Raw genomic sequence first — 60948 nt, forward strand, 5'->3', positions numbered from 1 at the left:
AAAGGTTTGTCTCAGTTTTGCTAGAAAACATCTTGATGATCCCCAAGTCTTTTGGGAAAATACTCTGTGGACTGATGAGACAAAAGTTGAATTTTGTGGAAGGTGTGTGTCCCGTTACATCTGGTGTAAAAGTAGCACAGCATTTCAGAAAAAGAACATCTTACCAACAGTAAAATATGGTGGTGGTAGTGTGATGGTCTGGGGCTGCTTAAGGACCTGGAAGACTTGCTGTGATAAATGGAACCATGAATTCAGCTGTCTACCAAAAAATCCTGAAGGACAATGTCTGGCCATCTGTTCGTGACCTCAAGCTGAAGCGAACTTGGGTTCTGCAGCAGGACAATGATCCAAAACACACCAGCAAATCCACCTCTGAATGGCTGAAGAAAAACAAAATGAAGACTTTGGAGTGGCCTAGTCAAAGTCCTGACCTGAATCCTATTGAGATGCTGTGGCATGACCTTAAAAAGGCGGTTTATGCTCGAAAACCCTCCAATGTGGCTGAATTACAACAATTCTGCCAAGATGAGTGGGCCAAAATTCCTCCACAGCGCTGTAACAGACTCATTGCAAGTTATCACAAATGCCTGATTGCAGTTGTTGCTGCTAAGGGTGGCCCAACCAGTTATTAGGTTTAGGGGGCAAGCACTTTTTCACACAGTGTTTACTTGTGTTATCTTTGTTTAATATTTAAATTTGTTTGATGATCTGAAACTTTAAAGTGTGACAAACATGCAAAAAAAAAATAAATAAATTAGGAAAGGGACCAACACTTTTTCACACCACTGTATATATATATATATATATATATATATATAATATATATACATATATAAAATATATATATATATATATATATATATATATATATATATTTATATATATATGTATATATATATATGTATATATATCGAGGGTTGCGAACCAGAAGGGAGTAAATGACATTTTTGGTCAAATGGAGATATATACATCAAATGAAAGCTCTTAATGAGCTCTTTCTACTGGCAAAAGTACTGTCATCCATGAGTGTACAAATTTGTATTATAAACAATTGAAATCAGTACACAAAGTCAGATCAAACTATGGTATTTTTTTTGTTTTGGCTCTCCAGTAGAGTTGGTGAAATGTCACTTACGCCCTTCTGGTTCTCAACCCTCGATATATAGATAGGTAAAAAAGAAACATAATAATAATGACAATTTAATATCAAAGACAGCTGATAAGGTAAAGTAGTATTAAATATCTCCAATACCTTTACTATTAAAGCAGTTTTGTTTTGTTTTTAAATATTTGCTTGCAATTCCAGACATTTTAGTTATTTACTGAAGGATTCCTCATAAAGAAAATGAACCTGCTCACTGAGGGATCAAATAATTTATTCTGTTCTTCAGAGTCACTGATTAAACATTCAAAAAAATTAAATCAAGTTATTGAGGAGACAAAGGAAAGGACTTCATCCTAGCTTTCATGAAACCACTTTTAAATTTGTTTAGCAATGTAACATTAAGTAACAATGGCTTATTGTGGTTTTGATGTGTTTTCCATAATCAACTTTGTGAAGCTTTCTGTATTTGACAGAAGGAGAATTTCCCCTTGAAGTCATTTTATAATATAAATGACAATGTCAATAATGACAGTATTATAATTTGAGTTCATCATGTATTTTTATAAATTTGAAAAACAAAGTACAGTAACAAAGTAGCTAGGCGGTGGTGATGGCGCAGTGGATAAGACACATGCCTTTGGTGTGAGAGACCCGGGTTCGAATCCACTGTGAGACACCAATGTGTCCCTGAGCAAGACACTTAACCCCCTAGTTGCTCCAGAGGCGTGCGACCTCTGACATATATAGCAATTGTAAGTCGCTTTGGATAAAAGCGTCAGCTAAATGAATAAATGTAAATGTAAGTCATCCATAGTAGGCTAACAGACAATTATTAGAAAGATCCTCAGTAAGCAATTCAGTTCATTTAAATATAAAAATTGAGCTCCTGAATGTGAAGATAAATCTGAAGCAATCTGATAGCAATCAGCACTCTTCTGTACTTCATAATAAAATGTGACTATGAATTTAATTTTAGTGATTGCCTAAATAAATAAATGCAACTTCAGTGTCTGTCGTATTCTAATGGAATATTTTCAACAGTTTCTCTCCAGGTTTCTTTGGCTTTTGATGAAACTCGTCACATGTTTCAGCACCGTGGATGGAGGACAGAGATTGATCTGTATCATCTTGGCTCGTGTACAAAACTGGATACCAAAGAAAGTTTTAGTGTGGTCATGTGATCAGAGAGATTTTTTGTGGCTGACTTATCAGTTTTTATCAGTCTTCATGCTTTTGTATTTGGTTGTAAAGAAGCTGTTCTGGCGTGAACATAAATCTTATTTGCTTGAAGGTTAGTATCTAGTAGTTTTGACTGCACTGTTGTATCTTACGTTCATGTCTGTCATTTGTTACTGTGAAAGTGGAAGGCAGTTTTTTAATTGCAATTTGAAATTATTTATTCTTTTAAAATTTAAAGTAAATTAAATGTATAATTTTGCTACATTATTATGTGGATAATGGCAACTTATCTCATTACATTTGAAAAATCAGATGATTCATTTCACTCTTCAACACACTTTTCTTTTTTTATTTATTTTATTAAAACATTTTCATTATCTGTACACCTGGAACAGGAAAACAGTAACATGAAGAAACAGATCACAGGAACCACAGACTGACTCAAACTCAGAAAAAACACCACCAACAGAGATCAACTGTATTACATAATAACAATTAAAATGTGCTTTTGCTTCCCTTGGTGGATAAATACTCAGACTGGTGTTCTAGTTGGAAGCGATAGTCCTGTCGATCCAGGAGCGCAGCTGGGAGATGCGGGCGTAGACTACTGGAAAACGGGTGTCACAAGTGCTTCTTCCCCAGGACACAGAGCCTACCAGAGTCCAGACCCCTGAACGCTCACACACCAGAGGACCACCAGAATCACCCTGTGGAAAACACACAATTGAGATTGAACAGAAGCAACATTGATACGATAATGTGTTTGTCTTGATCTGTTTTCATGTACCATGCAAGATGAGGATCCAGCTCCTCCAGCACAGATCATGGAATCGGTGATAGTGTTCTGACCCCAGATCTGTCTGCACACAGCAGGACTCGTGATGGGGATGCCTGTTTGCTGCAGGATCATAGGGCTCGCTAAAAAAGAAAAAGCGAGAAAAAAAAGTAATGTAAAGTACAACAATAATTCTTGCAGTTCATCTTTGTTTCACAGCTGACTTACTTGTGGTGGCAGTTTGACCCCAGCCAGTGGTGAAGCAGCGGGTTCCAGGCAGGATGCTGATGGTTGATGGAGCCAGACATACAGGAGAGATACGGGGAGTAAATGTGACTGGAGACGACAGTTTCAGCAGAGCAATGTCATTGTTGATAGTCGTGCGGCTGTAGAGCGGATGGGTGATGACCTGCACATACACAAAAGATGGATGAACGGTTACTAGCCAAAGCTTTATAAAAGATATAAAGCTTTATTCATTTCTGTTGTCATTTGAGATTAAGGTATGACTTTTTCTTATATGCTGAATTTTATGTTCATGAACTATCGTTGATCTCTAATTTTGTTATTCATCTCTGAAATCAATAAAGATTGTTACCTTGGAAACTAGTTTGATCTGGATGGGTTCAACATTGGAGCCACGATCATGTTCTCCAAGAATGACACGGTAATTGCTGACCCTAAAAAGAGAGATAAAGAAAAAAATGAATAGATAAAAGACAGACAGAAAGCAGACAGAGCATCTGTTAAACACTATTGTATGTGATGTTTGTCAGATTGAAGACTCTTACGCAGCAGCGCAGTGGGCAGCAGTGAGAACCCAGTTCTGGTTGATCAGGGATCCTCCGCAGAAGTGGAAACCATTGGGGAGCTGTTTCAAAGGTAAAAGCATTGAAAACATAACATTTACTCTTTAAACAAATCAGACAAACGTGTGTTTAAAAAACAGTTGAGTTACCTGGAGAGAGACCTGCCAGGGCCAAGAACCAGAGATGGCATTCTGTCCGTTCACAATCCTGCTGCCGATCGTCTGTGGTTTAATCGCAGGCACTCCACAACCTGTTATTACAGAACACAACACATTGTTCATGAGACAAGAATGAGACAGGAAGCTCTTAAGGCAGGTTTTGCATTTCCTAAATATATTTACCCATCATTATTCTTGCAAACTGAAGGAGACACTTACCCAGAGCAGAGGCCACCAGGGCAAGGCAGGTGATGGAGAAGATGGTGAAGGTCATGATGTAGATGAGTGTGTGATGGATCTCACTGATGTATCTGTAGGTGCTCTCTCTTGCTTTTATATCATTTACAGCAGCTGATCAATCTGAGACGTGATGGAGGACCATCCCATCAGCTCCAGTGAGCTCATAGATGAGGAATGTTTAGATCTGTTATCGCTGGAGACAATCTGCATCTTCATTGTCCAGAGAAGGTGATTTACAAGCAAAGAGGAGGGACCTTCTCCATTCTTTGACCTTGAGAAGGTGTTTGCAGCTTCTGTATGTTTCCTGGAGAAGCATCATACTTTCACTTCTGTCACTGTATGTTATGAAATGTTTTCAGTGGAAAACATTTTTGTTGTTGCTGTTGTCTGTTGTGACATTTTGATTAATTCAAGTCAGTGATGCTGATCAGGAAGAGATTGAAATAGTCAGTTATGAGAACTGCACTGAAGATAACAAACAGTCAAACTATAAAACAAACAGTAAAACTGGTTCTTGTAGGACATCTTATCATAGCCACCGAAAAGAGCTGACATCAAGTCAAGCATTTTCTCTCAACATTTAACAATATTTAGCTTTAACTGCAATCCTCAGCAACGTTACATGCATTTCAAGGGATGTTTTCTAGAAAGCACAATAGTACAGTAAATTCTATTAAGTTTTATCTATTCATTTTTTACCTGTACAAAATTAAAATAATACATTCTTTAATAACTTCAAATAATGAATAAAACACACATATAACAAATACATTAAATTATCAATTAAAATGCCCCATCGGGACAAGACCATGGGAATCAGATAAGCCCTTTACACAATCTGACATGGCTGCGGTTGGAATTGAACTGCGGGTTTCGTCTGGCCAGAGAAGAACTGGCCCCCCGACTGAGCCTGGTTTCTCCCAAGGATTTTTTCTTCATTCTGTCACAGAAGGAGTTTTGGTTCCTTGCCGCTGTCGCCTCTGGCTTGCTCAGTTGGGAACACTTAATTTCTAGCGATTATCATCAATTTGATTGCACAGATACTATTTAAACTGAACTGAGCTAGACAATGACATCTCTGAATTCAATAATGAAATGTCTTTAACTGAAAATTGAGTGTTTAGTCTTATCATTATACATTACATTTATGCATTTAGCAGACGCTTTTATCCAAAGCGACTTACATTGTATTCAAGTTACAGTTTTTACATTTTTATCAGCTCTTGCTTTCCCTGGGAATCGAACCCATGACCTTGGCGTTGCTAGCGCCATGCTCTACTATTTGAGCTACAGGAAAGCTGTACATTACTGACACTCTATCCTCCAATTTGATACTGTTAAGTGCTTTGACACAATCTGTATTGTTAAAAGCGCTATATAAATAAAGGTGACTTGACTTGACTTTAGTCATTTATTTATTGTAATTGTTTGTTTAGGAACAGAATTAATGTTGGAAAGTTTTTTTTTTATTTTTTTTACATTTGCAATTTAAAATAATGCCTGAGTGAATGCATTGAAATAAAAGCTAGCTCTTAGGACTTTATTTTGATTCGATGTGGTTTAACACGTATGTGTACAGCATAAAGCATTGGGATATGTTTCGGGTTACTCGAGAACAACAAAATAGAACAAGTGAATTACTTTATATAATCAACATTTGAAAACTTCCTTCCTCATCATTTCTGTAAATCAAACTTCTGAATGTTTTTTTTTTTTTTTTATAGAGGAAACTGCTTTCAAAACATTTTTATATTTATCATGTCACTCTCAGTTCTGCTGAGAAGTTTTTTTTTTTTTTTTTTAGTTTTTACAAGAACAACAAAATACAATTGAAGTACTTTACATAATCAAACCCCTTCTTCCTCATTTCTTTTAATCGAACTTCTGAATGGGATTCTTTCTTCTAAAGGAAACTGCTTTCAAGACATTGTTGTATTTATCACGTCTCTCTTAGTTCGACGAACCATCAAAAACCAGCAAGATAATCCGGCTCCTCTAGATGTAAACCATGTGGTTTGGTCAGATTCGTATACAGTTTTATTTCTTGCCAAGATGACTAAACACAGTAACCAGAACTTTTTAAACTTGATTTTTTATGCAGCTGGGTAATAGATGTTAGTATATGTGAATGTGAATGTTAGTATAGTTTGTCCTGAAGAGGATCCTTCAGATACAGTGTTAGTCTGAATTTCTAACAATAAATAAGCATTGATAAGCAATCCACACCTAAAATATTCCAGAATGTTCGGTGACAACATATATGACAAAAATGATGGTCACACTGTTCTCTAATAAGCTCCTGGACAGTCTGTATTCTTGAACTCACTAGTTTTTCTGGTCATTAGTTTGTCATTCTCTCAGACGGGGAAAGAATGAAGCTTTAAAGATCTGCTTCTGTGAACTTACTTCATGTATCTTATGCAATCCAGCTAAGACACGCACCTTTAAACATTTAGCTATGAGGAGGAGGTGTAGTTTTGTGGGTAATAGGATGAACATTTTTGAGATAAACATTCTTTTGCTAAGACATGAACCTCAAGGAAGAAATATGATTAAAAACACTACAGCTTATTGGGAATCATTGTTTTGGTCACCAGTGGAGATGCCCAACTTTACATATCCAGACTGCCTTCTGTTTGTTGATTGACTGATCATGAAGTTATGCCATAATGCTCTTGCTTTTACTCATTCAGTAGTCTCCCGTACATTAAAATAGAAAGAACAGTAATGTCAAGGACAGCTGATTAGGTAAAGCAGTATCAAATAACTTCAGAACCTTTACCATTAAAACAGTTTGGGTTTGTTTTTATAATATTTTCTTTATAATCCGTTCATTTATTTAGTTAGATACTGCATGATTACTCAAAGCAAATGATCCTGTCACTGAGGGATGAATGATGTAGAAATGTATTCTGCTCTTCAGAATCACTGACAAAAAGTTCAAATACATTTAGATCAGGTGATAGAGGAGACAACAGAGACTGGACTTCATCATAGTGTTCATGAAACCACTGCTGAATTTGTTGAGCGGTAAAACACTACATAAATGGCTTATTGTGAAGGAGAATTTTCCCTTGAATTCATTTTATAGTATTCCTCATGACAATGTCAATTATGACAGTATTATAATTTCCTTAATTAAATTAATATTTAATTTTGCTGTATTACTATGTGGATAATGGTTACTTATCTCATTACATTTTAAAATAATCCGATTCATCTCCAACACATTCTTCTTTTTTTCTTTATCTTTTATGAAAACATTTTTTTATCTCCCAAAATGCGTAATAAACATGCTTTTATTCCCGGTGTCCTCATATGAGGACATGTATGAAATCAGCGTCCTGTTTCGCAACAGAAAGTCATATTTTGATTTGAAACCCCATAACATTTTCCTGAGATGTTGATTTATGACACACGATTTAAAAATTAGACAGATTTAAATGATAATTACAAAATATCATATTTCCATAAGAGTGTCACTAAATTAATTTCAAACATTTTTGAAGACCAAGGAGAGGGAGTGGCCATGGTGAAACATCCAATCATTTGGTATCTCTGAAAAGCCCTGAATGTGCTCTGTACATGACATTCAGACTTAAAACTATGGCATGTTGTAACGGAACAGTCCACACAGAGGTAAGTAAAACAATCGGTGCTTTATTCAGGTGCTCAGTCACACAACAACGGTGATAGCTTTTCCAACCCAGGTGAGTCACACTTTGTGCGGATAGTGGTGATTGGTGATTCTTATAATGTCTCTCTTGTCTTGGCAGGTCTCTAGAGATCGGTGTGCCAGGACTACGGGAGGTAGCGGACAGCCACAACAGCCAAACAGGATCTGATGATGGAGAGGGAACGGAGAAGGACAAGGCAGAAGGTAAGTAGCAGGTAAGTAATGATAAGAGAGGTATACTCAGCACTAGGGCTTCGTAGGGCGTCGGTCCTTGTCGCAGGTACAAGATCGGACACTGAGTGATCTAGTGAAGGTGCTTATATGTGGCTGGTGATGATGGTGATGAGGTGCAGGTGCTGGTGATTAATAATCTGGTGAGGTGGAGCGAGGTAATTGGCTGGGCGAGGAGCCTGGTCCTTCTGTGACAGTACCCCCCTCCCCACGGACCGCTCCTGAGGGCCGACCTCGGCGTCGTGGTGGTCTGCCTCGGCCTCGAGGTGCAGGACAATCTGGATGAGCAGCATGAAAGTCCTCTAGTAGGCTGGGATCAAGAACATCATCCTTGGGGATCCAAGACCGTTCCTCCGGGCCGTAACCTTCCCAGTCCACCAAGTACTCCAGTCTGCCACCACGACGCCGGGAGTTTAAGATGTCATGAACCTTGTAGATGGCCCCGTCGTCGATGATAAGCGGGAGAGGGGGTTCCTCGTCAGGACCAGGCTCTGGGGAAACAGAGGGATAGTAGGGTTTTAGTAGAGAGACATGGAATGTGGGATGGATTTTGTAATGTGCCGGGAGTTGTAATTTGTACGTGACCGGGTTGACCTGTTCCAAGATGGTGAAGGGGCCAACGAATCTGGGACTCAACTTGCGGCTAGGCAGGCGCATCCTAATGTCCCGTGTAGAAAGCCATACCTTTTGACCCGGCAGGTAAGTGGGAGTTGGAGATCGACGGGCATCTGCGGTGATCTTCTGCCTGCGCACAGCCTGCTGCAAGTGATGGTGTGCGGAGTCCCAGACTCCCTCGCTCTCTTGGAACCAGTGATTCACTGCAGGAACATCCGAGGGTTCCCCGGACCACGGGAACAGGGGAGGCTGGAAACCGAGTACGCACTGGAAGGGAGTGAGTCCAGTAGAGGCTTGCCGGAGAGAGTTCTGGGCGTACTCGGCCCAGCCAAGGAACTGGTTCCAGGAGTTCTGGCGGCTATGACAGAAGGTTCTCAGGAATCGCCCTATTTCCTGGATTTTTCGTTCAGTCTGCCCATTTGACTGTGGGTGGTATCCGGAGGTTAGACTGATGGTCACACTTAGGAGAGAAAAGAAGGCTTTCCAGACACGGGAGATGAATTGGGGTCCTCTGTCGGATACAATGTCTTCGGGGAGACCAAAATATCTGAATACGTGGTTGAAGAGGAGTTCAGCTGTTTGCATAGCAGTGGGTAACCCAGGCAGAGGAATGAGTCGAGTAAACTTGGAAAATCGGTCAATAATAACCAGGATGCATGTGTGGTTGTCGGATGGTGGCAGGTCGGTTATGAAATCTACTCCTAAGTGTGACCAGGGGCGATTAGGAATGGGTAGAGGTATTAACTTGCCAGCAGGAAGATGTCGGGAACTTTTGGCTTTGGCGCACTCTGGGCAGCCCTGAACGAACCTTCTCACATCCCTAGCCATGTTGGGCCACCAGAAGCGATCTTTTAGAGAGAGTTGCGTTGGCCCCTGGGTGACCAGTACCAAGAGATGTGTGAGAAGAGTGAATGAGTGGAGTGCGCTGTGTCCGAGGAACATATTGGTGGTCTGGAGGACAGCCCGGCGGATTGGCTGGAGGAGTGTCTGAGACGACTGGTGGAGAGGACCAGGCAATGGGGTTCACAATTATGTTGGTGGGTAGAATACGTTCTGGCTCATCGGCAGGTTCCTCTGGAGAATGAATTCGTGATAGAGCATCGGCTTTGATATTCCGAGTACCTGGGCGATATGAAATCTGGAAGTTGAACCGGGTGAAGAATAGAGCCCAGCGGGCTTGACGGGGGTTGAGACGTCTGGCCTCACGGAGGTATTCTAGGTTCTTATGATCAGTGAGTACCGTGAATGGTTGAGATGCTACTTCTAGCCAGTGTCTCCACTCCTCCAAGGCTAATTTGATAGCTAGTAGCTCACGGTTGCCGATGTCATAATTCCTCTCCGCCGGGCTGAGTTTTTTGGAGAAGAAGGCGCATGGATGGAGTTTAGGAGGTTTCCCCTGCTGCTGGGACAATACCGCACCAACCCCAGTGGTTGAGGCGTCAACTTCCACAATAAACGGGGAGTTCGGGTCTGGATGGATTAGGAGTGGTGCCGTGGTGAAGGCCTCTTTGAGACGGTTAAATGCATTGGTGGCATTGATATCCCAGGATAGGGTCTTCTTACTGCCCCGCAGGAGATCTGTTAGAGGACTGGTGATGGTACTGTAATTAGAGATGAAGCGACGGTAGAAGTTTGAAAATCCAAGAAAACGTTGCAGCTCTTTGATGGTGGTTGGACGTGGCCAGGTGGTGATGGCTTCCACCTTCCTCCTGTCCATACGGGTGCCACCTTGATTAATGATGTAACCGAGGAAATGGGTTGAAGACTGGTGGAAGAGACATTTTTCGGCCTTGAGGTACAATTGAAATTTCCGGAGTTGTTGGAGGACCTCCGCAACGTGGTGGCGATGTTCGGCCAGGCTCCGGGAATAAATGAGGATGTCGATGTAAACGATGATGAATCGATGTAGAAACTCCCGGAGCACCTCATGCATAAAGCCCTGGAAGACAGAGGGGGCGTTGACAAGCCCATAGGGCATAACCCGATACTCGTAGTGGCCAGTAGGGGTGATAAAGGCTGTTTTCCATTCGTCCCCCTCTCTTATGCGGATGAGGTTGTACACGCTGCGGAGGTCCAGTTTGGTGAAGATGGTGGCACCGCGGAGTTGTTTGAGAGCCGCCGGGACAAGAGGAAGGGGATATCTGTATTTGACGGTGATTTGGTTTAGTTTACGGTAATCAATGCAGGGTCTTAAGCCTCCATCTTTCTTGGCGACAAAGAAGAAACTGGATGCAGCAGGGGAAGTGGATGGTACAATATATCCCTGGTTGAGGGCCTCCTCAATATACTCCTCCATCGCCTTCTGTTCAGGAAGAGAGAGCGGATAAATCTTAACCCGTGGTACTGGTTCACCCGGAACTAGGTCTATTGCACAGTCCCATGGCCGATGAGGTGGTAAACGTGATGCGCGCTTAGGGCAGAAAACGTCGCGGAATGCTTCATAATCCGGGGTAATTTCCACCGATTGCTTCTCCACCGGGCACTCGATACTGGTCGTCAGGATTGGAAGATCTTGGGTCTTAGATGATTGTGGTTTGGGTAAATGTGGGAAGCAACGAGGGAAGCAATTAGTACCCCATCTTAGGACCTCTCCCGAGGTCCAGGATAAAATGGGGTTATGTTTCACCAGCCAGGGTCGACCTAAAACAATATCGACGATGGATTCTTCTAAAAGGAGCAAATGGATGGATTCGTGATGTAACAGTCCAAGACGAAGTGACAGGGGACCTACACTATATTTAACTAGACGGCGGGTGAGTGGCGTACCTGTTATGGCTTGGATTTGGTAAGAGGTCTCGGTCGCAACGGGAGTGAGGTTGAGCTGACGGCAGAGCCTTCCCGAGATGAAGTTCCCCGCTGAACCGGAGTCAAGGAGGACTGTGACGGGCATGAGGTGAGTATCGAGGACAATATTAGCACAGGTAGATAAGGGATTCATCTTGTCGACTTGTGGTTGAACGCCACTCACCAGAAGTCTAGGTGGTCGAAGGGTGCAGGACTGGATATCATGCTCGGAGCTTCCACAGTATAGGCACAAACCATTGTTGATGCGACGTTGTCGTTCAGCAGGGGACAGATGAAAGGAGTCTGTTTGCATAGTTTCCGGTCGAGCCTCTGGCTGGCGAGTGGGAGGAGTGTCAACGGTAGATGTGGATTCCATGGAGACAGCCTTCATATGATTGGAACATCGGATTGCGAGTTGAACGAATTTCTCTAGCCCATAAGCGTCGTCGTAAGCGGCCAGCTGATACTTGAGACGAGACTTCAAACCTTGACGAAAGGCTGTGATGAGCGATGGTTCATTCCAGCCGCTCGCGGCTGAGAGGGTGCGAAACTTCAAGGAATACTGGCGAATATCCATGGTTCCCTGTCTAAGTTTATATAACTGCTCACCAACCGTAGAATCACCCGGGGAGTTGCTGAAGACTTCTTTAAAGTGGGCAAGGAATTGAGGATATGACTGTGTAGCGGGTCCAGCCTGACTAAGGATCGTCTCAGCCCATCTCAGCGCCGGGCCCGTGAGGGAAGTGATTATAAAGGCTATTTTGGCTTGATCAGTAGAGAACATCTGCGGGTGTAAATCAATAGTTAAAGAGCATTGAAGCAGGAAACCGTTGCACTCCTCCGGATCACCCGAGTAGGGCGCTGGTCGGGCCATGGCGAAGATTATAGGCAAAGAAGAGGTTGTTGCGGAAGTGACTGAGGTAGGTGCAGAGACCGGTCGTGGTGGTGAGGAAGGACGGACAAGTATCCTCTTGAGTGTGTCAACCAATTCCTGAAATGGGTCGCTCGTACTCATCCTTTAAGCCTTCTTGGTCCGATCTTCTGTAACGGAACAGTCCACACAGAGGTAAGTAAAGCGATCGGTGCTTTATTCAGGTGCTCAGTCACACAACAACGGTGATAGCTTTTCCAACCCAGGTGAGTCACACTTCGTGCGGATAGTGGTGATTGGTGATTGGTGATTCTTATAATGTCTCTCTTGTCTTGGCAGGTCTCTAGAGATCGGTGTGCCAGGACTACGGGAGGTAGCGGACAGCCACAACAGCCAAACAGGATCTGATGATGGAGAGGGAACGGAGAAGGACAAGGCAGAAGGTAAGTAGCAGGTAAGTAATGATAAGAGCGGTATACTCAGCACTAGGGCTTCGTAGGGCGTCGGTCCTTGTCGCAGGTACAAGATCGGACACTGAGTGATCTAGTGAAGGTGCTTATATGTGGCTGGTGATGATGGTGATAATGAGGTGCAGGTGCTGGTGATTAATAATCTGGTGAGGTGGAGCGAGGTAATTGGCTGGGCGAGGAGCCTGGTCCTTCTGTGACACATGTATAGTCTCAGAGAAATTCTCTAAAATATAATGTCCTCATATGAGTCCGCAGGGTCTTAAGGGGTTAACATAGTGTAAATAGAATCTGTAGCTATTTGAACTTAGTGTAAATAGCATCTATCTCTAAGAAAATATGGTATTTGCACTAATGGGCAGCGACTATTTGCACCGTGTCAATACAATCTAATTGCTATTTACACTTATAGTGCAAATAGCCGCTGCCTATTAACATTGTGTAATCCCCCCATCACTGCTTTCAAAACATTTTTATATTTACCACATTTCTCTCAGTTCTGTGAACCATCAAAAACCAGCAAGATAATATGGCTCTAGTTCTAAATCATGTTGTTTGTCAGATTCTGATATTTGATTTCTCTCCAAGATGACTAAACACTGCAACCAGAACTTGTTTAAAACTTGATTCATATGTAATTGGGTAGCAGATGTTTAATGAATGCTAGTGTAGTCTGTCCTGAAGAGGATCCTTCAGATACAGTGTTAGCAGTCTTAATTTACAACACTAAATAATCAATAATAACTTGCACTATGGCTTGGTTAATGAAAAGTGAAAATTGAAAGATTTATGGAACATCAGTCATTTCCTAATATAAGTCAAATATTCCAAGTGATGGTAGTTTGTAAAGGTTATATATACAAGCCTAAACACACATGCAGTAAGTTTCTTTGGCTGTTGGTGAGTTAGACATTTGTGAAAAGACCACAGTAACAAATGTTTCAGAATCAAGGACAGAGAAAAAAAAGGGGGGGGGGGGGGGGGGGGAGCACAACACTCACTGTCTTAATATAAAGATGCAACATCATGTGATCAGAAGGTATTTAGGTTTAGGTCTGAAGTGGCTGTCAGTGTTTATCGATCGTCATGTCTTTGTGTTTGGTGGTATGAGAACATCATGTTAATGTGATTTCCTTTAAAATAATCTCCGTTGTGTCACTATTTTCACTATTATCATACTTTAAAATGTACCTAATGAAAGGTTACCTAAAAAAAAAGGAAACATTTTTAGGTACTAAATAAAAATTATTTTATTTCTCAATATAATTACATACACAGTCTAATTATGCATAACTTTTTGTTTGCTTTATAGCTAAATTTATATTCCCAGTGCCCGATTTAATTTAAATAATAATTGTTATTCTATCAAACATTGTTAAAACATTACTTAAGATTTAATTGAATCAGTGACTAGTATGTTTGTGTGTCTGATTTGAACCTTTGATATGGGACATCATTTACAGTGAAAAAGAGGGCAAGTCTCCACAAACTATTGTTGGATTTATAGTAACCTAATTATTGTGCAATCATCTCAGGTTATCTATTTTAAAATAAAAAAGCAGCAAAAAGTGGTTTTAGTTTCAGTTTTAGTCATCAGTGCAGCTCTGGTTTGATTTAGATCTGAAATACTTCAGTGACAACAATGCAAGTCAACAATGATGGTCTCCAATCAGCTCCTGCACAGTCCCTGTTCTTGAACTGAGTTTGTCTGGTCAGTAGCTTATCATTGTGTCAGACTGGGCAAAAATGTCACTTTACCAGTTCTGCTTCTGTAAACTGGAAAGAGACCAGGAAGAGACATAATTAACTACAATGCAGCTTATTGGAAATAGTTGTTTTTGTCATCAGTGGAGACGCTCAACTTAACATATGCAGTCTGCCTTCTGTTTGTCATCTTGATGATAATCAACTTGCTGATCGTGAAGTTTTGTTATAATGCTCTAGCTTCTGCTCATTGTAGTCTTCTGTACATAAAAATGGAGAGAAATGAAGTGTTAGGACAATGTGTGTGTATAGATATATACAGTTGTGTGAAAAAGTCCTGATTTTTTTATTTTTTTGCATGTTTGTCACACTTTAATGTTTCAGATCATCAAACAAATTTAAATATTAATCAAAGATAACACAAGTAAACACAACATAGAGTTTTTAAATGAAGGTTTTTTTTTTTTTTTATGAAGGAAAAACAAAATCCAAACCCACATGGCCCTGTGTGAAAAAGTGTTTGGCCAAAAAATGACCTGCATGGCAGAGTTCCAAGACGAAAACCGCTGCTGAGCAAAAAAAACATAAAGGTTTGTCTCAGTTTTGCCAGAAAACATCTTGATGATCCCCAAGACTTTTGGGAAAATACTCTGTGGACTGATGAGACAAAAGTTGAACTTTTTGGAAGGTGTGTGTCCCGTTACATCTGGTGTAAAAGTAGCACAGCATTTCAGAAAAAGAACATCATACCAACCGTAAAATATGGTGGTGGTAGTGTGATGGTCTGGGGCTGCTTCAGGACCTGGAAGACTTGCTGTGATAAATGGAACCATGAATTCAGCTGTCTACCAAAAAATCCTGAAGGACAATGTCCGGCCATCTGTTCGTGACCTCAAGCTGAAGCGAACTTGGGTTCTGCAGTAGGACAATATATATATATCGAGGGTTGCGAACCAGAAGGGTGTATGTGACATTTTTTGTGAAATGGAGATATATACATCAAATGAAAGCTCTTAATGAGCTCTTTCTACTGGCAAAAGTACTGTCATCCATGAGTGTACAAATTTGTATTATAAACAATTGAAATCAGTACACAAAGTCAGATCAAACTATGGTATTTTTTTTGTTTTGGCTCTCCAGTAGAGTTGGTGAAATGTCACTTACGCCCTTCTGGTTCTCAACCCTCGATATATAGATAGGTAAAAAAGAAACATAATAATAATGACAATTTAATATCAAAGACAGCTGATAAGGTAAAGTAGTATTAAATATCTCCAATACCTTTACTATTAAATCAGTTTTGTTTTGTTTTTAAATATTTGCTTGCAATTCCAGACATTTTAGTTATTTACTGAAGGATTCCTCATAAAGTAAATGAACCTGCTCACTGAGGGATCAAATAATTTATTCTGTTCTTCAGAGTCACTGATTAAACATTCAAAAAAAATTAAATCAAGTTATTGAGGAGACAAAGGAAAGGACTTCATCCTAGCTTTCATGAAACCACTTTTAAATTTGTTTAGCAATGTAACATTAAGTAACAATGGCTTATTGTGGTTTTGATGTGTGTTCCATAATCAACTTTGTGAAGCTTTCTGTATTTGACAGAAGGAGAATTTCCCCTTGAAGTCATTTTATAATATTAATGACAATGTCAATAATGACAGTATTATAATTTGAGTTCATCATGTATTTTTATAAATTTGAAAAACAAAGTACAGTAACAAAGTAGCTAGGAGGTGGTGATGGCGCAGTGGATAAGACACATGCCTTTGGTGTGAGAGACCCGGGTTCGAATCCACTGTGAGACACCAATGTGTCCCTGAGCAAGACACTTAACCCCCTAGTTGCTCCAGAGGCGTGCGACCTCTGACATATATAGCAATTGTAAGTCACTTTGGATAAAAGCGTCAGCTAAATGAATAAATGTAAATGTAAGTCATCCATAGTAGGCTAACAGACAATTATTAGAACGATCCTCTGTAAGCAATTCAGTTCATTTAAATATAAAAATTGAGCTCCTGAATGTGAAGATAAATCTGAAGCAATCTGATAGCAATCAGCACTCTTCAGTACTTCATAAGAAAACGTGACTATGAATTTAATTTTAGTGATTGCCTAAATAAATAAATGCAACTTCAGTGTCTGTCGTATTCTAATGGAATATTTTCAACAGTTTCTCTCCAGGTTTCTTTGGCTTTTGATGAAACTCGTCACATGTTTCAGCACCGTGGATGGAGGACAGAGATTGATCTGTATCATCTTGGCTCGTGTACAAAACTGGATACCAAAGAAAGTTTTAGTGTGGTCATGTGATCAGAGAGATTTTTGTGGCTGACTTATCAGTTTTTATCAGTCTTCATGCTTTTGTATTTGGTTGTAAAGAAGTTGTTCTGGCGTGAACATAAATCTTATTTGCTTGAAGGTTAGTATCTAGTAGTTTTGACTGCACTGTTGTATCTTACGTTCATGTCTGTCATTTGTTACTGTGAAAGTGGAAGGCAGTTTTTTAATTGCAATTTGAAATTATTTATTCTTTTAAAATTTAAAGTAAATTAAATGTATAATTTTGCTACATTATTATGTGGATAATGGCAACTTATCTCATTACATTTGAAAAATCAGATGATTCATTTCACTCTTCAACACACTTTTCTTTTTTTATTTATTTTATTAAAACATTTTCATTATCTGTACACCTGGAACAGGAAAACAGTAACATGAAGAAACAGATCACAGGAACCACAGACTGACTCAAACTCAGAAAAAACACCACCAACAGAGATCAACTGTATTACATAATAACAATTAAAATGTGCTTTTGCTTCCCTTGGTGGATAAATACTCAGACTGGTGTTCTAGTTGGAAGCGATAGTCCTGTCGATCCAGGAGCGCAGCTGGGAGATGCGGGCGTAGACTACTGGAAAACGGGTGTCACAAGTGCTTCTTCCCCAGGACACAGAGCCCACCAGAGTCCAGACCCCTGAACGCTCACACACCAGAGGACCACCAGAATCACCCTGTGGAAAACACACAATTGAGATTGAACAGAAGCAACATTGATACGATAATGTGTTTGTCTTGATCTGTTTTCATGTACCATGCAAGATGAGGATCCAGCTCCTCCAGCACAGATCATGGAATCAGTGATAGTGTTCTGACCCCAGATCTGTCTGCACACAGCAGGACTCGTGATGGGGATGCCTGTTTGCTGCAGGATCATAGGGCTCGCTAAAAAAGAAAAAGCGAGAAAAAAAAGTCATGTAAAGTACAACAATAATTCTTGCAGTTCATCTTTGTTTCACAGCTGACTTACTTGTGGTGGCAGTTTGGCCCCAGCCAGTGGTGAAGCAGCGGGTTCCAGGCAGGATGCTGATGGTTGATGGAGCCAGACATACAGGAGAGATACGGGGAGTAAATGTGACTGGAGACGACAGTTTCAGCAGAGCAATGTCATTGTTGATAGTCGTGCGGCTGTAGAGCGGATGGGTGATGACCTGCACATACACAAAAGATGGATGAACGGTTACTAGCCAAAGCTTTATAAAAGATATAAAGCTTTATTCATTTCTGTTGTCATTTGAGATTAAGGTATGACTTTTTCTTATATGCTGAATTTTATGTTCATGAACTATCGTTGATCTCTAATTTTGTTATTCATCTCTGAAATCAATAAAGATTGTTACCTTGGAAACTAGTTTAATCTGGATGGGTTCAACATTGGAGCCACGATCATGTTCTCCAAGAATGACACGGTAATTGCTGACCCTAAAAAGAGAGATAAAGAAAAAAATGAATAGATAAAAGACAGACAGAAAGCAGACAGAGCATCTGTTAAACACTATTGTATGTGATGTTTGTCAGATTGAAGACTCTTACGCAGCAGCGCAGTGGGCAGCAGTGAGAACCCAGTTCTGGTTGATCAGGGATCCTCCGCAGAAGTGGAAACCATTGGGGAGCTGTTTCAAAGGTAAAAGCATTGAAAACATGACATTTACTCTTTAAACAAATCAGACAAACGTGTGTTTTAAAAATAGATTAGTTACCTGGAGAGAGACCTGCCAGGGCCAAGAACCAGAGATGGCATTCTGTCCGTTCACAATCCTGCTGCCGATCGTCTGTGGTTTAATCGCAGGCACTCCACAACCTGTTATTACAGAACACAACACATTGTTCATGAGACAAGAATGAGACAGGAAGCTCTTAAGGCAGGTTTTGCATTTCCTAAATATATTTACCCATCATTATTCTTGCAAACTAAAGGAGACACTTACCCAGAGCAGAGGCCACCAGGGCAAGGCAGGTGATGGAGAAGATGGTGAAGGTCATGATGTAGATGAGTGTGTGATGGATCTCACTGATGTATCTGTAGGTGCTCTCTCTTGCTTTTATATCATTTACAGCAGCTGATCAATCTGAGACGTGATGGAGGACCATCCCATCAGCTCCAGTGAGCTCATAGATGAGGAATGTTTAGATCTGTTATCGCTGGAGACAATCTGCATCTTCATTGTCCAGAGAAGGTGATTTACAAGCAAAGAGGAGGGACCTTCTCCATTCTTTGACCTTGAGAAGGTGTTTGCAGCTTCTGTATGTTTCCTGGAGAAGCATCATACTTTCACTTCTGTCACTGTATGTTATGAAATGTTTTCAGTGGAAAACATTTTTGTTGTTGCTGTTGTCTGTTGTGACATTTTGATTAATTCAAGTCAGTGATGCTGATCAGGAAGAGATTGAAATAGTCAGTTATGAGAACTGCGCTGAAGATAACAAACAGTCAAACTATAAAACAGACAGTAAAACTGGTTCTTGTAGGACATCTTATCATAGCCACCGAAAAGAGCTGACATCAAGTCAAGCATTTTCTCTCAACATTTAACAATATTTAGCTTTAACTGCAATCCTCAGCAACGTTACATGCATTTCAAGGGATGTTTTCTAGAATACACAATAGTACGCTAAATTCTATTAAGTTTTATCTATAAATTTTTTACCTGTACAAAATTAAAATAATACATTCTTTAATAACTTCAAATAATGAATAAAACACACATATAACAAATACATTAAATTATCAATTAAAATGCCCCATCGGGACAAGACCATGGGAATCAGATAAGCCCTTTACACAATCTGACATGGCTGCGGTTGGAATTGAACTGCGGGTTTCAACTGGCCCCCTGACTGAGCCTGGTTTCTCCCAAGGTTTTTTTCTTCATTCTGTCACAGAAGGAGTTTTGGTTCCTTGCTGCTGTCGCCTCTGGCTTGCTCAGTTGGGAACACTTCATTTCTAGCGATTATCATCAATTTGATTGCACAGATACTATTTAAACTGAACTGAGCTAGACAATGACATCTCTGAATTCAATAATGAAATGCCTTTAACTGAAAATTGAGTGTTTAGTCTTATCATTATACATTACTGACACTCTATCCTCCAATTTGATACTGTTAAGTGCTTTGACACAATCTGTATTGTTAAAAGCGCTATATAAATAAAGGTGACTTGACTTGACTTTAGTCATTTATTTATTGTAATTGTTTGTTTAGGAACAGAATTAATGTTGGAAAGTTTTTTTTTTATTTTTTTTACATTTGCAATTTAAAATAATGCCTGAGTGAATGCATTGAAATAAAAGCTAGCTCTTAGGACTTTATTTTGATTCGATGTGGTTTAACACGTATGTGTACAGCATAAAGCATTGGGATATGTTTCGGGTTACTCGAGAACAACAAAATAGAACAAGTGAATTACTTTATATAATCAACATTTGAAAACTTCCTTCCTCATCATTTCTGTAAATCAAACTTCTGAATGTTTTTTTTTTTTTTATAGAGGAAACTGCTTTCAAAACATTTTTATATTTATCATGTCACTCTCAGTTCTGCTGAGAAGTTTTTTTTTTTTTTTTTTTAAGTTTTTACAAGAACAACAAAATACAAGTGAAGTACTTTACATAATCAAACCCCTTCTTCCTCATTTCTTTTAATCGAACTTCTGAATGGGATTCTTTCTTCTAAAGGAAACTGCTTTCAAGACATTGTTGTATTTATCACGTCTCTCTTAGTTCGACGAACCATCAAAAACCAGCAAGATAATCCGGCTCCTCTAGATGTAAACCATGTGGTTTGGTCAGATTCGTATACAGTTTTATTTCTTGCCAAGATGACTAAACACAGTAACCAGAACTTTTTAAACTTGATTTATGCAGCTGGGTAATAGATGTTAGTATATGTGAATGTGAATGTTAGTATAGTTTGTCCTGAAGAGGATCCTTCAGATACAGTGTTAGTCTGAATTTCTAACAATAAATAAGCATTGATAAGCAATCCACACCTAAAATATTCCAGAATGTTCGGTGACAACATATATGACAAAAATGATGGTCACACTGTTCTCTAATAAGCTCCTGGACAGTCTGTATTCTTGAACTCACTAGTTTTTCTGGTCATTAGTTTGTCATTCTCTCAGACGGGGAAAGAATGAAGATTTAAAGATCTGCTTCTGTGAACTTACTTCATGTATCTTATGCAATCCAGCTAAGACACGCACCTTTAAACATTTAGCTATGAGGAGGAGGTGTAGTTTTGTGGGTAATAGGATGAACATTTTTGAGATAAACATTCTTTTGCTAAGACATGAACCTCAAGGAAGAAATATGATTAAAAACACTACAGCTTATTGGGAATCATTGTTTTGGTCACCAGTGGAGATGCCCAACTTTACATATCCAGACTGCCTTCTGTTTGTTGATTGACTGATCATGAAGTTATGCCATAATGCTCTTGCTTTTACTCATTCAGTAGTCTCCCGTACATTAAAATAGAAAGAACAGTAATGTCAAGGACAGCTGATTAGGTAAAGCAGTATCAACTATCTTCAGAACCTTTACCATTAAAACAGTTTGGGTTTGTTTTTATAATATTTTCTTTATAATCCGTTCATTTATTTAGTTAGATACTGCATGATTACTCAAAGCAAATGATCCTGTCACTGAGGGATGAATGATGTAGAAATGTATTCTGCTCTTCAGAATCACTGACAAAAAGTTCAAATACATTTAGATCAGGTGATAGAGGAGACAACAGAGACTGGACTTCATCATAGTGTTCATGAAACCACTGCTGAATTTGTTGAGCGATAAAACACTACATAAATGGCTTATTGTGAAGGAGAATTTTCCCTTGAATTCATTTTATAGTATTCCTCATGACAATGTCAATAATGACAGTATTATAATTACCTTAATTAAATTAATATTTAATTTTGCTGTATTACTATGTGGATAATGGTTACTTATCTCATTACATTTTAAAATAATCCGATTAATCTCCAACACATTCTTCTTTTTTTCTTTATCTTTTATGAAAACATTTTTTTATCTCCCAAAATGCGTAATAAATATGCTTTTATTCCCGGTGTCCTCATATGAGGACATGTATGAAATCAGCGTCCTGTTTCGCAACAGAAAGTCATATTTTGATTTGAAAGCCCATAACATTTTCCTGAGATGTTGATTTATGACACACGATTTAAAAATTAGACAGATTTAAATGATAATTACAAAATATCATATTTCCATAAGAGTGTCACTAAATTAATTTCAAACATTTTTGAAGACCAAGGAGAGGGAGTGGCCATGGTGAAACATCCAATCATTTGGTATCTCTGAAAAGCCCTGAATGTGCTCTGTACATGACATTCAGACTTAAAACTATGGCATGTATAGTCTCAGAGAAATTCTCTAAAATATAATGTCCTCATATGAGTCCGCAGGGTCTTAAGGGGTTAACATAGTGTAAATAGAATCTGTAGCTATTTGAACTTAGTGTAAATAGCATCTATCTCTAAGAAAATATGGTATTTGCACTAATGGGTAGCGACTATTTGCACCGTGTCGATGCAATCTAATTGCTATTTACACTTATAGTGCAAATAGCCACTGCCTATTAACATTGTGTAATCCCCCCATCACTGCTTTCAAAACATTTTTATATTTACCACATTTCTCTCAGTTCTGTGAACCATCAAAAACCAGCAAGATAATCTGGCTCTAGTTCTAAATCATGTTGTTTGTCAGATTCTGATATTTGATTTCTCTCCAAGATGACTAAACACTGCAACCAGAACTTGTTTAAAACTTGATTCATATGTAATTGGGTAGCAGATGTTTAATGAATGCTAGTGTAGTCTGTCCTGAAGAGGATCCTTCAGATACAGTGTTAGCAGTCTTAATTTACAACACTAAATAATCAATAATAACTTGCACTATGGCTTGGTTAATGAAAAGTGAAAGCTGAAAGATTTATGGAACATCAGTCATTTCCTAATATAAGTCAAATATTCCAAGTGATGGTAGATTGTAAAGGTTATATATACAAGCCTAAACACACATGCAGTAAGTTTCTTTGGCTGTTGGTGAGTTAGACATTTGTGAAAAGACCACAGTAACAAATGTTTCAGAATCAAGGACAGAGAAAAAAAAAAGGGGGGGCGGGGTGGGCACAACACTCACTGTCTTAGTATAAAGATGCAACATCATGTGATCAGAAGGTATTTAGGTTTAGGTCTGAAGTGGCTGTCAGTGTTTATCGATCGTCATGTCTTTGTGTTTGGTGGTATGAGAACATCATGTTAATGTGATTTCCTTTAAAATAATCTCCGTTGTGTCACTATTTTCACTATTATCATACTTTAAAATGTACCTAATGAAAGGTTACCTAAAAAAAAAGGAAACATTTTTAGGTACTAAATAAAAATTATTTTATTTCTCAATATAATTACATACACAGTCTAATTGTGCATAACTTTTTGTTTGCTTTATAGCTAAATTTATATTCCCAGTGCCCGATTTAATTTAAATAATAATTGTTATTCTATCAAACATTGTTAAAACATTACTTAAGATTTAATTGAATCAGTGACTAGTATGTTTGTGTGTCTGATTTGAACCTTTGATATGGGACATCATTTACAGTGAAAAACAGTGCAAGTCTCCACAAACTATTGTTGGATTTATAGTAACCTAATTATTGTGCAATCATCTCAGGTTATCTATTTTAAAATAAAAAAGCAGCAAAAAGTGGTTTTAGTTTCAGTTTTAGTCATCAGTGCAGCTCTGGTTTGATTTAGATCTGAAATACTTCAGTGACAACAATGCAAGTCAACAATGATGGTCTCCAATCAGCTCCTGCACAGTCCCTGTTCTTGAACTGAGTTTGTCTGGTCAGTAGCTTGTCATTGTGTCAGACTGGGCAAAAATGTCACTTTACCAGTTCTGCTTCTGTGAACTGGAAAGAGACCAGGAAGAGACATAATTAACTACAATGCAGCTTATTGGAAATAGTTGTTTTTGTCACCAGTGGAGACGCTCAACTTAACATATGCAGTCTGCCTTCTGTTTGTCATCTTGATGATAATCAACTTGCTGATCGTGAAGTTTTGTTATAATGCTCTAGCTTCTGCTCATTGTAGTCTTCTGTACATAAAAATAGAGAGAAATGAAGTGTCAGGACAATGTGTGTGTATAGATATATACAGTGGTGTGAAAAAGTCCAGATTTTTAATTTTTTTGCATGTTTGTCACACTTTAATGTTTCAGATCATCAAACAAATTTAAATATTAATCAAAGATAACACAAGTAAACACAACATGGAGTTTTTAAATGAAGGTTTTTTTTTGTTTTTTTTTTATGAAGGGAAAACAAATTCAAAACCCACATGGCCCTGTGTGAAAAAGTGTTTGGCCAAAAAATGACCTGCATGGCAGAGTTCCAAGACGAAAACTGCTGCTGAGCAAAAAGAACATAAAGGTTTGTCTCAGTTTTGCCAGAAAACATCTTGATGAAGTCTTTTGGGAAAATACTCTGTGGACTGATGAGACAAAAGTTGAATTTTGTGGAAGGTGTGTGTCCCGTTACATCTGGTGTAAAAGTAGCACAGCATTTCAGAAAAAGAACATCTTACCAACAGTAAAATATGGTGGTGGTAGTGTGATGGTCTGGGGCTGCTTCAGGACCTGGAAGACTTGCTGTGATAAATGGAACCATGAATTCAGCTGTCTACCAAAAAATCCTGAAGGACAATGTCTGGCCATCTGTTCGTGACCTCAAGCTGAAGCGAACTTGGGTTCTGCAGCAGGACAATGATCCAAAACACACCAGCAAATCCACCTCTGAATGGCTGAAGAAAAACAAAATGAAGACTCTGGAGTGGCCTAGTCAAAGTCCTGACCTGAATCCTATTGAGATGCTGTGGCATGACCTTAAAAAGGCGGTTTATGCTCGAAAACCCTCCAATGTGGCTGAATTACAACAATTCTGCCAAGATGAGTGGGCCAAAATTCCTCCACAGCACTGTAACAGACTCATTGCAAGTTATCACAAATGCCTGATTGCAGTTGTTGCTGCTAAGGGTGGCCCAACCAGTTATTAGGTTTAGGGGGCAAGCACTTTTTCACACAGTGTTTATATATATATATCGAGGGTTGCGAACCAGAAGGGAGTAAATTACATTTTTGGTCAAATGGAGATATATACATCAAATGAAAGCTCTTAATGAGCTCTTTCTACTGGCAAAAGTACTGTCATCCATGAGTGTACAAATTTGTATTATAAACAATTGAAATCAGTACACAAAGTCAGATCAAACTATGGTATTTTTTTTGTTTTGGCTCTCCAGTAGAGTTGGTGAAATGTCACTTACGCCCTTCTGGTTCTCAACCCTCGATATATAGATAGGTAAAAAAGAAACATAATAATAATGACAATTTAATATCAAAGACAGCTGATAAGGTAAAGTAGTATTAAATATCTCCAATACCTTTACTATTAAAGCAGTTTTGTTTTGTTTTTAAATATTTGCTTGCAATTCCAGACATTTTACTTATTTACTGAAGGATTCCTCATAAAGAAAATGAACCTGCTCACTGAGGGATCAAATAATTTATTCTGTTCTTCAGAGTCACTGATTAAACATTCAAAAAAATTAAATCAAGTTATTGAGGAGACAAAGGAAAGGACTTCATCCTAGCTTTCATGAAACCACTTTTAAATTTGTTTAGCAATGTAACATTAAGTAACAATGGCTTATTGTGGTTTTGATGTGTTTTCCATAATCAACTTTGTGAAGCTTTCTGTATTTGACAGAAGGAGAATTTCCCCTTGAAGTCATTTTATAATATAAATGACAATGTCAATAATGACAGTATTATAATTTGAGTTCATCATGTATTTTTATAAATTTGAAAAACAAAGTACAGTAACAAAGTAGCTAGGAGGTGGTGATGGCGCAGTGGATAAGACACATGCCTTTGGTGTGAGAGACCCGGGTTCGAATCCACTGTGAGACACCAATGTGTCCCTGAGCAAGACACTTAACCCCCTAGTTGCTCCAGAGGCGTGCGACCTCTGACATATATAGCAATTGTAAGTCGCTTTGGATAAAAGCGTCAGCTAAATGAATAAATGTAAGTCATCCATAGTAGGCTAACAGACAATTATTAGAAAGATCCTCAGTAAGCAATTCAGTTCATTTAAATATAAAAATTGAGCTCCTGAATGTGAAGATAAATCTGAAGCAATCTGATAGCAATCAGCACTCTTCTGTACTTCATAAGAAAATGTGACTATGAATTTAATTTTAGTGATTGCCTAAATAAATAAATGCAACTTCAGTGTCTGTCGTATTCTAATGGAATATTTTCAACAGTTTCTCTCCAGGTTTCTTTGGCTTTTGATGCAACTCGTCACATGTTTCAGCACCGTGGATGGAGGACAGAGATTGATCTGTATCATCTTGGCTCGTGTACAAAACTGGATACCAAAGAAAGTTTTAGTGTGGTCATGTGATCAGAGAGATTTTTTGTGGCTGACTTATCAGTTTTTATCAGTCTTCATGCTTTTGTATTTGGTTGTAAAGAAGCTGTTCTGGCGTGAACATAAATCTTATTTGCTTGAAGGTTAGTATCTAGTAGTTTTGACTGCACTGTTGTATCTTACGTTCATGTCTGTCATTTGTTACTGTGAAAGTGGAAGGCAGTTTTTTAATTGCAATTTGAAATTATTTATTCTTTTAAAATTTAAAGTAAATTAAATGTATAATTTTGCTACATTATTATGTGGATAATGGCAACTTATCTCATTACATTTGAAAAATCAGATGATTCATTTCACTCTTCAACACCCTTTTCTTTTTTTATTTATTTTATTAAAACATTTTCATTATCTGTACACCTGGAACAGGAAAACAGTAACATGAAGAAACAGATCACAGGAACCACAGACTGACTCAAACTCAGAAAAAACACCACCAACAGAGATCAACTGTATTACATAATAACAATTAAAATGTGCTTTTGCTTCCCTTGGTGGATAAATACTCAGACTGGTGTTCTAGTTGGAAGCGATAGTCCTGTCGATCCAGGAGCGCAGCTGGGAGATGCGGGCGTAGACTACTGGAAAACGGGTGTCACAAGTGCTTCTTCCCCAGGACACAGAGCCCACCAGAGTCCAGACCCCTGAACGCTCACACACCAGAGGACCACCAGAATCACCCTGTGGAAAACACACAATTGAGATTGAACAGAAGCAACATTGATACGATAATGTGTTTGTCTTGATCTGTTTTCATGTACCATGCAAGATGAGGATCCAGCTCCTCCAGCACAGATCATGGAATCAGTGATAGTGTTCTGACCCCAGATCTGTCTGCACACAGCAGGACTCGTGATGGGGATGCCTGTTTGCTGCAGGATCATAGGGCTCGCTAAAAAAGAAAAAGCGAGAAAAAAAAGTCATGTAAAGTACAACAATAATTCTTGCAGTTCATCTTTGTTTCACAGCTGACTTACTTGTGGTGGCAGTTTGGCCCCAGCCAGTGGTGAAGCAGCGGGTTCCAGGCAGGATGCTGATGGTTGATGGAGCCAGACATACAGGAGAGATACGGGGAGTAAATGTGACTGGAGACGACAGTTTCAGCAGAGCAATGTCATTGTTGATAGTCGTGCGGCTGTAGAGCGGATGGGTGATGACCTGCACATACACAAAAGATGGATGAACGGTTACTAGCCAAAGCTTTATAAAAGATATAAAGCTTTATTCATTTCTGTTGTCATTTGAGATTAAGGTATGACTTTTTCTTATATGCTGAATTTTATGTTCATGAACTATCGTTGATCTCTAATTTTGTTATTCATCTCTGAAATCAATAAAGATTGTTACCTTGGAAACTAGTTTGATCTGGATGGGTTCAACATTGGAGCCACGATCATGTTCTCCAAGAATGACACGGTAATTGCTGACCCTAAAAAGAGAGATAAAGAAAAAAATGAATAGATAAAAGACAGACAGAAAGCAGACAGAGCATCTGTTAAACACTATTGTATGTGATGTTTGTCAGATTGAAGACTCTTACGCAGCAGCGCAGTGGGCAGCAGTGAGAACCCAGTTCTGGTTGATCAGGGATCCTCCGCAGAAGTGGAAACCATTGGGGAGCTGTTTCAAAGGTAAAAGCATTGAAAACATGACATTTACTCTTTAAACAAATCAGACAAACGTGTGTTTGAAAAACAGTCGAGTTACCTGGAGAGAGACCTGCCAGGGCCAAGAACCAGAGATGGCATTCTGTCCGTTCACAATCCTGCTGCCGATCGTCTGTGGTTTAATCGCAGGCACTCCACAACCTGTTATTACAGAACACAACACATTGTTCATGAGACAAGAATGAGACAGGAAGCTCTTAAGGCAGGTTTTGCATTTCCTAAATATATTTACCCATCATTATTCTTGCAAACTGAAGGAGACACTTACCCAGAGCAGAGGCCACCAGGGCAAGGCAGGTGATGGAGAAGATGGTGAAGGTCATGATGTAGATGAGTGTGTGATGGATCTCACTGATGTATCTGTAGGTGCTCTCTCTTGCTTTTATATCATTTACAGCAGCTGATCAATCTGAGACGTGATGGAGGACCATCCCATCAGCTCCAGTGAGCTCATAGATGAGGAATGTTTAGATCTGTTATCGCTGGAGACAATCTGCATCTTCATTGTCCAGAGAAGGTGATTTACAAGCAAAGAGGAGGGACCTTCTCCATTCTTTGACCTTGAGAAGGTGTTTGCAGCTTCTGTATGTTTCCTGGAGAAGCATCATACTTTCACTTCTGTCACTGTATGTTATGAAATGTTTTCAGTGGAAAACATTTTTGTTGTTGCTGTTGTCTGTTGTGACATTTTGATTAATTCAAGTCAGTGATGCTGATCAGGAAGAGATTGAAATAGTCAGTTATGAGAACTGCACTGAAGATAACAAACAGTCAAACTATAAAACAGACAGTAAAACTGGTTCTTGTAGGACATCTTATCATAGCCACCGAAAAGAGCTGACATCAAGTCAAGCATTTTCTCTCAACATTTAACAATATTTAGCTTTAACTGCACTCCTCAGCAACGTTACATGCATTTCAAGGGATGTTTTCTAGAAAGCACAATAGTACAGTAAATTCTATTAAGTTTTATCTATTCATTTTTTACCTGTACAAAATTAAAATAATACATTCTTTAATAACTTCAAATAATGAATAAAACACACATATAACAAATACATTAAATTATCAATTAAAATGCCCCATCGGGACAAGACCATGGGAATCAGATAAGCCATTTACACAATCTGACATGGCTGCGGTTGGAATTGAACTGCGGGTTTCGTCTGGCCAGAGAAGAACTGGCCCCCCGACTGAGCCTGGTTTCTCCCAAGGTTTTTTTCTTCATTCTGTCACAGAAGGAGTTTTGGTTCCTTGCCGCTGTCGCCTCTGGCTTGCTCAGTTGGGAACACTTAATTTCTAGCGATTATCATCAATTTGATTGCACAGATACTATTTAAACTGAACTGAGCTAGACAATGACATCTCTGAATTCAATAATGAAATGTCTTTAACTGAAAATTGAGTGTTTAGTCTTATCATTATACATTACATTTACATTTATGCATTTAGCAGACGCTTTTATCCAAAGCGACTTACATTGTATTCAAGTTACAGTTTTTACATTTTTATCAGCTCTTGCTTTCCCTGGGAATCGAACCCATGACCTTGGCGTTGCTAGCGCCATGCTCTACTAATTGAGCTACAGGAAAGCTGTACATTACTGACACTCTATCCTCCAATTTGATACTGTTAAGTGCTTTGACACAATCTGTATTGTTAAAAGCGCTATATAAATAAAGGTGACTTGACTTGACTTTAGTCATTTATTTATTGTAATTGTTTGTTTAGGAACAGAATTAATGTAGGAAAGTTTTTTTTTTTTTTACATTTGCAATTTAAAATAATGCCTGAGTGAATGCATTGAAATAAAAGCTAGCTCTTAGGACTTTATTTTGATTCGATGTGGTTTAACACGTATGTGTACAGCATAAAGCATTGGGATATGTTTCGGGTTACTCGAGAACAACAAAATAGAACAAGTGAATTACTTTATATAATCAACATTTGAAAACTTCCTTCCTCATCATTTCTGTAAATCAAACTTCTGAATGTTTTTTTTTTTTTTTTATAGAGGAAACTGCTTTCAAAACATTTTTATATTTATCATGTCACTCTCAGTTCTGCTGAGAAGTTTTTCTTTTTTTTTTTTTTAAGTTTTTACAAGAACAACAAAATACAAGTGAAGTACTTTACATAATCAAACCCCTTCTTCCTCATTTCTTTTAATCGAACTTCTGAATGGGATTCTTTCTTCTAAAGGAAACTGCTTTCAAGACATTGTTGTATTTATCACGTCTCTCTTAGTTCGACGAACCATCAAAAACCAGCAAGATAATCCGGCTCCTCTAGATGTAAACCATGTGGTTTGGTCAGATTCTTATACAGTTTTATTTCTTGCCAAGATGACTAAACACAGTAACCAGAACTTTTTAAACTTGATTTTTTATGCAGCTGGGTAATAGATGTTAGTATATGTGAATGTGAATGTTAGTATAGTTTGTCCTGAAGAGGATCCTTCAGATACAGTGTTAGTCTGAATTTCTAACAATAAATAAGCATTGATAAGCAATCCACACCTAAAATATTCCAGAATGTTCGGTGACAACATATATGACAAAAATGATGGTCACACTGTTCTCTAATAAGCTCCTGGACAGTCTGTATTCTTGAACTCACTAGTTTTTCTGGTCATTAGTTTGTCATTCTCTCAGACGGGGAAAGAATGAAGCTTTAAAGATCTGCTTCTGTGAACTTACTTCATGTATCTTATGCAATCCAGCTAAGACACGCACCTTTAAACATTTAGCTATGAGGAGGAGGTGTAGTTTTGTGGGTAATAGGATGAACATTTTTGAGATAAACATTCTTTTGCTAAGACATGAACCTCAAGGAAGAGACATGATTAAAAACACTTATTGTATAAGCTTATTGGGAATCATTGTTTTGGTCACCAGTGGAGATGCCCAACTTTACATATCCAGACTGCCTTCTGTTTGTTGATTGACTGATCATGAAGTTATGCCATAATGCTCTTGCTTTTACTCATTCAGTAGTCTCCCGTACATTAAAATAGAAAGAACAGTAATGTCAAGGACAGCTGATTAGGTAAAGCAGTATCAAATAACTTCAGAACCTTTACCATTAAAACAGTTTGGGTTTGTTTTTATAATATTTTCTTTATAATCCGTTCATTTATTTAGTTAGATACTGCATGATTACTCAAAGCAAATGATCCTGTCACTGAGGGATGAATGATGTAGAAATGTATTCTGCTCTTCAGAATCACTGACAAAAAGTTCAAATACATTTAGATCAGGTGATAGAGGAGACAACAGAGACTGGACTTCATCATAGTGTTCATGAAACCACTGCTGAATTTGTTGAGCGATAAAACTACATAAATGGCTTATTGTGAAGGAGAATTTTCCCTTGAATTCATTTTATAGTATTCCTCATGACAATGTCAATAATGACAGTATTATAATTTCCTTAATTAAATTAATATTTAATTTTGCTGTATTACTATGTGGATAATGGTTACTTATCTCATTACATTTTAAAATAATCCGATTAATCTCCAACACATTCTTCTTTTTTTCTTTATCTTTTATGAAAACATTTTTTTATCTCCCAAAATGCGTAATAAATATGCTTTTATTCCCGGTGTCCTCATATGAGGACATGTATGAAATCAGCGTCCTGTTTCGCAACAGAAAGTCATATTTTGATTTGAAAGCCCATAACATTTTCCTGAGATGTTGATTTATGACACACGATTTAAAAATTAGACAGATTTAAATGATAATTACAAAATATCATATTTCCATAAGAGTGTCACTAAATTAATTTCAAACATTTTTGAAGACCAAGGAGAGGGAGTGGCCATGGTGAAACATCCAATCATTTGGTATCTCTGAAAAGCCCTGAATGTGCTCTGTACATGACATTCTGACTTAAAACTATGGCATGTATAGTCTCAGAGAAATTCTCTAAAATATAATGTCCTCATATGAGTCCGCAGGGTCTTAAGGGGTTAACATAGTGTAAATAGAATCTGTAGCTATTTGAACTTAGTGTAAATAGCATCTATCTCTAAGAAAATATGGTATTTGCACTAATGGGTAGCGACTATTTGCACCGTGTCGATGCAATCTAATTGCTATTTACACTTATAGTGCAAATAGCCGCTGCCTATTAACATTGTGTAATCCCCCCATCACTGCTTTCAAAACATTTTTATATTTACCACATTTCTCTCAGTTCTGTGAACCATCAAAAACCAGCAAGATAATCTGGCTCTAGTTCTAAATCATGTTGTTTGTCAGATTCTGATATTTGATTTCTCTCCAAGATGACTAAACACTGCAACCAGAACTTGTTTAAAACTTGATTCATATGTAATTGGGTAGCAGATGTTTAATGAATGCTAGTGTAGTCTGTCCTGAAGAGGATCCTTCAGATACAGTGTTAGCAGTCTTAATTTACAACACTAAATAATCAATAATAACTTGCACTATGGCTTGGTTAATGAAAAGTGAAAGCTGAAAGATTTATGGAACATCAGTCATTTCCTAATATAAGTCAAATATTCCAAGTGATGGTAGTTTGTAAAGGTTATATATACAAGCCTAAACACACATGCAGTAAGTTTCTTTGGCTGTTGGTGAGTTAGACATTTGTGAAAAGACCACAGTAACAAATGTTTCAGAATCAAGGACAGAGAAAAAAAAAGGGGGGGGGGGGGGCACAACACTCACTGTCTTAGTATAAAGATGCAACATCATGTGATCAGAAGGTATTTAGGTTTAGGTCTGAAGTGGCTGTCAGTGTTTATCGATCGTCATGTCTTTGTGTTTGGTGGTATGAGAACATCATGTTAATGTGATTTCCTTAAAAATAATCTCCGTTGTGTCACTATTTTCACTATTATCATACTTTAAAATGTACCTAATGAAAGGTTACCTAAAAAAAAAGGAAACATTTTTAGGTACTAAATAAAAATTATTTTATTTCTCAATATAATTACATACACAGTCTAATTGTGCATAACTTTTTGTTTGCTTTATAGCTAAATTTATATTCCCAGTGCCCGATTTAATTTAAATAATAATTGTTATTCTATCAAACATTGTTAAAACATTACTTAAGATTTAATTGAATCAGTGACTAGTATGTTTGTGTGTCTGATTTGAACCTTTGATATGGGACATCATTTACAGTGAAAAACAGTGCAAGTCTCCACAAACTATTGTTGGATTTATAGTAACCTAATTATTGTGCAATCATCTCAGGTTATCTATTTTAAAATAAAAAAGCAGCAAAAAGTGGTTTTAGTTTCAGTTTTAGTCATCAGTGCAGCTCTGGTTTGATTTAGATCTGAAATACTTCAGTGACAACAATGCAAGTCAACAATGATGGTCTCCAATCAGCTCCTGCACAGTCCCTGTTCTTGAACTGAGTTTGTCTGGTCAGTAGCTTGTCATTGTGTCAGACTGGGCAAAAATGTCACTTTACCAGTTCTGCTTCTGTGAACTGGAAAGAGACCAGGAAGAGACATAATTAACTACAATGCAGCTTATTGGAAATAGTTGTTTTTGTCACCAGTGGAGAGGCTCAACTTAACATATGCAGTCTGCCTTCTGTTTGTCATCTTGATGATAATCAACTTGCTGATCGTGAAGTTTTGTTATAATGCTCTAGCTTCTGCTCATTGTAGTCTTCTGTACATAAAAATAGAGAGAAATGAAGTGTCAGGACAATGTGTGTGTATAGATATATACAGTGGTGTGAAAAAGTCCAGATTTTTAATTTTTTTGCATGTTTGTCACACTTTAATGTTTCAGATCATCAAACAAATTTAAATATTAATCAAAGATAACACAAGTAAACACAACATGGAGTTTTTAAATGAAGGTTTTTTTTTTTTTATGAAGGGAAAACAAATTCAAAACCCACATGGCCCTGTGTGAAAAAGTGTTTGGCCAAAAAATGACCTGCATGGCAGAGTTCCAAGACGAAAACTGCTGCTGAGCAAAAAGAACATAAAGGTTTGTCTCAGTTTTGCTAGAAAACATCTTGATGATCCCCAAGTCTTTTGGGAAAATACTCTGTGGACTGATGAGACAAAAGTTGAATTTTGTGGAAGGTGTGTGTCCCGTTACATCTGGTGTAAAAGTAGCACAGCATTTCAGAAAAAGAACATCTTACCAACAGTAAAATATGGTGGTGGTAGTGTGATGGTCTGGGGCTGCTTAAGGACCTGGAAGACTTGCTGTGATAAATGGAACCATGAATTCAGCTGTCTACCAAAAAATCCTGAAGGACAATGTCTGGCCATCTGTTCGTGACCTCAAGCTGAAGCGAACTTGGGTTCTGCAGCAGGACAATGATCCAAAACACACCAGCAAATCCACCTCTGAATGGCTGAAGAAAAACAAAATGAAGACTTTGGAGTGGCCTAGTCAAAGTCCTGACCTGAATCCTATTGAGATGCTGTGGCATGACCTTAAAAAGGCGGTTTATGCTCGAAAACCCTCCAATGTGGCTGAATTACAACAATTCTGCCAAGATGAGTGGGCCAAAATTCCTCCACAGCGCTGTAACAGACTCATTGCAAGTTATCACAAATGCCTGATTGCAGTTGTTGCTGCTAAGGGTGGCCCAACCAGTTATTAGGTTTAGGGGGCAAGCACTTTTTCACACAGTGTTTACTTGTGTTATCTTTGTTTAATATTTAAATTTGTTTGATGATCTGAAACTTTAAAGTGTGACAAACATGCAAAAAAAAAAAAAATAAATTAGGAAAGGGACCAACACTTTTTCACACCACTGTATATATATATATATATATATATATAATATATATACATATATAAAATATATATATATATATATATATATATATATATATATATATTTATATATATATGTATATATATATATGTATATATATCGAGGGTTGCGAACCAGAAGGGAGTAAATGACATTTTTGGTCAAATGGAGATATATACATCAAATGAAAGCTCTTAATGAGCTCTTTCTACTGGCAAAAGTACTGTCATCCATGAGTGTACAAATTTGTATTATAAACAATTGAAATCAGTACACAAAGTCAGATCAAACTATGGTATTTTTTTTGTTTTGGCTCTCCAGTAGAGTTGGTGAAATGTCACTTACGCCCTTCTGGTTCTCAACCCTCGATATATAGATAGGTAAAAAAGAAACATAATAATAATGACAATTTAATATCAAAGACAGCTGATAAGGTAAAGTAGTATTAAATATCTCCAATACCTTTACTATTAAAGCAGTTTTGTTTTGTTTTTAAATATTTGCTTGCAATTCCAGACATTTTAGTTATTTACTGAAGGATTCCTCATAAAGAAAATGAACCTGCTCACTGAGGGATCAAATAATTTATTCTGTTCTTCAGAGTCACTGATTAAACATTCAAAAAAATTAAATCAAGTTATTGAGGAGACAAAGGAAAGGACTTCATCCTAGCTTTCATGAAACCACTTTTAAATTTGTTTAGCAATGTAACATTAAGTAACAATGGCTTATTGTGGTTTTGATGTGTTTTCCATAATCAACTTTGTGAAGCTTTCTGTATTTGACAGAAGGAGAATTTCCCCTTGAAGTCATTTTATAATATAAATGACAATGTCAATAATGACAGTATTATAATTTGAGTTCATCATGTATTTTTATAAATTTGAAAAACAAAGTACAGTAACAAAGTAGCTAGGAGGTGGTGATGGCGCAGTGGATAAGACACATGCCTTTGGTGTGAGAGACCCGGGTTCGAATCCACTGTGAGACACCAATGTGTCCCTGAGCAAGACACTTAACCCCCTAGTTGCTCCAGAGGCGTGCGACCTCTGACATATATAGCAATTGTAAGTCGCTTTGGATAAAAGCGTCAGCTAAATGAATAAATGTAAATGTAAGTCATCCATAGTAGGCTAACAGACAATTATTAGAAAGATCCTCAGTAAGCAATTCAGTTCATTTAAATATAAAAATTGAGCTCCTGAATGTGAAGATAAATCTGAAGCAATCTGATAGCAATCAGCACTCTTCTGTACTTCATAATAAAATGTGACTATGAATTTAATTTTAGTGATTGCCTAAATAAATAAATGCAACTTCAGTGTCTGTCGTATTCTAATGGAATATTTTCAACAGTTTCTCTCCAGGTTTCTTTGGCTTTTGATGAAACTCGTCACATGTTTCAGCACCGTGGATGGAGGACAGAGATTGATCTGTATCATCTTGGCTCGTGTACAAAACTGGATACCAAAGAAAGTTTTAGTGTGGTCATGTGATCAGAGAGATTTTTGTGGCTGACTTATCAGTTTTTATCAGTCTTCATGCTTTTGTATTTGGTTGTAAAGAAGCTGTTCTGGCGTGAACATAAATCTTATTTGCTTGAAGGTTAGTATCTAGTAGTTTTGACTGCACTGTTGTATCTTACGTTCATGTCTGTCATTTGTTACTGTGAAAGTGGAAGGCAGTTTTTTAATTGCAATTTGAAATTATTTATTCTTTTAAAATTTAAAGTAAATTAAATGTATAATTTTGCTACATTATTATGTGGATAATGGCAACTTATCTCATTACATTTGAAAAATCAGATGATTCATTTCACTCTTCAACACACTTTTCTTTTTTTATTTATTTTATTAAAACATTTTCATTATCTGTACACCTGGAACAGGAAAACAGTAACATGAAGAAACAGATCACAGGAACCACAGACTGACTCAAACTCAGAAAAAACACCACCAACAGAGATCAACTGTATTACATAATAACAATTAAAATGTGCTTTTGCTTCCCTTGGTGGATAAATACTCAGACTGGTGTTCTAGTTGGAAGCGATAGTCCTGTCGATCCAGGAGCGCAGCTGGGAGATGCGGGCGTAGACTACTGGAAAACGGGTGTCACAAGTGCTTCTTCCCCAGGACACAGAGCCCACCAGAGTCCAGACCCCTGAACGCTCACACACCAGAGGACCACCAGAATCACCCTGTGGAAAACTCACAATTGAGATTGAACAGAAGCAACATTGATACGATAATGTGTTTGTCTTGATCTGTTTTCATGTACCATGCAAGATGAGGATCCAGCTCCTCCAGCACAGATCATGGAATCGGTGATAGTGTTCTGACCCCAGATCTGTCTGCACACAGCAGGACTCGTGATGGGGATGCCTGTTTGCTGCAGGATCATAGGGCTCGCTAAAAAAGAAAAAGCGAGAAAAAAAAGTAATGTAAAGTACAACAATAATTCTTGCAGTTCATCTTTGTTTCACAGCTGACTTACTTGTGGTGGCAGTTTGACCCCAGCCAGTGGTGAAGCAGCGGGTTCCAGGCAGGATGCTGATGGTTGATGGAGCCAGACATACAGGAGAGATACGGGGAGTAAATGTGACTGGAGACGACAGTTTCAGCAGAGCAATGTCATTGTTGATAGTCGTGCGGCTGTAGAGCGGATGGGTGATGACCTGCACATACACAAAAGATGGATGAACGGTTACTAGCCAAAGCTTTATAAAAGATATAAAGCTTTATTCATTTCTGTTGTCATTTGAGATTAAGGTATGACTTTTTCTTATATGCTGAATTTTATGTTCATGAACTATCGTTGATCTCTAATTTTGTTATTCATCTCTGAAATCAATAAAGATTGTTACCTTGGAAACTAGTTTGATCTGGATGGGTTCAACATTGGAGCCACGATCATGTTCTCCAAGAATGACACGGTAATTGCTGACCCTAAAAAGAGAGATAAAGAAAAAAATGAATAGATAAAAGACAGACAGAAAGCAGACAGAGCATCTGTTAAACACTATTGTATGTGATGTTTGTCAGATTGAAGACTCTTACGCAGCAGCGCAGTGGGCAGCAGTGAGAACCCAGTTCTGGTTGATCAGGGATCCTCCGCAGAAGTGGAAACCATTGGGGAGCTGTTTCAAAGGTAAAAGCATTGAAAACATAACATTTACTCTTTAAACAAATCAGACAAACGTGTGTTTAAAAAACAGTTGAGTTACCTGGAGAGAGACCTGCCAGGGCCAAGAACCAGAGATGGCATTCTGTCCGTTCACAATCCTGCTGCCGATCGTCTGTGGTTTAATCGCAGGCACTCCACAACCTGTTATTACAGAACACAACACATTGTTCATGAGACAAGAATGAGACAGGAAGCTCTTAAGGCAGGTTTTGCATTTCCTAAATATATTTACCCATCATTATTCTTGCAAACTGAAGGAGACACTTACCCAGAGCAGAGGCCACCAGGGCAAGGCAGGTGATGGAGAAGATGGTGAAGGTCATGATGTAGATGAGTGTGTGATGGATCTCACTGATGTATCTGTAGGTGCTCTCTCTTGCTTTTATATCATTTACAGCAGCTGATCAATCTGAGACGTGATGGAGGACCATCCCATCAGCTCCAGTGAGCTCATAGATGAGGAATGTTTAGATCTGTTATCGCTGGAGACAATCTGCATCTTCATTGTCCAGAGAAGGTGATTTACAAGCAAAGAGGAGGGACCTTCTCCATTCTTTGACCTTGAGAAGGTGTTTGCAGCTTCTGTATGTTTCCTGGAGAAGCATCATACTTTCACTTCTGTCACTGTATGTTATGAAATGTTTTCAGTGGAAAACATTTTTGTTGTTGCTGTTGTCTGTTGTGACATTTTGATTAATTCAAGTCAGTGATGCTGATCAGGAAGAGATTGAAATAGTCAGTTATGAGAACTGCGCTGAAGATAACAGTCAAACTATAAAACAGACAGTAAAACTGGTTCTTGTAGGACATCTTATCATAGCCACCGAAAAGAGCTGACATCAAGTCAAGCATTTTCTCTCAACATTTAACAATATTTAGCTTTAACTGCAATCCTCAGCAACGTTACATGCATTTCAAGGGATGTTTTCTAGAATACACAATAGTACGCTAAATTCTATTAAGTTTTATCTATTCATTTTTTACCTGTACAAAATTAAAATAATACATTCTTTAATAACTTCAAATAATGAATAAAACACACATATAACAAATACAATAAATTATCAATTAAAATGCCCCATCGGGACAAGACCATGGGAATCAGATAAGCCCTTTACACAATCTGACATGGCTGCGGTTGGAATTGAACTGCGGGTTTCGTCTGGCCAGAGAAGAACTGGCCCCCCGACTGAGCCTGGTTTCTCCCAAGGTTTTTTTCTTCATTCTGTCACAGAAGGAGTTTTGGTTCCTTGCCGCTGTCGCCTCTGGCTTGCTCAGTTGGGAACACTTCATTTCTAGCGATTATCATCAATTTGATTTCTCAGATACTATTTAAACTGAACTGAGCTAGACAATGACATCTCTGAATTCAATAATGAAATGTCTTTAACTGAAAATTGAGTGTTTAGTCTTATCATTATACATTACTGACACTCTATCCTCCAATTTGATACTGTTAAGTGCTTTGACACAATCTGTATTGTTAAAAGCGCTATATAAATAAAGGTGACTTGACTTGACTTTAGTCATTTATTTATTGTAATTGTTTGTTTAGGAACATAATTAATGTTGGAAAGTGTTTTTTTTTTTTTTTTTTTACATTTGCAATTTAAAATAATGCCTGAGTGAATGCATTGAAATAAAAGCTAGCTCTTAGGACTTTATTTTGATTTGATGTGGTTTAACACGTATGTGTACAGCATAAAGCATTGGGATATGTTTCGGGTTACTCGAGAACAACAAAATAGAACAAGTGAATTACTTTATATAATCAACATTTGAAAACTTCCTTCCTCATCATTTCTGTAAATCAAACTTCTGAATGTTTTTTTTTTTTATAGAGGAAACTGCTTTCAAAACATTTTTATATTTATCATGTCACTCTCAGTTCTGCTGAGAAGTTTTTTTTTTTTTTTTTTAGTTTTTACAAGAACAACAAAATACAAGTGAAGTACTTTACATAATCAAACCCCTTCTTCCTCATTTCTTTTAATCGAACTTCTGAATGGGATTCTTTCTTCTAAAGGAAACTGCTTTCAAGACATTGTTGTATTTATCACGTCTCTCTTAGTTCGACGAACCATCAAAAACCAGCAAGATAATCCGGCTCCTCTAGATGTAAACCATGTGGTTTGGTCAGATTCTTATACAGTTTTATTTCTTGCCAAGATGACTAAACACAGTAACCAGAACTTTTTAAACTTGATTTATGCAGCTGGGTAATAGATGTTAGTATATGTGAATGTGAATGTTAGTATAGTTTGTCCTGAAGAGGATCCTTCAGATACAGTGTTAGTCTGAATTTCTAACAATAAATAAGCATTGATAAGCAATCCACACCTAAAATATTCCAGAATGTTCGGTGACAACATATATGACAAAAATGATGGTCACACTGTTCTCTAATAAGCTCCTGGACAGTCTGTATTCTTGAACTCACTAGTTTTTCTGGTCATTGGTTGGTCATTCTCTCAGACGGGGAAAGAATGAAGCTTTAAAGATCTGCTTCTGTGAACTTACTTCATGTATCTTATGCAATCCAGCTAAGACACGCACCTTTAAACATTTAGCTATGAGGAGGAGGTGTAGTTTTGTGGGTAATAGGATGAACATTTTTGAGATAAACATTCTTTTGCTAAGACATGAACCTCAAGGAAGAAATATGATTAAAAACACTACAGCTTATTGGGAATCATTGTTTTGGTCACCAGTGGAGATGCCCAACTTTACATATCCAGACTGCCTTCTGTTTGTTGATTGACTGATCATGAAGTTATGCCATAATGCTCTTGCTTTTACTCATTCAGTAGTCTCCCATACATTAAAATAGAAAGAACAGTAATGTCAAGGACAGCTGATTAGGTAAAGCAGTATCAAATAACTTCAGAACCTTTACCATTAAAACAGTTTGGGTTTGTTTTTATAATATTTTCTTTATAATCCGTTCATTTATTTAGTTAGATACTGCATGATTACTCATAAAGCAAATGATCCTGTCACTGAGGGATGAATGATGTAGAAATGTATTCTGCTCTTCAGAATCACTGACAAAAAGTTCAAATACATTTAGATCAGGTGATAGAGGAGACAACAGAGACTGGACTTCATCATAGTGTTCATGAAACCACTGCTGAATTTGTTGAGCGATAAAACACTACATAAATGGCTTATTGTGAAGGAGAATTTTCCCTTGAATTCATTTTATAGTATTCCTCATGACAATGTCAATAATGACAGTATTATAATTTCCTTAATTAAATTAATATTTAATTTTGCTGTATTACTATGTGGATAATGGTTACTTATCTCATTACATTTTAAAATAATCCGATTAATCTCCAACACATTCTTCTTTTTTTCTTTATCTTTTATGAAAACATTTTTTTATCTCCCAAAATGCGTAATAAATATGCTTTTATTCCCGGTGTCCTCATATGAGGACATGTATGAAATCAGCGTCCTGTTTCGCAACAGAAAGTCATATTTTGATTTGAAAGCCCATAACATTTTCCTGAGATGTTGATTTATGACACACGATTTAAAAATTAGACAGATTTAAATGATAATTACAAAATATCATATTTCCATAAGAGTGTCACTAAATTAATTTCAAACATTTTTGAAGACCAAGGAGAGGGAGTGGCCATGGTGAAACATCCAATCATTTGGTATCTCTGAAAAGCCCTGAATGTGCTCTGTACATGACATTCTGACTTAAAACTATGGCATGTATAGTCTCAGAGAAATTCTCTAAAATATAATGTCCTCATATGAGTCCGCAGGGTCTTAAGGGGTTAACATAGTGTAAATAGAATCTGTAGCTATTTGAACTTAGTGTAAATAGCATCTATCTCTAAGAAAATATGGTATTTGCACTAATGGGTAGCGACTATTTGCACCGTGTCGATGCAATCTAATTGCTATTTACACTTATAGTGCAAATAGCCACTGCCTATTAACATTGTGTAATCCCCCCATCACTGCTTTCAAAACATTTTTATATTTACCACATTTCTCTCAGTTCTGTGAACCATCAAAAACCAGCAAGATAATCTGGCTCTAGTTCTAAATCATGTTGTTTGTCAGATTCTGATATTTGATTTCTCTCCAAGATGACTAAACACTGCAACCAGAACTTGTTTAAAACTTGATTCATATGTAATTGGGTAGCAGATGTTTAATGAATGCTAGTGTAGTCTGTCCTGAAGAGGATCCTTCAGATACAGTGTTAGCAGTCTTAATTTACAACACTAAATAATCAATAATAACTTGCACTATGGCTTGGTTAATGAAAAGTGAAAGCTGAAAGATTTATGGAACATCAGTCATTTCCTAATATAAGTCAAATATTCCAAGTGATGGTAGATTGTAAAGGTTATATATACAAGCCTAAACACACATGCAGTAAGTTTCTTTGGCTGTTGGTGAGTTAGACATTTGTGAAAAGACCACAGTAACAAATGTTTCAGAATCAAGGACAGATAAAAAAAGGGGGGGGGGGGGGGGGGGGCACAACACTCACTGTCTTAGTATAAAGATGCAACATCATGTGATCAGAAGGTATTTAGGTTTAGGTCTGAAGTGGCTGTCAGTGTTTATCGATCGTCATGTCTTTGTGTTTGGTGGTATGAGAACATCATGTTAATGTGATTTCCTTTAAAATAATCTCCGTTGTGTCACTATTTTCACTATTATCATACTTTAAAATGTACCTAATGAAAGGTTACCTAAAAAAAAAGGAAACATTTTTAGGTACTAAATAAAAATTATTTTATTTCTCAATATAATTACATACACAGTCTAATTGTGCATAACTTTTTGTTTGCTTTATAGCTAAATTTATATTCCCAGTGCCCGATTTAATTTAAATAATAATTGTTATTCTATCAAACATTGTTAAAACATTACTTAAGATTTAATTAAATCAGTGACTAGTATGTTTGTGTGTCTGATTTGAACCTTTGATATGGGACATCATTTACAGTGAAAAACAGTGCAAGTCTCCACAAACTATTGTTGGATTTATAGTAACCTAATTATTGTGCAATCATCTCAGGTTATCTATTTTAAAATAAAAAAGCAGCAAAAAGTGGTTTTAGTTTCAGTTTTAGTCATCAGTGCAGCTCTGGTTTGATTTAGATCTGAAATACTTCAGTGACAACAATGCAAGTCAACAATGATGGTCTCCAATCAGCTCCTGCACAGTCCCTGTTCTTGAACTGAGTTTGTCTGGTCAGTAGCTTGTCATTGTGTCAGACTGGGCAAAAATGTCACTTTACCAGTTCTGCTTCTGTGAACTGGAAAGAGACCAGGAAGAGACATAATTAACTACAATGCAGCTTATTGGAAATAGTTGTTTTTGTCACCAGTGGAGAGGCTCAACTTAACATATGCAGTCTGCCTTCTGTTTGTCATCTTGATGATAATCAACTTGCTGATCGTGAAGTTTTGTTATAATGCTCTAGCTTCTGCTCATTGTAGTCTTCTGTACATAAAAATAGAGAGAAATGAAGTGTCAGGACAATGTGTGTGTATAGATATATACAGTGGTGTGAAAAAGTCCAGATTTTTAATTTTTTTGCATGTTTGTCACACTTTAATGTTTCAGATCATCAAACAAATTTAAATATTAATCAAAGATAACACAAGTAAACACAACATGGAGTTTTTAAATGAAGGTTTTTTTTTTTTTTTTTTTTATGAAGGGAAAACAAATTCAAAACCCACATGGCCCTGTGTGAAAAAGTGTTTGGCCAAAAAATGACCTGCATGGCAGAGTTCCAAGACGAAAACTGCTGCTGAGCAAAAAGAACATAAAGGTTTGTCTCAGTTTTGCTAGAAAACATCTTGATGATCCCCAAGTCTTTTGGGAAAATACTCTGTGGACTGATGAGACAAAAGTTGAATTTTGTGGAAGGTGTGTGTCCCGTTACATCTGGTGTAAAAGTAGCACAGCATTTCAGAAAAAGAACATCTTACCAACAGTAAAATATGGTGGTGGTAGTGTGATGGTCTGGGGCTGCTTAAGGACCTGGAAGACTTGCTGTGATAAATGGAACCATGAATTCAGCTGTCTACCAAAAAATCCTGAAGGACAATGTCTGGCCATCTGTTCGTGACCTCAAGCTGAAGCGAACTTGGGTTCTGCAGCAGGACAATGATCCAAAACACACCAGCAAATCCACCTCTGAATGGCTGAAGAAAAACAAAATGAAGACTTTGGAGTGGCCTAGTCAAAGTCCTGACCTGAATCCTATTGAGATGCTGTGGCATGACCTTAAAAAGGCGGTTTATGCTCGAAAACCCTCCAATGTGGCTGAATTACAACAATTCTGCCAAGATGAGTGGGCCAAAATTCCTCCACAGCGCTGTAACAGACTCATTGCAAGTTATCACAAATGCCTGATTGCAGTTGTTGCTGCTAAGGGTGGCCCAACCAGTTATTAGGTTTAGGGGGCAAGCACTTTTTCACACAGTGTTTACTTGTGTTATCTTTGTTTAATATTTAAATTTGTTTGATGATCTGAAACTTTAAAGTGTGACAAACATGCAAAAAAATAAAAAATAAAAAAAAAAATTAGGAAAGGGACCAACACTTTTTCACACCACTGTATATATATATATATATATATATATATAATATATATACATATATAAAATATATATATATATATATATATATATATATATATATATATATATATATATATATATATATATTTATATATATATGTATATATATATATGTATATATATCGAGGGTTGCGAACCAGAAGGGAGTAAATGACATTTTTGGTCAAATGGAGATATATACATCAAATGAAAGCTCTTAATGAGCTCTTTCTACTGGCAAAAGTACTGTCATCCATGAGTGTACAAATTTGTATTATAAACAATTGAAATCAGTACACAAAGTCAGATCAAACTATGGTATTTTTTTTGTTTTGGCTCTCCAGTAGAGTTGATGAAATGTCACTTACGCCCTTCTGGTTCTCAACCCTCGATATATAGATAGGTAAAAAAGAAACATAATAATAATGACAATTTAATATCAAAGACAGCTGATAAGGTAAAGTAGTATTAAATATCTCCAATACCTTTACTATTAAAGCAGTTTTGTTTTGTTTTTAAATATTTGCTTGCAATTCCAGACATTTTAGTTATTTACTGAAGGATTCCTCATAAAGAAAATGAACCTGCTCACTGAGGGATCAAATAATTTATTCTGTTCTTCAGAGTCACTGATTAAACATTCAAAAAAATTAAATCAAGTTATTGAGGAGACAAAGGAAAGGACTTCATCCTAGCTTTCATGAAACCACTTTTAAATTTGTTTAGCAATGTAACATTAAGTAACAATGGCTTATTGTGGTTTTGATGTGTTTTCCATAATCAACTTTGTGAAGCTTTCTGTATTTGACAGAAGGAGAATTTCCCCTTGAAGTCATTTTATAATATAAATGACAATGTCAATAATGACAGTATTATAATTTGAGTTCATCATGTATTTTTATAAATTTGAAAAACAAAGTACAGTAACAAAGTAGCTAGGAGGTGGTGATGGCGCAGTGGATAAGACACATGCCTTTGGTGTGAGAGACCCGGGTTCGAATCCACTGTGAGACACCAATGTGTCCCTGAGCAAGACACTTAACCCCCTAGTTGCTCCAGAGGCGTGCGACCTCTGACATATATAGCAATTGTAAGTCGCTTTGGATAAAAGCGTCAGCTAAATGAATAAATGTAAATGTAAGTCATCCATAGTAGGCTAACAGACAATTATTAGAAAGATCCTCAGTAAGCAATTCAGTTCATTTAAATATAAAAATTGAGCTCCTGAATGTGAAGATAAATCTGAAGCAATCTGATAGCAATCAGCACTCTTCTGTACTTCATAAGAAAATGTGACTATGAATTTAATTTTAGTGATTGCCTAAATAAATAAATGCAACTTCAGTGTCTGTCGTATTCTAATGGAATATTTTCAACAGTTTCTCTCCAGGTTTCTTTGGCTTTTGATGAAACTCGTCACATGTTTCAGCACCGTGGATGGAGGACAGAGATTGATCTGTATCATCTTGGCTCGTGTACAAAACTGGATACCAAAGAAAGTTTTAGTGTGGTCATGTGATCAGAGAGATTTTTTGTGGCTGACTTATCAGTTTTTATCAGTCTTCATGCTTTTGTATTTGGTTGTAAAGAAGCTGTTCTGGCGTGAACATAAATCTTATTTGCTTGAAGGTTAGTATCTAGTAGTTTTGACTGCACTGTTGTATCTTACGTTCATGTCTGTCATTTGTTACTGTGAAAGTGGAAGGCAGTTTTTTAATTGCAATTTGAAATTATTTATTCTTTTAAAATTTAAAGTAAATTAAATGTATAATTTTGCTGCATTATTATGTGGATAATGGCAACTTATCTCATTACATTTGAAAAATCAGATGATTCATTTCACTCTTCAACACCCTTTTCTTTTTTTTTTTATTTTATTAAAACATTTTCATTATCTGTACACCTGGAACAGGAAAACAGTAACATGAAGAAACAGATCACAGGAACCACAGACTGACTCAAACTCAGAAAAAACACCACCAACAGAGATCAACTGTATTACATAATAACAATTAAAATGTGCTTTTGCTTCCCTTGGTGGATAAATACTCAGACTGGTGTTCTAGTTGGAAGCGATAGTCCTGTCGATCCAGGAGCGCAGCTGGGAGATGCGGGCGTAGACTACTGGAAAACGGGTGTCACAAGTGCTTCTTCCCCAGGACACAGAGCCCACCAGAGTCCAGACCCCTGAACGCTCACACACCAGAGGACCACCAGAATCACCCTGTGGAAAACACACAATTGAGATTGAACAGAAGCAACATTGATACGATAATGTGTTTGTCTTGATCTGTTTTCATGTACCATGCAAGATGAGGATCCAGCTCCTCCAGCACAGATCATGGAATCGGTGATAGTGTTCTGACCCCAGATCTGTCTGCACACAGCAGGACTCGTGATGGGGATGCCTGTTTGCTGCAGGATCATAGGGCTCGCTAAAAAAGAAAAAGCGAGAAAAAAAAGTCATGTAAAGTACAACAATAATTCTTGCAGTTCATCTTTGTTTCACAGCTGACTTACTTGTGTTGGCAGTTTGGCCCCAGCCAGTGGTGAAGCAGTGGGTTCCAGGCAGGATGCTGATGGTTGATGGAGCCAGACATACAGGAGAGATACGGGGAGTAAATGTGACTGGAGACGACAGTTTCAACAGAGCAATGTCATTGTTGATAGTCGTGCGGCTGTAGAGCGGATGGGTGATGACCTGCACATACACAAAAGATGGATGAATGGTTACTAGCCAAAGCTTTATAAAAGATCATCTGAGATGCAAGCTTTCTTCATTTCTGTTGTCATTTGAGATTAAGGTATGACTTTTTCTTATATGCTGAATTTTATGTTCATGAACTATCGTTGATCTCTAATTTTGTTATTCATCTCTGAAATCAATAAAGATTGTTACCTTGGAAACTAGTTTGATCTGGATGGGTTCAACATTGGAGCCACGATCATGTTCTCCAAGAATGACACGGTAATTGCTGACCCTAAAAAGAGAGATAAAGAAAAAAATGAATAGATAAAAGACAGACAGAAAGCAGACAGAGCATCTGTTAAACACTATTGTATGTGATGTTTGTCAGATTGAAGACTCTTACGCAGCAGCGCAGTGGGCAGCAGTGAGAACCCAGTTCTGGTTGATCAGGGATCCTCCGCAGAAGTGGAAACCATTGGGGAGCTGTTTCAAAGGTAAAAGCATTGAAAACATAACATTTACTCTTTAAACAAATCAGACAAACGTGTGTTTAAAAAACAGTTGAGTTACCTGGAGAGAGACCTGCCAGGGCCAAGAACCAGAGATGGCATTCTGTCCGTTCACAATCCTGCTGCCGATCGTCTGTGGTTTAATCGCAGGCACTCCACAACCTGTTATTACAGAACACAACACATTGTTCATGAGACAAGAATGAGACAGGAAGCTCTTAAGGCAGGTTTTGCATTTCCTAAATATATTTACCCATCATTATTCTTGCAAACTGAAGGAGACACTTACCCAGAGCAGAGGCCACCAGGGCAAGGCAGGTGATGGAGAAGATGGTGAAGGTCATGATGTAGATGAGTGTGTGATGGATCTCACTGATGTATCTGTAGGTGCTCTCTCTTGCTTTTATATCATTTACAGCAGCTGATCAATCTGAGACGTGATGGAGGACCATCCCATCAGCTCCAGTGAGCTCATAGATGAGGAATGTTTAGATCTGTTATCGCTGGAGACAATCTGCATCTTCATTGTCCAGAGAAGGTGATTTACAAGCAAAGAGGAGGGACCTTCTCCATTCTTTGACCTTGAGAAGGTGTTTGCAGCTTCTGTATGTTTCCTGGAGAAGCATCATACTTTCACTTCTGTCACTGTATGTTATGAAATGTTTTCAGTGGAAAACATTTTTGTTGTTGCTGTTGTCTGTTGTGACATTTTGATTAATTCAAGTCAGTGATGCTGATCAGGAAGAGATTGAAATAGTCAGTTATGAGAACTGCGCTGAAGATAACAGTCAAACTATAAAACAGACAGTAAAACTGGTTCTTGTAGGACATCTTATCATAGCCACCGAAAAGAGCTGACATCAAGTCAAGCATTTTCTCTCAACATTTAACAATATTTAGCTTTAACTGCAATCCTCAGCAACGTTACATGCATTTCAAGGGATGTTTTCTAGAATACACAATAGTACGCTAAATTCTATTAAGTTTTATCTATTCATTTTTTACCTGTACAAAATTAAAATAATACATTCTTTAATAACTTCAAATAATGAATAAAACACACATATAACAAATACAATAAATTATCAATTAAAATGCCCCATCGGGACAAGACCATGGGAATCAGATAAGCCCTTTACACAATCTGACATGGCTGCGGTTGGAATTGAACTGCGGGTTTCGTCTGGCCAGAGAAGAACTGGCCCCCCGACTGAGCCTGGTTTCTCCCAAGGTTTTTTTCTTCATTCTGTCACAGAAGGAGTTTTGGTTCCTTGCCGCTGTCGCCTCTGGCTTGCTCAGTTGGGAACACTTCATTTCTAGCGATTATCATCAATTTGATTTCTCAGATACTATTTAAACTGAACTGAGCTAGACAATGACATCTCTGAATTCAATAATGAAATGTCTTTAACTGAAAATTGAGTGTTTAGTCTTATCATTATACATTACTGACACTCTATCCTCCAATTTGATACTGTTAAGTGCTTTGACACAATCTGTATTGTTAAAAGCGCTATATAAATAAAGGTGACTTGACTTGACTTTAGTCATTTATTTATTGTAATTGTTTGTTTAGGAACATAATTAATGTTGGAAAGTGTTTTTTTTTTTTTTTTTTTACATTTGCAATTTAAAATAATGCCTGAGTGAATGCATTGAAATAAAAGCTAGCTCTTAGGACTTTATTTTGATTTGATGTGGTTTAACACGTATGTGTACAGCATAAAGCATTGGGATATGTTTCGGGTTACTCGAGAACAACAAAATAGAACAAGTGAATTACTTTATATAATCAACATTTGAAAACTTCCTTCCTCATCATTTCTGTAAATCAAACTTCTGAATGTTTTTTTTTTTTATAGAGGAAACTGCTTTCAAAACATTTTTATATTTATCATGTCACTCTCAGTTCTGCTGAGAAGTTTTTTTTTTTTTTTTTTAGTTTTTACAAGAACAACAAAATACAAGTGAAGTACTTTACATAATCAAACCCCTTCTTCCTCATTTCTTTTAATCGAACTTCTGAATGGGATTCTTTCTTCTAAAGGAAACTGCTTTCAAGACATTGTTGTATTTATCACGTCTCTCTTAGTTCGACGAACCATCAAAAACCAGCAAGATAATCCGGCTCCTCTAGATGTAAACCATGTGGTTTGGTCAGATTCTTATACAGTTTTATTTCTTGCCAAGATGACTAAACACAGTAACCAGAACTTTTTAAACTTGATTTATGCAGCTGGGTAATAGATGTTAGTATATGTGAATGTGAATGTTAGTATAGTTTGTCCTGAAGAGGATCCTTCAGATACAGTGTTAGTCTGAATTTCTAACAATAAATAAGCATTGATAAGCAATCCACACCTAAAATATTCCAGAATGTTCGGTGACAACATATATGACAAAAATGATGGTCACACTGTTCTCTAATAAGCTCCTGGACAGTCTGTATTCTTGAACTCACTAGTTTTTCTGGTCATTGGTTGGTCATTCTCTCAGACGGGGAAAGAATGAAGCTTTAAAGATCTGCTTCTGTGAACTTACTTCATGTATCTTATGCAATCCAGCTAAGACACGCACCTTTAAACATTTAGCTATGAGGAGGAGGTGTAGTTTTGTGGGTAATAGGATGAACATTTTTGAGATAAACATTCTTTTGCTAAGACATGAACCTCAAGGAAGAAATATGATTAAAAACACTACAGCTTATTGGGAATCATTGTTTTGGTCACCAGTGGAGATGCCCAACTTTACATATCCAGACTGCCTTCTGTTTGTTGATTGACTGATCATGAAGTTATGCCATAATGCTCTTGCTTTTACTCATTCAGTAGTCTCCCATACATTAAAATAGAAAGAACAGTAATGTCAAGGACAGCTGATTAGGTAAAGCAGTATCAAATAACTTCAGAACCTTTACCATTAAAACAGTTTGGGTTTGTTTTTATAATATTTTCTTTATAATCCGTTCATTTATTTAGTTAGATACTGCATGATTACTCATAAAGCAAATGATCCTGTCACTGAGGGATGAATGATGTAGAAATGTATTCTGCTCTTCAGAATCACTGACAAAAAGTTCAAATACATTTAGATCAGGTGATAGAGGAGACAACAGAGACTGGACTTCATCATAGTGTTCATGAAACCACTGCTGAATTTGTTGAGCGATAAAACACTACATAAATGGCTTATTGTGAAGGAGAATTTTCCCTTGAATTCATTTTATAGTATTCCTCATGACAATGTCAATAATGACAGTATTATAATTTCCTTAATTAAATTAATATTTAATTTTGCTGTATTACTATGTGGATAATGGTTACTTATCTCATTACATTTTAAAATAATCCGATTAATCTCCAACACATTCTTCTTTTTTTCTTTATCTTTTATGAAAACATTTTTTTATCTCCCAAAATGCGTAATAAATATGCTTTTATTCCCGGTGTCCTCATATGAGGACATGTATGAAATCAGCGTCCTGTTTCGCAACAGAAAGTCATATTTTGATTTGAAAGCCCATAACATTTTCCTGAGATGTTGATTTATGACACACGATTTAAAAATTAGACAGATTTAAATGATAATTACAAAATATCATATTTCCATAAGAGTGTCACTAAATTAATTTCAAACATTTTTGAAGACCAAGGAGAGGGAGTGGCCATGGTGAAACATCCAATCATTTGGTATCTCTGAAAAGCCCTGAATGTGCTCTGTACATGACATTCTGACTTAAAACTATGGCATGTATAGTCTCAGAGAAATTCTCTAAAATATAATGTCCTCATATGAGTCCGCAGGGTCTTAAGGGGTTAACATAGTGTAAATAGAATCTGTAGCTATTTGAACTTAGTGTAAATAGCATCTATCTCTAAGAAAATATGGTATTTGCACTAATGGGTAGCGACTATTTGCACCGTGTCGATGCAATCTAATTGCTATTTACACTTATAGTGCAAATAGCCACTGCCTATTAACATTGTGTAATCCCCCCATCACTGCTTTCAAAACATTTTTATATTTACCACATTTCTCTCAGTTCTGTGAACCATCAAAAACCAGCAAGATAATCTGGCTCTAGTTCTAAATCATGTTGTTTGTCAGATTCTGATATTTGATTTCTCTCCAAGATGACTAAACACTGCAACCAGAACTTGTTTAAAACTTGATTCATATGTAATTGGGTAGCAGATGTTTAATGAATGCTAGTGTAGTCTGTCCTGAAGAGGATCCTTCAGATACAGTGTTAGCAGTCTTAATTTACAACACTAAATAATCAATAATAACTTGCACTATGGCTTGGTTAATGAAAAGTGAAAGCTGAAAGATTTATGGAACATCAGTCATTTCCTAATATAAGTCAAATATTCCAAGTGATGGTAGATTGTAAAGGTTATATATACAAGCCTAAACACACATGCAGTAAGTTTCTTTGGCTGTTGGTGAGTTAGACATTTGTGAAAAGACCACAGTAACAAATGTTTCAGAATCAAGGACAGATAAAAAAAGGGGGGGGGGGGGCACAACACTCACTGTCTTAGTATAAAGATGCAACATCATGTGATCAGAAGGTATTTAGGTTTAGGTCTGAAGTGGCTGTCAGTGTTTATCGATCGTCATGTCTTTGTGTTTGGTGGTATGAGAACATCATGTTAATGTGATTTCCTTTAAAATAATCTCCGTTGTGTCACTATTTTCACTATTATCATACTTTAAAATGTACCTAATGAAAGGTTACCTAAAAAAAAAGGAAACATTTTTAGGTACTAAATAAAAATTATTTTATTTCTCAATATAATTACATACACAGTCTAATTGTGCATAACTTTTTGTTTGCTTTATAGCTAAATTTATATTCCCAGTGCCCGATTTAATTTAAATAATAATTGTTATTCTATCAAACATTGTTAAAACATTACTTAAGATTTAATTAAATCAGTGACTAGTATGTTTGTGTGTCTGATTTGAACCTTTGATATGGGACATCATTTACAGTGAAAAACAGTGCAAGTCTCCACAAACTATTGTTGGATTTATAGTAACCTAATTATTGTGCAATCATCTCAGGTTATCTATTTTAAAATAAAAAAGCAGCAAAAAGTGGTTTTAGTTTCAGTTTTAGTCATCAGTGCAGCTCTGGTTTGATTTAGATCTGAAATACTTCAGTGACAACAATGCAAGTCAACAATGATGGTCTCCAATCAGCTCCTGCACAGTCCCTGTTCTTGAACTGAGTTTGTCTGGTCAGTAGCTTGTCATTGTGTCAGACTGGGCAAAAATGTCACTTTACCAGTTCTGCTTCTGTGAACTGGAAAGAGACCAGGAAGAGACATAATTAACTACAATGCAGCTTATTGGAAATAGTTGTTTTTGTCACCAGTGGAGAGGCTCAACTTAACATATGCAGTCTGCCTTCTGTTTGTCATCTTGATGATAATCAACTTGCTGATCGTGAAGTTTTGTTATAATGCTCTAGCTTCTGCTCATTGTAGTCTTCTGTACATAAAAATAGAGAGAAATGAAGTGTCAGGACAATGTGTGTGTATAGATATATACAGTGGTGTGAAAAAGTCCAGATTTTTAATTTTTTTGCATGTTTGTCACACTTTAATGTTTCAGATCATCAAACAAATTTAAATATTAATCAAAGATAACACAAGTAAACACAACATGGAGTTTTTAAATGAAGGTTTTTTTTTTTTTTTTTTTTATGAAGGGAAAACAAATTCAAAACCCACATGGCCCTGTGTGAAAAAGTGTTTGGCCAAAAAATGACCTGCATGGCAGAGTTCCAAGACGAAAACTGCTGCTGAGCAAAAAGAACATAAAGGTTTGTCTCAGTTTTGCTAGAAAACATCTTGATGATCCCCAAGTCTTTTGGGAAAATACTCTGTGGACTGATGAGACAAAAGTTGAATTTTGTGGAAGGTGTGTGTCCCGTTACATCTGGTGTAAAAGTAGCACAGCATTTCAGAAAAAGAACATCTTACCAACAGTAAAATATGGTGGTGGTAGTGTGATGGTCTGGGGCTGCTTAAGGACCTGGAAGACTTGCTGTGATAAATGGAACCATGAATTCAGCTGTCTACCAAAAAATCCTGAAGGACAATGTCTGGCCATCTGTTCGTGACCTCAAGCTGAAGCGAACTTGGGTTCTGCAGCAGGACAATGATCCAAAACACACCAGCAAATCCACCTCTGAATGGCTGAAGAAAAACAAAATGAAGACTTTGGAGTGGCCTAGTCAAAGTCCTGACCTGAATCCTATTGAGATGCTGTGGCATGACCTTAAAAAGGCGGTTTATGCTCGAAAACCCTCCAATGTGGCTGAATTACAACAATTCTGCCAAGATGAGTGGGCCAAAATTCCTCCACAGCGCTGTAACAGACTCATTGCAAGTTATCACAAATGCCTGATTGCAGTTGTTGCTGCTAAGGGTGGCCCAACCAGTTATTAGGTTTAGGGGGCAAGCACTTTTTCACACAGTGTTTACTTGTGTTATCTTTGTTTAATATTTAAATTTGTTTGATGATCTGAAACTTTAAAGTGTGACAAACATGCAAAAAAAAAAAAAATAAAAAAAAAAATTAGGAAAGGGACCAACACTTTTTCACACCACTGTATATATATATATATATATATATATATATAATATATATACATATATAAAATATATATATATATATATATATATATATATATATATATATATATATATATATATATATATATATTTATATATATATGTATATATATATATGTATATATATCGAGGGTTGCGAACCAGAAGGGAGTAAATGACATTTTTGGTCAAATGGAGATATATACATCAAATGAAAGCTCTTAATGAGCTCTTTCTACTGGCAAAAGTACTGTCATCCATGAGTGTACAAATTTGTATTATAAACAATTGAAATCAGTACACAAAGTCAGATCAAACTATGGTATTTTTTTTGTTTTGGCTCTCCAGTAGAGTTGGTGAAATGTCACTTACGCCCTTCTGGTTCTCAACCCTCGATATATAGATAGGTAAAAAAGAAACATAATAATAATGACAATTTAATATCAAAGACAGCTGATAAGGTAAAGTAGTATTAAATATCTCCAATACCTTTACTATTAAAGCAGTTTTGTTTTGTTTTTAAATATTTGCTTGCAATTCCAGACATTTTAGTTATTTACTGAAGGATTCCTCATAAAGAAAATGAACCTGCTCACTGAGGGATCAAATAATTTATTCTGTTCTTCAGAGTCACTGATTAAACATTCAAAAAAATTAAATCAAGTTATTGAGGAGACAAAGGAAAGGACTTCATCCTAGCTTTCATGAAACCACTTTTAAATTTGTTTAGCAATGTAACATTAAGTAACAATGGCTTATTGTGGTTTTGATGTGTTTTCCATAATCAACTTTGTGAAGCTTTCTGTATTTGACAGAAGGAGAATTTCCCCTTGAAGTCATTTTATAATATAAATGACAATGTCAATAATGACAGTATTATAATTTGAGTTCATCATGTATTTTTATAAATTTGAAAAACAAAGTACAGTAACAAAGTAGCTAGGAGGTGGTGATGGCGCAGTGGATAAGACACATGCCTTTGGTGTGAGAGACCCGGGTTCGAATCCACTGTGAGACACCAATGTGTCCCTGAGCAAGACACTTAACCCCCTAGTTGCTCCAGAGGCGTGCGACCTCTGACATATATAGCAATTGTAAGTCGCTTTGGATAAAAGCGTCAGCTAAATGAATAAATGTAAATGTAAGTCATCCATAGTAGGCTAACAGACAATTATTAGAAAGATCCTCAGTAAGCAATTCAGTTCATTTAAATATAAAAATTGAGCTCCTGAATGTGAAGATAAATCTGAAGCAATCTGATAGCAATCAGCACTCTTCTGTACTTTATAATAAAATGTGACTATGAATTTAATTTTAGTGATTGCCTAAATAAATAAATGCAACTTCAGTGTCTGTCGTATTCTAATGGAATATTTTCAACAGTTTCTCTCCAGGTTTCTTTGGCTTTTGATGAAACTCGTCACATGTTTCAGCACCGTGGATGGAGGACAGAGATTGATCTGTATCATCTTGGCTCGTGTACAAAACTGGATACCAAAGAAAGTTTTAGTGTGGTCATGTGATCAGAGAGATTTTTGTGGCTGACTTATCAGTTTTTATCAGTCTTCATGCTTTTGTATTTGGTTGTAAAGAAGCTGTTCTGGCGTGAACATAAATCTTATTTGCTTGAAGGTTAGTATCTAGTAGTTTTGACTGCACTGTTGTATCTTACGTTCATGTCTGTCATTTGTTACTGTGAAAGTGGAAGGCAGTTTTTTAATTGCAATTTGAAATTATTTATTCTTTTAAAATTTAAAGTAAATTAAATGTATAATTTTGCTACATTATTATGTGGATAATGGCAACTTATCTCATTACATTTGAAAAATCAGATGATTCATTTCACTCTTCAACACACTTTTCTTTTTTTATTTATTTTATTAAAACATTTTCATTATCTGTACACCTGGAACAGGAAAACAGTAACATGAAGAAACAGATCACAGGAACCACAGACTGACTCAAACTCAGAAAAAACACCACCAACAGAGATCAACTGTATTACATAATAACAATTAAAATGTGCTTTTGCTTCCCTTGGTGGATAAATACTCAGACTGGTGTTCTAGTTGGAAGCGATAGTCCTGTCGATCCAGGAGCGCAGCTGGGAGATGCGGGCGTAGACTACTGGAAAACGGGTGTCACAAGTGCTTCTTCCCCAGGACACAGAGCCCACCAGAGTCCAGACCCCTGAACGCTCACACACCAGAGGACCACCAGAATCACCCTGTGGAAAACACACAATTGAGATTGAACAGAAGCAACATTGATACGATAATGTGTTTGTCTTGATCTGTTTTCATGTACCATGCAAGATGAGGATCCAGCTCCTCCAGCACAGATCATGGAATCGGTGATAGTGTTCTGACCCCAGATCTGTCTGCACACAGCAGGACTCGTGATGGGGATGCCTGTTTGCTGCAGGATCATAGGGCTCGCTAAAAAAGAAAAAGCGAGAAAAAAAAGTAATGTAAAGTACAACAATAATTCTTGCAGTTCATCTTTGTTTCACAGCTGACTTACTTGTGGTGGCAGTTTGACCCCAGCCAGTGGTGAAGCAGCGGGTTCCAGGCAGGATGCTGATGGTTGATGGAGCCAGACATACAGGAGAGATACGGGGAGTAAATGTGACTGGAGACGACAGTTTCAGCAGAGCAATGTCATTGTTGATAGTCGTGCGGCTGTAGAGCGGATGGGTGATGACCTGCACATACACAAAAGATGGATGAACGGTTACTAGCCAAAGCTTTATAAAAGATATAAAGCTTTATTCATTTCTGTTGTCATTTGAGATTAAGGTATGACTTTTTCTTATATGCTGAATTTTATGTTCATGAACTATCGTTGATCTCTAATTTTGTTATTCATCTCTGAAATCAATAAAGATTGTTACCTTGGAAACTAGTTTGATCTGGATGGGTTCAACATTGGAGCCACGATCATGTTCTCCAAGAATGACACGGTAATTGCTGACCCTAAAAAGAGAGATAAAGAAAAAAATGAATAGATAAAAGACAGACAGAAAGCAGACAGAGCATCTGTTAAACACTATTGTATGTGATGTTTGTCAGATTGAAGACTCTTACGCAGCAGCGCAGTGGGCAGCAGTGAGAACCCAGTTCTGGTTGATCAGGGATCCTCCGCAGAAGTGGAAACCATTGGGGAGCTGTTTCAAAGGTAAAAGCATTGAAAACATAACATTTACTCTTTAAACAAATCAGACAAACGTGTGTTTAAAAAACAGTTGAGTTACCTGGAGAGAGACCTGCCAGGGCCAAGAACCAGAGATGGCATTCTGTCCGTTCACAATCCTGCTGCCGATCGTCTGTGGTTTAATCGCAGGCACTCCACAACCTGTTATTACAGAACACAACACATTGTTCATGAGACAAGAATGAGACAGGAAGCTCTTAAGGCAGGTTTTGCATTTCCTAAATATATTTACCCATCATTATTCTTGCAAACTGAAGGAGACACTTACCCAGAGCAGAGGCCACCAGGGCAAGGCAGGTGATGGAGAAGATGGTGAAGGTCATGATGTAGATGAGTGTGTGATGGATCTCACTGATGTATCTGTAGGTGCTCTCTCTTGCTTTTATATCATTTACAGCAGCTGATCAATCTGAGACGTGATGGAGGACCATCCCATCAGCTCCAGTGAGCTCATAGATGAGGAATGTTTAGATCTGTTATCGCTGGAGACAATCTGCATCTTCATTGTCCAGAGAAGATGATTTACAAGAGGAGGGACCTTCTCCATTCTTTGACCTTGAGAAGGTGTTTGCAGCTTCTGTATGTTTCCTGGAGAACCATCATACTTTCACTTCTGTCACTGTATGTTATGAAATGTTTTCAGTGGAAAACATTTTTGTTGTTGCTGTTGTCTGTTGTGACATTTTGATTAATTCAAGTCGGTGATGCTGATCAGGAAGAGATTGAAATAGTCAGTTATGAGAACTGCGCTGAAGATAACAAACAGTCAAACTATAAAACAAACAGTAAAACTGGTTCTTGTAGGACATCTTATCATAGCCACCGAAAAGAGCTGACATCAAGTCAAGCATTTTCTCTCAACATTTAACAATATTTAGCTTTAACTGCAATCCTCAGCAACGTTACATGCATTTCAAGGGATGTTTTCTAGAATACACAATAGTACGCTAAATTCTATTAAGTTTTATCTATTCATTTTTTACCTGTACAAAATTAAAATAATACATTCTTTAATAACTTCAAATAATGAATAAAACACACATATAACAAATACATTAAATTATCAATTAAAATGCCCCATCGGGACAAGACCATGGGAATCAGATAAGCCCTTTACACAATCTGACATGGCTGCGGTTGGAATTGAACTGCGGGTTTCGTCTGGCCAGAGAAGAACTGGCCCCCCGACTGAGCCTGGTTTCTCCCAAGGTTTTTTTCTTCATTCTGTCACAGAAGGAGTTTTGGTTCCTTGCCGCTGTCGCCTCTGGCTTGCTCAGTTGGGAACACTTAATTTCTAGCGATTATCATCAATTTGATTGCACAGATACTATTTAAACTGAACTGAGCTAGACAATGACATCTCTGAATTCAATAATGAAATGCCTTTAACTGAAAATTGAGTGTTTAGTCTTATCATTATACATTACTGACACTCTATCCACATTTACATTTACATTTAGTCATTTGGCAGACGCTTTTATCCAAAGCGACTTACAATTGAGGAATACAAAAAGCGATTAATCTTGAAGAGGCAATCAGTCAGAGGAAGTGCACGTAACACCAAGTCTCAGTCATTGTTCAAATAAGTACAAGCTAGTAAGTGGAGAGGAAGATAGAGGGAAAGTTTTTTTTTTTTTTTTTTTTTTGAGTTTAGGATGAAGTCAAGTACTGCCGAAAGAGATGAGTTTTCAGTTGTTGCTTGAAGATTGCCAGGGATCTCTGAATCATTTGTAGAGGTTTGATTGTGTTTGATGGCAGACCAGCCAGAAGAGCATTGCAGTAGTCCAGTCTAGAAACAACAAGGGCCTGGACAAGAAGTTGTGCAGCATGCTCTGTCAGAAAGGGCCTGATCTTTCTGATGTTGTGTAGTGCAAACCTGCAGGATCGAGCAGTCTTTGCAATGTGCTCTTTGAAGGCCAGCTGGTCATCAAAGATTACACCAAGATTTCTGACCGAAGTTGATGGGGTAATCATTGATGAGCCTAACTGAATCGTGAAGTCATGCTGTAGAGTCGGAGTGGCAGGGAAGACCAGAAGTTCCGTCTTTGCCAGGTTGAGCTGTAGGTGATGTTCTTTCATCCATGCCGAGATGTCCGCCAGGCAGCCTGAGATCCGTGCAGCTACCGTTGGGTCATCTGGTTGAAAAGAGAGATAGAGCTGTGTGTCATCAGCGTAGCAGTGATAGGAGAAGCCATGTGCATGTATGATGGGACCCAGCGATGTAGTGTATATGAAGAAGAGGAGGGGTCCAAGAACCGATCCCTGAGGAACTCCAGTGACCAGTTGATGTGGTTTGGATACCTCCCCTCCCCAGGCCACCCTGAAGGATCTACCGGTGAGATAGGATTCAAACCAGCGAAGTGGAATCCCAGTGATGCCCAGTGATAAGAGTGTAGACAGGAGAATCTGATGATTGACAGTGTCAAAAGCAGCAGAGAGATCCAGCAGAATGAGGACTGACGATTTGGAATCATGATGTGGTTGATTTGAGGTTCTGTGGAGTTGAGAACTGGTTGCTGATTGTTCTAGTTTTGTCTGTGAAAAAAGAGGCAAAGTCATCAGCGGTTATCAAAGTGGTGGGAGGTGGAGGAGGGGGACAGAGGAGAGAATTAAATGTTCTGAAGAGATTACGCATGTCTGGAGCGGTGGTGATCTTGTTGTGGAAATGTGAGGATTTGGCAGTACTCAGGTCCGACGGATCGTTTGATTTGCGCCATTTTCTCTCTGCCGCTCTGAGTTTGGTCCGATTCTCACGAAGAACATCGGATAACCAGGGGTTAGAAGGAGCAGCTCGTGCTGGCCTGGAGGAGAGAGGACAGATGTCGTCTAGACAAGAGGTTAAGGTAGAGCATAAAGTGTCAGTGGCTGCATTTACATCCAGAGAAGAGAAATGGGTAGGCGAGGGAAGAGAGGAGGATACTACAGAGGAAAGAAGGGAGGGGGAAAGGGAGCGTAAGTTGCGTCTTAAAGTAACCGGTAAGGGAGATAGTGGCACCTGGGTAGCAAAATGTAAAGTAAATGTAATGAAGAAATGGTCAGAGATATGCAGTGGTTGTACCAGAATGTTATCTGTAGAACAATTGCGTGTGTAAATTAAGTCGAGTTGGTTACCTGATTTGTGCGTGCTAGTAGTCGTGAGGCGTTTGAGATCAAATGAAGCTAGGAGTGACTGGAAGTCTGTAGC

The 60948-nt window shown here is 37.5% G+C and overlaps 6 protein-coding genes and 2 long non-coding RNA genes across 9 annotated transcripts; 2 read left to right on the forward strand and 6 right to left on the reverse strand.

Annotated features, from left to right (window-relative positions):
• Positions 1-2829: 2829 nt before the first annotated feature.
• LOC306851262 (chymotrypsin-like protease CTRL-1) lies at positions 2830-5186 on the reverse strand (the record flags this gene model as incomplete). Its single annotated transcript, XM_079387424.1, has 7 exons — positions 4246-5186; positions 4018-4118; positions 3851-3930; positions 3658-3739; positions 3288-3468; positions 3038-3202; positions 2830-2954 (listed from the first exon to the last, which is right to left on the reverse strand). Exons 1-7 carry the CDS (start codon positions 4298-4300, stop codon positions 2830-2832), a joined length of 789 nt encoding a protein of 262 aa, XP_079243550.1. The 5' UTR covers positions 4301-5186.
• Positions 5187-16981: 11795 nt separating this feature from the next.
• Positions 16982-20122, reverse strand: LOC306851401 (chymotrypsin-like protease CTRL-1). 2 transcript variants are annotated; one of them, XM_079387597.1, is made up of 7 exons: positions 18889-20122; positions 18661-18761; positions 18494-18573; positions 18301-18382; positions 17931-18111; positions 17715-17845; positions 16982-17634 (listed from the first exon to the last, which is right to left on the reverse strand). In XM_079387597.1, exons 1-7 carry the CDS (start codon positions 18941-18943, stop codon positions 17473-17475), a joined length of 792 nt encoding a protein of 263 aa, XP_079243723.1. In that variant the 5' UTR covers positions 18944-20122; the 3' UTR covers positions 16982-17472. The 2 variants fall into 2 exon arrangements, with proteins under 2 accessions (XP_079243723.1, XP_079243722.1); XM_079387596.1 differs by having other exon boundaries at positions 16982-17845.
• A 6400-nt stretch (positions 20123-26522) lies between these two features.
• LOC306851404 (chymotrypsin-like protease CTRL-1) lies at positions 26523-28507 on the reverse strand. Its single transcript, XM_079387600.1, has 7 exons — positions 28424-28507; positions 28196-28296; positions 28029-28108; positions 27836-27917; positions 27466-27646; positions 27250-27380; positions 26523-27169 (listed from the first exon to the last, which is right to left on the reverse strand). The coding sequence occupies exons 1-7, from the start codon at positions 28476-28478 to the stop codon at positions 27008-27010; spliced, it is 792 nt and encodes a 263-aa protein (XP_079243726.1). The 5' UTR covers positions 28479-28507; the 3' UTR covers positions 26523-27007.
• LOC306851405 lies at positions 27594-28691 on the forward strand. The gene is made up of 4 exons (XR_013782488.1): positions 27594-27740; positions 27828-27904; positions 28014-28119; positions 28553-28691. It is a non-coding gene; the product is annotated as an uncharacterized lncRNA (long non-coding RNA).
• A 7649-nt stretch (positions 28692-36340) lies between these two features.
• On the reverse strand, positions 36341-39628 carry LOC306851265 (chymotrypsin-like protease CTRL-1). The gene is made up of 6 exons (XM_079387426.1): positions 38384-39628; positions 38156-38256; positions 37989-38068; positions 37796-37877; positions 37426-37606; positions 36341-37340 (listed from the first exon to the last, which is right to left on the reverse strand). Exons 1-6 carry the CDS (start codon positions 38436-38438, stop codon positions 37141-37143), a joined length of 699 nt encoding a protein of 232 aa, XP_079243552.1. The 5' UTR covers positions 38439-39628; the 3' UTR covers positions 36341-37140.
• Positions 39629-46662: 7034 nt separating this feature from the next.
• Positions 46663-48281, reverse strand: LOC306851402 (chymotrypsin-like protease CTRL-1). The gene is made up of 7 exons (XM_079387598.1): positions 48215-48281; positions 47987-48087; positions 47820-47899; positions 47627-47708; positions 47248-47428; positions 47032-47162; positions 46663-46951 (listed from the first exon to the last, which is right to left on the reverse strand). Exons 1-7 carry the CDS (start codon positions 48267-48269, stop codon positions 46790-46792), a joined length of 792 nt encoding a protein of 263 aa, XP_079243724.1. The 5' UTR covers positions 48270-48281; the 3' UTR covers positions 46663-46789.
• Positions 47376-48222, forward strand: LOC306851406. The gene is made up of 3 exons (XR_013782489.1): positions 47376-47531; positions 47619-47695; positions 47805-48222. It is a non-coding gene; the product is annotated as an uncharacterized lncRNA (long non-coding RNA).
• A 7708-nt stretch (positions 48282-55989) lies between the features above and the next one.
• Positions 55990-58272, reverse strand: LOC306851266 (chymotrypsin-like protease CTRL-1). Its single transcript, XM_079387427.1, has 6 exons — positions 58033-58272; positions 57805-57905; positions 57638-57717; positions 57445-57526; positions 57075-57255; positions 55990-56989 (listed from the first exon to the last, which is right to left on the reverse strand). The coding sequence occupies exons 1-6, from the start codon at positions 58085-58087 to the stop codon at positions 56676-56678; spliced, it is 813 nt and encodes a 270-aa protein (XP_079243553.1). The 5' UTR covers positions 58088-58272; the 3' UTR covers positions 55990-56675.
• Positions 58273-60948: the final 2676 nt, after the last annotated feature.

The sequence above is a fragment of the Barbus barbus genome, assembly GCF_936440315.1.
Source record: "Barbus barbus genome assembly, chromosome: 31".
In the NCBI taxonomy this organism is placed as follows: Eukaryota; Metazoa; Chordata; class Actinopteri; order Cypriniformes; family Cyprinidae; genus Barbus; species Barbus barbus.

Coding starts and splice junctions, on each gene's coding strand:
- LOC306851401 (XM_079387596.1), bottom strand. CDS start 18,943: ATGACCTTCACCATCTTCTCCATCACCTGCCTTGCCCTGGTGGCCTCT. Junction 18,112..18,300: donor AGATTAAACTAGTTTCCAAG/GTAACAATCTTT, acceptor GTGTATGTGCAG/GTCATCACCCATCCGCTCTA. Junction 17,846..17,930: donor GGGCCAAACTGCCACCACAA/GTAAGTCAGCTG, acceptor TTTCTTTTTTAG/CGAGCCCTATGATCCTGCAG.
- LOC306851404 (XM_079387600.1), bottom strand. CDS start 28,478: ATGACCTTCACCATCTTCTCCATCACCTGCCTTGCCCTGGTGGCCTCT. Junction 28,297..28,423: donor CCTGGTGGCCTCTGCTCTGG/GTAAGTGTCTCC, acceptor CTGTAATAACAG/GTTGTGGAGTGCCTGCGATT. Junction 27,170..27,249: donor CTGGATCCTCATCTTGCATG/GTACATGAAAAC, acceptor TGTTTTCCACAG/GGTGATTCTGGTGGTCCTCT.
- LOC306851265 (XM_079387426.1), bottom strand. CDS start 38,438: ATGACCTTCACCATCTTCTCCATCACCTGCCTTGCCCTGGTGGCCTCT. Junction 37,878..37,988: donor GCTGCCCACTGCGCTGCTGC/GTAAGAGTCTTC, acceptor CTCTCTTTTTAG/GGTCAGCAATTACCGTGTCA. Junction 37,341..37,425: donor GGGTCAAACTGCCACCACAA/GTAAGTCAGCTG, acceptor TTTCTTTTTTAG/CGAGCCCTATGATCCTGCAG.
- LOC306851402 (XM_079387598.1), bottom strand. CDS start 48,269: ATGACCTTCACCATCTTCTCCATCACCTGCCTTGCCCTGGTGGCCTCT. Junction 47,900..47,986: donor CCTGGCAGGTCTCTCTCCAG/GTAACTCAACTG, acceptor CCTTTGAAACAG/CTCCCCAATGGTTTCCACTT. Junction 46,952..47,031: donor CTGGATCCTCATCTTGCATG/GTACATGAAAAC, acceptor TGTTTTCCACAG/GGTGATTCTGGTGGTCCTCT.
- LOC306851266 (XM_079387427.1), bottom strand. CDS start 58,087: ATGACCTTCACCATCTTCTCCATCACCTGCCTTGCCCTGGTGGCCTCT. Junction 57,906..58,032: donor CCTGGTGGCCTCTGCTCTGG/GTAAGTGTCTCC, acceptor CTGTAATAACAG/GTTGTGGAGTGCCTGCGATT. Junction 57,527..57,637: donor GCTGCCCACTGCGCTGCTGC/GTAAGAGTCTTC, acceptor CTCTCTTTTTAG/GGTCAGCAATTACCGTGTCA.